Source organism: Pseudoliparis swirei, chromosome 4 (assembly GCF_029220125.1).
Source record: "Pseudoliparis swirei isolate HS2019 ecotype Mariana Trench chromosome 4, NWPU_hadal_v1, whole genome shotgun sequence".
Taxonomy (NCBI): Eukaryota; Metazoa; Chordata; class Actinopteri; order Perciformes; family Liparidae; genus Pseudoliparis; species Pseudoliparis swirei.
The window spans coordinates 3,292,053-3,349,204 of record NC_079391.1 but is presented as its reverse complement, the minus strand read 5'-3'; the positions used below and the strand labels follow the sequence as shown (position 1 = coordinate 3,349,204).

General features: G+C 41.6%; 4 protein-coding genes across 4 annotated transcripts; 3 read left to right on the top strand and 1 right to left on the bottom strand.

Moving 5' to 3' along the window:
- The first annotated feature begins 7,313 nt into the window (after positions 1-7,313).
- LOC130192210 (trans-1,2-dihydrobenzene-1,2-diol dehydrogenase-like) lies at positions 7,314-20,709 on the top strand. The gene is made up of 7 exons (XM_056411993.1): positions 7,314-7,576; positions 8,708-8,819; positions 9,045-9,208; positions 10,461-10,713; positions 17,761-17,885; positions 19,440-19,590; positions 20,492-20,709. The coding sequence occupies exons 1-7, from the start codon at positions 7,487-7,489 to the stop codon at positions 20,620-20,622; spliced, it is 1,026 nt and encodes a 341-aa protein (XP_056267968.1). The 5' UTR covers positions 7,314-7,486; the 3' UTR covers positions 20,623-20,709.
- A 104-nt stretch (positions 20,710-20,813) lies between these two features.
- Positions 20,814-32,072, top strand: dhdh.2 (dihydrodiol dehydrogenase, tandem duplicate 2). Its single transcript, XM_056411992.1, has 8 exons — positions 20,814-21,535; positions 22,776-22,881; positions 24,005-24,116; positions 24,344-24,507; positions 25,654-25,906; positions 30,546-30,670; positions 30,874-31,024; positions 31,855-32,072. Exons 2-8 carry the CDS (start codon positions 22,792-22,794, stop codon positions 31,983-31,985), a joined length of 1,026 nt encoding a protein of 341 aa, XP_056267967.1. The 5' UTR covers positions 20,814-21,535; positions 22,776-22,791; the 3' UTR covers positions 31,986-32,072.
- A 199-nt stretch (positions 32,073-32,271) lies between these two features.
- On the bottom strand, positions 32,272-47,493 carry pkma (pyruvate kinase M1/2a). The gene is made up of 11 exons (XM_056411987.1): positions 47,387-47,493; positions 41,084-41,259; positions 40,224-40,315; positions 37,683-37,814; positions 37,409-37,595; positions 36,710-36,980; positions 36,464-36,614; positions 36,183-36,335; positions 35,253-35,419; positions 33,882-34,063; positions 32,272-33,320 (listed from the first exon to the last, which is right to left on the bottom strand). Exons 2-11 carry the CDS (start codon positions 41,238-41,240, stop codon positions 33,214-33,216), a joined length of 1,599 nt encoding a protein of 532 aa, XP_056267962.1. The 5' UTR covers positions 41,241-41,259; positions 47,387-47,493; the 3' UTR covers positions 32,272-33,213.
- A 7,777-nt stretch (positions 47,494-55,270) lies between these two features.
- On the top strand, positions 55,271-55,831 carry LOC130192584 (uncharacterized). Its single transcript, XM_056412674.1, has one exon. The coding sequence runs from the start codon at positions 55,271-55,273 to the stop codon at positions 55,829-55,831; it is 561 nt and encodes a 186-aa protein (XP_056268649.1).
- The last annotated feature ends 1,321 nt before the right edge of the window (positions 55,832-57,152 follow it).

Sequence of the window (57,152 nt, the reverse complement as noted above, 5' to 3'; positions counted from 1 at the left end):
GTGTGCACGATATCTGACACCTCGCAGCTCGGAGTGGTTAAAAAAAAATCTGCTCCAAAGTGTTGAAGACATTGTTCATTAGCAAGATGATGAAGATGATGATAATAGCGATGATGAAGATGAGTCGTCAAAGCAACAAACGAACAAAAAAAGCCCAATTCAGGTCCGGAGGTTCTGCGCCGTGTCTCCCGGCTGAGCGGCTGAGGTCACCTGGGGTCACACGGTTTGATATGCAGGTGCACGGAAAGCTCCGGGTTTCCTGCAGCAGCAAGCCGGCGGTTCTCATGTCAGAGGTGTACCGAGGCATGACACACACACACACACACACACACACATGCACACACACACACACACACATGCACACACACACTCGCACATCTCCCCCCTTGGCTGCCATCCGCCACAGGACAGCTGGTAACGCTATCACAAACCCTATCAGGTAATTAAACAGAGGGGGGGGGGAGGGGGGGTGTTGGCTGCCTAATGGCTTCCCCCCCCCACCCCCCCACCCCCACCCCCCGCAAAGTAGACAGGCCGCCGATGGAGGGGCAAATCAAAAGGTGGGTGAAGCGGCCACATTGGTCTCGGTGAACAGTTGTTCTGTCACGCAGGTATAGAGAGGAGGGGGGGGGGGGGTCTCACCTTGTACTGAGGACATGTTCATGGGGTAAAAAAAAGGCAGTGGGGTTAAGTGAGAAATTCTATTAAGGAGATTATGCTCATCAATATTACAAAACTCTCAATTGTGGGTTTATATATGGTAACGCTTTTGCGATGCCTTATTTTATTTTGTATCCTCAAAAACCTTCGTTGTATTTCCAGCTTATTTAAAGTTCTTTACAAACGGTTTGTAAAGTGTAATGGATTCATTAATAGTTCATACATAGAAGAAGAAGAAGAAGAAGAAGAAGAAGAAGAAGAAGAAGAAGAAGAAGAAGAAGAAGAAGAAGAAGAAGAAGAAGAAGAAGAAGAAGAAGACTCTTCTCAGGTGTTGTTTCTCTTCTCTTGACTGGCAATATATTGATTGACAGATGGTTCGTCCAATCACCTGCCAGTATTTTACTCTTTAAAGTGCCTACCCCTCCACCACCATCACGGCTCCTGGCATGTCCTCCACTGAGATGGGCTCCATATCGCCTCACACGATCTCAGTCGGGCTGATACAAGGACACGACTTCTTTGTGGTTATATGTGTGTGTATGTGTGTGATGGTAGGGAGACGTGTGTGTGTGTGTGTGTGTGTGTGTGTGATGGTAGGGAGACGTGTGTGTGTGTGTGTGTGTATGTGATGGTGGGAGACATGTGTATGTCTGTGTGTCTCTGTGTGTGTATACATATAGATGTCTCTCTCTCTGTGTGTGTGTGTGTGTGTGTGTGTCTGTGTGTGTGTATACGTATAGATGTCTCTGTGTGTGTGTGTGTGTGTGTGTGTGTGTGTGTGTGTGTGTGTGTGTGTGTGTGTGTGTGTGTGTGTGTGTGTGTGTGTGTGTGTGTGCTGCAGACACAGATAGGACTCTCAAAGGCCCGGCGGCTCCTAGCCTCCTCGTCTCTCCTTCGCTCCTCTCTGGTTCTCCTTCTATCACGTTTTGTTTTTTTCGAATGGAAAAAGAGAAACCCGGCCCACACACACACACACACACGTCAGAACACGCTGTATAGCGTTGACTTATCGCTCCTCTCGGCACACTTTCCCCTCTCTCTCTCCCTCCCTCCCTCTCTCTCTCTCTCTCTCTCTCCCTCCCTCCCTGGATTCATCAAGCCTCCCAACAACCTCCCCTCAAAATGGCTGGCACCTCCCGGAGCCCGACACCCTTCCTCTGCGGTGACCTTGAGACGGAGAGGAAGGAGTGATGGGGCTCCCGTAACTGCTGCAAAAATGCCCCCCCCCCCCCACACACACACAAATAAATAAAAAATCAGCAACGTGTCTCTCACTTCCGCTGACAGCTGGAGGAATTAACCCGTTGCACACCTGCATCAATCAGAAGAGGATTAGGATGCCTCTCTCTCTCTCCCTCCCTCTCTCTCTCTCTCTCTCTCTCGCTCTCTCATTGGTCCTTTTTTATTATTATTTCCCATTAACTTGAAGTTGCTGCTGAAATAGGAATCAGTTACACGGTAACCGGGCTCAATGGAGCCAGTGCTATAATAATAATAAGTGCAATTGTAATAGAGTTCGACGACATTAATTAACAGGCTAGAGCCTAAAAATATCAAATACAACTATACTCTACATTTTATTACATAGGTTTATCGTGTTTTTTATGTTTCTTTCCTTCTAAAATGTAGTTTTCAAATGCAGTGCGAGTGGATCCTCGACTGAAGGCTTTCGGTTTATTTAAATTTGAAGGATAATTAGCATTCAAATGAGTTTTTTTTTTGCAGGTCTCGAACATTTCTGAATTAATTCAAATGTTTTAAATGTTTTTAGCGGTTGCGGTGATGAAGAAACGACACGGGGGGGGTCTTCATAATAACAATCTGTACAGATGAAATGATGTGACACATTCACATGACCCCCCCCTCCCCAAGGACACCGATGGAAGAGGGACGCAGACCAGAGACGATGCATGAATGTTGAAGTGGAATAAAGGCAGCGACAAGTGAAAAGAGGTGGAGGTCATCACGAGGCCCCGGCTTCGTGAAGGTATCGGCTCGTCGTCGTTTTGCTTTTTTTCCGGACCCGTCTTCCCCGTCCACCTCCACCCCCGGACCTCAAACTGGACCTTTCACTCTTCACAGAAACAGAAAAACACACACAGGTCAAGGTCAGATCATCACGCAGGTGTCTTCTCCTCGTGACCTTGAGCTTTTTGCCAGGAAGGGATGCTCTCATGCTGTCGTTTGGTTGTTGTTTTTACTCTCCATGGCTCGGCTGAGGGTGAGAGGCGTGGGGTCCTAGTGCACGGCCGGCGGGGCGACCCCCCCCCCCCGATCTGGATTACCACCTGAGCCTCTGAGCGTCTCCGTCCGTCGGTCGCTTCACACCAATTCAAAAATCTAGTTGCACTTCATCTCCTCCCTCACACCTTTTACCTCCTTCTTTTCTTTTTTTTTAAACACCTGTGGTGATGCCAAGAGAGAAAACTGTTGTGTCTGTGTAGGAAAATGAAAGTTTACAACAACAACAAAAAGGGAACAGACGACTCAAGGAGGAGGAAACCAGGTCCTGTGGCCGAGGCGAGGATATCAGGACGAGCCCCAAATGCCATTTGCATACAAATTGCCCAGCTGGCACCTTGTTGTTATGACAACGGCACACAGCAGCTCCCAGAATTCATCTGGAAGTGGAATAAAAAAGAAAAAGCAGCCGGCGGAGTCGAGTCATTGATAAAAAAATGAGATTTGTTTCATCACGAGGAAGTTACTGACGGGACACTTCCATGTGTTCTCACGTCAATACGATCACCATTTAATCAAGATTATTATTATTCGACAAGATGATCACTTTAAATTAACCGCAATATTAAATGTATTTACATCAAGATGGAAAAATAAGTTTTATGCTCTCCTCACATGACAATAAATTCAACAGCTGTTATACTGTGACCTCTGGCGGATGGAAAGTGCATCCTCTTCTCCTCAGTTCACCTGATTTTGCACACAAAAGAACACGTTATGTAATTCCTCACATGCCAACTCCTCAGAGAGAGAGAGAGAGAGAGAGGGAAGTAAACTCTGCTGACAACACAGTGTCCTCTACTGGCAGGTTTACACCGCCTGCCTGTCTAAAAACGGATCATATTTAGCTCAAGGGCAACTGATGCTTTTCCATATATCGTCACCCCGGCTCCCACACACACACACACACACACACACACACACACACGAGGGTTTAATCGGTGGCTTCTCTGCCGGCTAATCAGAGGCTCTCTGGGTGGGAACCCCAGCAGCTCCATGGTTCCCACCACTTGACCTGCACTTCAGTGGGAGATGATCAGGGGGCGAGGTGAGCGCCCTGGTCACGTGTTTAGAGCCTCCCCCCCCCCACCCCCCACCCCCGCCCCCCCATGGATAATCCTGCTCCAGATTGTCACACACAACTGGTACAAACCACTTCAGCCCAAATTGAAAGGTCTGTGTGTGTGTGTGTGTGTGTGTGTGTGTGTGTGTGTGTGTGTGTGTGTGTGTGTGTGTGTGTGTGTGTGTGTGTGTGTGTGTGTGTGTGTGTTGCAGAGGGAAGGTGACACTCCCACCAGCCTCCCCGGCATATCGATTCAGGAGCCTTCCTCTCTCGCTGAAGTGCTTCTGGCTCTCTTAAGGCGTGACAGTTTAGTCGCTTCCTCTTCTTCCCCCTGAACGTGCAGCCTCCTCTTCCCCAAGGTCACGACTCGCCAGCAGCTCAGACCCCCCCCCCTAAAGTATCACTCATATACGCCCCAAGTCAACATGGCAACCCGATGGGGGCTCAGCCATCACGACTTCAGCGTGGCTATGAAGACTCTGCCTCCTGGGGACCACCGGGTGGAAGCTCACTGCGTCTTCATTGTCACACAATGACCTCCACGTGACCTCCTCGTGCACGCGGAGAACCAGGGGGTCTGCTGCTCCTGAGGGAGAACGCGTTGTGTGAGGAACCCCTCGTGCAGGCCGAGGTACTCCGGCTGCACGAGGAGAAGGCGGCAGGCGAGCGTAAGCTCATCAAAGGTCCTCAAAGCTCCGGGCCACAAGGGGGCGCTACATAACAAATTCAATGCAATAGCTACACAAAAATAAATAGTTTTTTTTATGAACCATGATTTCTAATTCATGTTTTTATTTTATTTTATTCAAAAGCTAAACAATGGGATGAAATCCAACTGGTTGAGTTTAGTGTTTGGACACCATTTAAAATGTGATCAGATTATTTACTTTGATGAAGCGATAGCACCCAAAAAAAAGAAGAAGAAAAAAACTCAACGCTACCAGAGAATTAAAATACAAGAGATGAATAGAATAATTCCGGATTGGGGGAAGAGGAAAAGATTCAAATTAAGTAAAAATGAAAAAGTACATAAAGACAAACTATAAATTATAAATCCTGAATATAATTATTTTCACCTAGTTGCTGTTCAGCATGTGTTGGCCCAAAGGAAAGAATAAAACTGAAGAAATTATACCTTTAAAGTGGTTTCCCGTCATTTTTTCTTGATACTGTAATGTCTGTGAACATCTGGTGTTAAAACACAGTAAAATATTGGTTATCAAAGAAAAAAATAATTAGAAACCAGCTTTTAATTTCTATTGATCTGATGCAGTGGATGAGTCAGTGTTGTGGGGATGAAGTTCTCCAGGAGCACGATGGCCTTCTGCTGCTCCTCTTCCCAACGAGACACGAGCGCTCCGCTAACGTCACGGGAGTCATCTGACTTCATTAAGAAATGATCGAGACCTGGAAAAAAAAAAAAGTAAAGTCGACTGTTAATTAGTTTCACGTTTAATTAAACCGAAGCGTTCAGTCGAGGTGCATGTTGCCTTCAGCCTCCAGGTCCTCGGGCACTGGAGGGTCTCAAGGGGAACGACGAGGAGATGAGGAGACGAGGAGATGAGGTGAGGGGAGTTTGGAGACTTCCTGGAGGGACGTGAGGACATGTGGATGAATACATGGACTCAGAATCAATGCTGTTATCAATCCTTGGTATTTGTCCTCGAGTTTATACAGTATTATATTCCTATTTGTTTTGCCTCTTATGCATTTACATCATCTTTACATCTATAGATGGCAGCTGGTTGACATTTTTTTTGGGGTTGGGCCATCCAATCAAATGTTATCAATCAAATTGTAGTTACATTTTTAACATTTATTCCAACACTGACATAATAAGGACATCTTATTAATACAATTCAGTGTATTAATATATTTATATATTAATATATATATATATTATAATAATATAATAATATAATATATATAATAATATAATATATATAATAATAATATATACTGAATACTATAATAATATTCAGTTTATATTATATTATTATAATATATATATATTATAATAATATATATATATTATAATAATATAGTATATATGATAATTATATAATATTTACTGAATATTATTATAATATTCAGTATAATATGATATATAAATACCATATAATATAAATATACAATATAAATATTGTATAATATTAATCATATATATTTAAATAAATATTGACAATTTTTATAATTTATTAAAATAATTAATATTATGATAATAATGTGTTATATATTTTTGGCTGAAGGTGGGTGGGGCCAGGCGCCACTCCCTGCTATGACCTCATGCCTCATTGTGAATATGTGCATAATGTAACGGTGGTTATAAACAGTTAACCGTCTGATTTCCCCATTAAACTGCTCTGTGATTGATGAGCCCAATAAAGGATTGATTGAGAAAGTTATGTTTCATTTAATTTAAAATATCATCTCACTAGCACCCCCCCCCCCCCCCCCTCAAACACCATCTCCCGGTACTCACCTGAGTAACTCACTGAAAAAGTTATGTGCACCCCTGTATATACAGGACTGTCTCAGAAAATTAGAATATTGTGATAAAGTTCTTTATTTTCTGTAATGCAATTAAAAAAACAAAAATGTCATGCATTCTGGATTCATTACAAATCAACTGAAATATTGCAAGCCTTTTATTCTTTTAATATTGCTGATTATGGCTTACAGCTTAAGAAAACTCTAAAATCCTATCTCATAAAATTTTAATATTTCCTCAGACCAAGTAAAAAAAAAGATTTATAACAGCTGAGTGTTTGTCAAGGCTCAGGAAACCCTTGCAGGTGTTTCGAGTTAATTAGACAATTCAAGTGATTTGTTTAATACCCTACTAGTATACTTTTTCATGATATTCTAATATTTAGAGATAGGATATTTGAGTTTTCTTAAGCTGTAAGCCATAATCAGCAATAAATAAGAATAAAAGGCTTGCAATATTTCAGTTGATTTGTAATGAATCCAGAATGCATGACATTTTTGTTTTTTTAATTGCATTACAGAAAATAAAGAACTTCATCACAATATTCTAATTTTCTGAGACAGTCCTGTATACATATACATATATATAAATATATATTTATATATTATATATATATATGTAAACAATAATATATATAAATGAATATATCTATATATGTATACATAAATAAAATATGAAATATATATATGAATATATATATATATATGTACAAAATAATATATATATGAATATACATGTATTTATAAATATATATTTATATATTATATATATATGTAAAAAATAATCATATAATTGTGAACACATTTCCTTGTGTATGTTAACACTCCCAAAAAAAATAGAGAATATAATACAGAGCAATGTACAAAAATTGTTTATTTTATATCCACGTTTTTGAACAAAAATCCGCATTTAAATGTTTTGGGAGTAAACCATACTCCTCTGCCTCCCCCGTGTGGCCGTGACGTGGTACTGCAGCCTTGACTTAACCTCTGCGTTTCCGGTCCCACCACAACAGTCCGTCTGGGTCCAACATGGCAACCAGCTGGGGGATCTGCAGCGCGGGGAAGATCAGCCACGACTTCACCGTGGCCCTCAACACGCTTCCGGATGAAGACCACCGGGTAAGAGGACCCCCAGGGACCAGTATGAGGAGGACTTTACACCAGGACTTGTACGGAGCTGGTTTCAAACGTGTTTCTGACGTTTATCCGACGAGCCTCAGGTCACGTGACATCAGGAAAGGGTCTAGATTTGCACCGAGCAGCTTCGACGATAACACAGTAACTAGTTCAAATACATGAAGCCACTGGTGGCAGCTTTTTTTATGATTTAAGCTTTATTTTTACCGACATTTGTTTTCACTTTATAGCTTTTTTTGTACTTCTTTCCATCAATAATTTTATTGAGGGGAAAAAGTGATGATAAAAAAAGTTTAGTTGAAAAAGTTTGTATCTAATGTTAAGAAAGAATAAAGTGGCACATTTAAGGTAATAAGGATGTTTATTGTTCTTGTAAAAAATATATAATGAAATTAAGATGGCGACTCATCATTCAGTAACAGGTAAAAACATGTATTCAAACTTTTAGACGGGACATTTAAAACAAGGCATTAAAAAAATAATTAATTAATGAATGCAAAGTTAATGTGTTGACTCCAAACTGAATCTGAAGTAAGAGAATGTAAAGAAATTGCCCATTAAAGTATTTTTTACCATTCTAGTTAATATTCATCCATCAGACAACCAAAGACAAGTTACATTATTTTATATATTTCTATTTCATTTATTGATTTTTTTCAGTTTCACTGAACAAAAAAGAACGAAGCAAAACATTTTTTAAATGACAAAAAGAAAAACTTAAATAAAATAAAAAACAGTGTAAAAATGACAAAAAGAAACACTTAAATAAAATAGAAAACATTGTAAAAACGACAAAAAGAAAAAAAATAGAAAATAGAAAACGTAAAAATGACAAAAAGAAAAACTTAAATAAAATAGAAAACATTGTAAAAAAGACAAAGAAAAACTTAAATAAAATAGAAAACATTGTAAAAATGACAAATAGAAAAACTTAAATACAATAGAATAGGATGATAGAAAAATTAAATTCCAATAATGCAATGCATTAAATAATCCAGAAAATGTAATGTAGCAACATCGAATCCACAAAGGCTGATACAAGTTGGATTTTTTAACGAGGTGTTCTTTCATTACGATGTCGCAATAACCAATATCACGAAACTGTATTTTCAGGTTGTGGCCGTGGCGGCTCGCAGATTAGAAGATGCTCAGGAATTTGCCAAAAAGCACAACATCCCCCGGGCGTACGGCAGCTACGAGGAGCTGGCCAGAGATCCAGATATAGGTGAGGTCGGTTTCTGTGGGACCCGGACTTGGGTCACATGACGCTTCTTTGCATTTTAATTATGTATGTAAGGCATTTGCTATTTCGGGACATTTCAATGTGAGCTAAAACTTTCACAGTTTGACTTCCAACTGGAAAATGTTCTTTTCCATTGATTGAGACAGATGGAACAATCTCTGCTGCTACAGCCTCCTCTCCCATGTGTGTGTGTGTGTGTGTGTGCAGACGTGGTGTACGTCGGCGTCATCAACCCCCACCACCTGAGCGCCTGTCGGCTCTTCGCGGACGCCAAGAAGAACGTGCTGTGCGAGAAGCCGCTGGCCATGAACGCCAAGGAGGTGAAGGAGATCCTGAGCTCGGCCGAGAGGAACGACGTCTTCCTCATGGAGGTACGGAGGGGAAACGTCTTCATGGAGCTTTAATGTATTGTTCTCCACTTAAAGAATCATTGAGGGGTCGAAGAAGTTCATCTGCAGCCTTCTTTGTTGTTCACTGAGTCCTAAGAGACAGAAAAATTAGTGTAGACTTTGCTAGGGCAAACTTTTTTGTATATAAAACGTTACGGGGGTTTGTCACACCACCGATTATCATCGGTTATCAAATGTTGCGTCGGTGCAAAATGAACACGACAATTTGTGTTCTTCCATTGTTTTTTTAAACAATAGTTGTTTGTTATTCACTGAGTCCTAAGAGACAGAAAAATGAGTGCTAGGACATACTTTTTTGTATATAAAACGTTACGGGGTTTTATCAAATGTTGCCGCGGTGCAAAATGAAAACGGCAATTTGTGTTTTTCCATTGTTTTTTGTTATTGTGCAAGATTAGAAGTTCAAAAAATTAGGCACAGAAACAAACTCTTGACAAGCACACTGAGCCTGCAAACCTTTTATTTTTTAGCTGTGACGTGTAACTCTTACGTAACAAAACACAGACATTGGGGTCGTGATGTTTGTTAAGAAGTTGATCTGCAGCCTTCTTTGTTGTTCACTGAGTCGTAAGAGACAGAAAAATGTGTGTAGACTTTGCTATGTGATACTTTTTTGTCTGTAAAATGTTAAAAACAGGGGTTTTCACACTACAGACTATTGTAGGAAAACAGGAATTTGTGTTCTTCCATTGTTTTTTTTAAACAATATTTTTGTGTTATTGTGCAAGATTACAAGTAAAAAACTAGAACGGGCACTCGGTAGAGCGCATACCTTCGCATATCACAAGATTGGGCATTGAGTTATGAACATTTTGGCATTAGTTGCATGCCAATTGGATAAAAAATTACCGCGCTATGGTAAAAAGAAGATGTTTACCTTTTCATGACTTTGACCCGATCGATCCCAAAATCTAATCAAATGGTCCCTGGATAATAACCAATCATCCCACCAAATTTCATGCGATTCGGTTTAATACTTTTTTAGTGATGCGAGTAACACGCATACAAATAAATAAATAAATATATAAATAAATACACGGCGATCAAAACATTACCTTCCGCATTTTCAATGCGAAGGTAATGAGGCACAGAAACAAGTACGTGACGTGAGCTTGCAGACTTTTTATTTCTGAGCTGTGAGGTGTAAGTCAACTCTTGCGTAACACCGAGCCACGAACTGTAGAAACGGCCTCCTGACTTTTTTTGGCTTCAGGCCGTCTGGACCCGGTTCTTCCCGGCCTCCGTGGAGATCAAGCGGCTGCTGGCCCGAGGCGAGGTGGGCGAGGTGAAGGTGGTGAGGGCCGAGTTCGGCCTGCCGTTGAAGGACGTGCCGAGGTCGGCGCAGAAGGAGCTGGGCGGAGGGGCGACGTTCGACCTCGGCGTCTACTGCTTGCAGTTCGTGTGCATGGTGTACGACGGAGAGAAGCCAGAGAGCATCCAGGCCACGGGGGTCTGCATGGAGACGGGTAACAACCAAGAGAATATATACAGGACTGTCTCAGAAAATTAGAATATTGTGATGAAGTTCTTTATTTTCTGTAATGCAATTCAAAAAACAAAAATGTCATGCATTCTGGATTCATTACAAATCAACTGAAATATTGCAAGCCTTTTATTCTTTTAATATTGCTGATTATGGCTTACAGCTTAAGAAAACTCAAATATCCTATCTCTAAATATTAGAATATCATGAAAAAGTATACTAGTAGGGTATTAAACAAATCACTTGAATTGTCTAATTAACTCGAAACACCTGCAAGGGTTTCCTGAGCCTTGACAAACACTCAGCTGTTATAAATCTTTTTTTTTACTTGGTCTGAGGAAATATTAAAATTTTATGAGATAGGATTTTAGAGTTTTCTTAAGCTGTAAAAAATAATCAGCAATATTAAAAGAATAAAAGGCTTGCAATATTTCAGTTGATTTGTAATGAATCCAGAATGCATGACATTTTTGTTTTTTTAATTGCATTACAGAAAATAAAGAACTTCATCACAATATTCTAATTTTCTGAGACAGTCCTGTATATATACACATATTCATTTACAGGCTCTCATATAATAATAAATGTGACTTTAAGTCCAGGGTTCGTACGCTCATAGAAAACCTGGAAAAGTCCTGGAATTTTAAAATGGTTATTTCCAGGCCTGGAAAAGTCCTCGGGGAAAAGAATTTAATCCCTAAAATTTTGGAAAAGTCATGGAAAATGTTTGATTAAAAGAATAAACGTGTATATACATTTTTATATAAATATTTGTTTCTATATATATATAAACAAATATTTATATATAATATTTAAATGTGTATTCTTTTAATCGAACTATATATATATATATATATTTTGATTAAAAGAATGAACATATATATACAGTGCATCCGGAAAGTATTCACAGCGCTTGATTTTTTCCACATTTTGTTATGTTACAGCCTTATTCCAAAATGGATTAAATTCATTATTTTCCTCAACATTCTACACACAAAACCCCAAAATGACAAAGTGAAAACAGTTTTTTGCACATTTTTGCACATTTATTAAAAATAAAGAACGAAAACATAACATGTACTTATGTATTCACAGCCTTTGTTCAATACTTTGTTGAAGCACCTTTGGCAGCAATTACAGCCCCAAGTCTTCTTGGGTATGATTCCACAAGCGTGGCACACCTATTTCTGGGCAGTTTCTCCCATTCTTCTTTGCAGAACCTCTCAAGTTCCATCAGGTTGGATGGGGAGCGTCGGTGCACAGCCATTTTCAGATCTCTCCAGAGATGTTCAATGGGGTACAAGTCAGGGCTCTGGCTGGGCCTCTCCAGGACATTCACAGTCGTCCCGAAGCCACTCCTTTGTTATCTCGGCTGTGTGCTTCGGGTCGTTGTCCTGTTGGAAGATGAACCGTCGCCCCAGTCTGAGGTCCAGAGCGCTTTGGAGCATGTGTTCATCGAGGATGGCTCTGTACATTGCTGCATTCATCTTTCCCTCAATCCTGACTAGTCTCCCAGTTCCTCCCGCTGAAAAACATCCCCACAGCATGATGCTGCCACCACCATGCTTCACTGTAGGGATGGTATTGGCCAGGGGATGAGCAGTGCCTGGTTCCCTCCAGACATGACGCTTGGCATTCAGGCCAAAGAGTTCAATCTTTGTTTCATCAGACCAGAGAATTTGGTTTCTCATGGTCTGAGAGTCCTTCAGGTGCTTTTTTGCAAACTCTAGGCGGGCTGTCATGTGTTTCTACTGAGGAGTGGCTTCCGTCTGGCCACTCTACCAAACAGGCCTGATGTGTGGAGTGCTGCAGAGATGGTTGTCCTTCTGGAAGGTTCTCCTCTCTTCATAGAACAACGCTGGAGCTCTGTCAGTGACCATCGGGTTCCTGGTCACCGCCCTGACTAAGGCCCTTCTCCCCCGATCGCTCAGTCTGGCTGGGCGGCTCTAGGAAGAGTCCTGGTGGTTCCAAACTTCTTCCATGTCCGGATGATGGAGGCCACTGTTCTCATTGGGACTTTCAATGCTGCAGAAATCTTTCTGTACCCTTCACCAGATCTGTGCCTCGATACAATTCTGTCTCGGAGGTCTATAGATAATTCCTTGAACTTCATGGCTTGGTTTATGCTCTGATATGCACTGTCAACTGTGATACCTTATATAGACAGGTGTGTGCCTTTCCCAATCATATCCAATCAACTGAATTTAGCACAGGTGGACTCCAATCAAACATCTCAAGGATGATCAGTGGAAACAGGATGCACCTGAGCTACATGTTGAGTGTCATGGCAAAGGCTGTGAATACTTATGTACATTCAGTGGTGTATAAAGTACCCAAAAGTCATACTTGAGTAAAAGTAAAGATACTTGACTGGAAAATTACTCAAGTAAAAGTAAAAGTCACCTATGAGAATACTACTTGAGTAAAAGTATTAAAGTATCTGATTTTTTTTGTACTTAAGTATCAAAAGTAATTTTCTGATATTAAATGTACTTAAGTATTGAAAGTAAAAGTAAATGCTGTTAATAAAAAAAACAAAGGGTCAGAATTTTGAGAATTATGAAGTTTATTTCTTTGGGTGCTGTGGCCGCCATGAACAAGGAGTATGGGCTAGGATGAACTTAGCAATATATGAATACTATGAAATTACTAAAATATAAAAACACGATTAACACAGAAAAAAGCAGAACCAAAAGTAACAACCAGAATCATCACTTTAAAGTGAAAAATGTATTGTTCATCTTCAAAAGAAGTTGATTTTCAAAATGGACAGATTTCAGTGTCGCTCTTCTGGGGCTGAAGACGAGTCCTGCGATGCTGAAGAGCCGTTCACCTGGTGCAGGTAGAGTGTGTCTAGCTTCACAGGCCCTGATGCAGGTAGAGTGTGTCTAGCTTCACAGGCCCTGATGCAGGTAGAGTGTGTCTAGCTTCACAGGCCCTGATGCAGGTAGAGTGTGTCTAGCTTCACAGGCCCTGGTGCAGGTAGAGTGTGTCTAGCTTCACAGGCCCTGGTGCAGGTAGAGTGTGTCTAGCTTCACAGGCCCTGATGCAGGTAGAGTGTGTCTAGCTTCACAGGCCCTGATGCAGGTAGAGTGTGTCTAGCTTCACAGGCCCTGATGCAGGTAGAGTGTGTCTAGCTTCACAGGCCCTGGTGCAGGTAGAGTGTGTCTAGCTTCACAGACCCTGATGCAGGTAGAGTGTGTCTAGCTTCACAGGCCCTGGTGCAGGTAGAGTGTGTCTAGCTTCACAGGCCCTGGTGCAGGTAGAGTGTGTCTAGCTTCACAGGCCCTGGTGCAGGTAGAGTGTGTCTAGCTTCACAGGCCCTGGTGCAGGTAGAGTGTGTCTAGCTTCACAGGCCCTGATGCAGGTAGAGTGTGTCTAGCTTCACAGGCCCTGATGGTGCAGGTAGAGTGTGTCTAGCTTCACAGGCCCTGATGCAGGTAGAGTGTGTCTAGCTTCACAGGCCCTGATGGTGCAGGTAGAGTGTGTCTAGCTTCACAGGCCCTGATGGTGCAGGTAGAGTGTGTCTAGCTTCACAGACAGCAGCACACAGTTGGGAAGCATTTCATCAAGTCAATGTGATCCACGTCTCCATCCAGCTGTTTGCTGCTGTCATGCGCTTGAGATGACGAAGAAGAGGTCCTCTTCATCGGATGAACTGGACCTGGTGGCATCACATAGCTGCAGGGAGGGTTCTTCCATGTGCTGCTTGATGTAGTCCATTCCTGAAATAAAGTGAGAGTATTATAGACATGATAGAATTAATAACACTTCCTAACATGTCATGACCCCAACCTAAAGTTTTGTACAAAATGGTTTGTTTTAATTTGAAGTTTATACATTTAGTTTCATGCACTGTCCGTGCATCCAGAGTTGATTTGTGAATATGCACTTGTATCTCTGTACTTAAACACAACAACAGTCCCAAATCAATATCGTCGCCATTACTGGACCGTCACTCTTATAATATTAATACAAATAATTATTATAATAATAATGCTGTAATGATTAGCATTATATTATAGCTAAGACGACTCAAATCAACAAATTCTCACAACTGTCAACACTTCTTCAGCTCATTAACTCGCTAGAGATCCGTCTACTCCACTCACGCTAATTGTCTCATTTAATTGACGATAGCTAGCGAACGTTAGCCTAACATACAACATGCGTAGGACAATCAGACACCTGTCTCCCCCCCTCCTGCCAAAGATATAACTTACTCCAATCCTGAGGACAACACTGCTAGATATCTTAACAGGTTTATGATGACTAAACATTAACGTTGCGGCTCATGGGATTAATCTTAATTTACCTCAATGTGTTTCCTGAGGTTGGTGAGTTGTTGAAGGCCAATATCTCCGTAGCTTTCGGTCGGCATAAGAGGCACTTCATCCGGTAGGAAGAAACTTTCACTCCGACAAAAGAAAGGAGTTCGCCCTAATATGGCCACGGACGTTGATCTTGGTCCCCGTGGTTGTTCGAGTAGCTTCCATTGCTGCTCCACATGAAATGAGTCGTATCTGTAGCCGCTCGCTCGCATCCTGGGCATCACTGGGAATAGAAAGAACGCGGCAAGGACCCCTGATCCCCAACCTGGTGCTCGTGCTGCGTTCAGGTGCGCTGCGGTGTGTTCCATAACAGTCCCCAATGTTTCTCATGATTATTTTTTTCCGTAGTAACGAGTAACGATACTGTTTCAGGGGAAATGTATCGGAGTAAAAGTACAAGTTTTCATTGCAAAATGTAGTGAAGTAAAAGTAAAAGTAAACAGAAATATAAGTAGTAAAATAAAGTACAGATACCCAAAAAAACTACTTAAGTAAAGTAACGAAGTACTTCTACTTCGTTACTATACACCACTGTGTACATGTTATGTTTTCGTTCTTTATTTTTAACAGATTTTCAAAAATTTGCAAAAAACAGTTTTCACTTTGTCATTATGGGTTGTTGTGTGTCGAATGTTGAGGAAAATAATAAATTTAATCCATTTTGGAATAAGGCTGTAACATAACAAAATGTGGAAAAAGTGAAGCGCTGTGAATACTTTCCGGATGCACTGTAGATATTTATATATACAGGACTGTCTCAGAAAATTAGAATATTGTGATAAAGTTCTTTATTTTCTGTAATGCAATTAAAAAAACAAAAATGTCATGCATTCTGGATTCATTACAAATCAACTGAAATATTGCAAGCCTTTTATTCTTTTAATATTGCTGATTATGGTTTACAGCTTAAGAAAACTCTAAAATCCTATCTCATAAAATTTTAATATTTCCTCAGACCAAGTAAAAAAAAAGATTTATAACAGCTGAGTGTTTGTCAAGGCTCAGGAAACCCTTGCAGGTGTTTCGAGTTAATTAGACAATTCAAGTGATTTGTTTAATACCCTACTAGTATACTTTTTCATGATATTCTAATATTTAGAGATAGGATATTTGAGTTTTCTTAAACTGTAAGCCATAATCAGCAATATTAAAAGAATAAAAGGCTTGCAATATTTCAGTTGATTTGTAATGAATCCAGAATGCATGACATTTTTGTTTTTTTAATTGCATTACAGAAAATAAAGAACTTCATCACAATATTCTAATTTTCTGAGACAGTCCTGTATATATATAGATATTTATATATAATAAATATTTATTTATAAATATATATATAAATGTTTATATTTATACATATTTATATGTATAAATGTTTATATTTATACATATTTATATGTATATATATACATTTATTATTTTTAATCAAACAATTGTCGCTCATTCATTTGTGTCATTTAAGGTAAACTTGTGTCTCCACCGAGATTTCACAACATGTTTGCTCATGGAAATTCAGTTTAAACCCATTTGGTCAACATGTGTATGAACCCTGTAAATTGAAGCTTGTAAAAAATTGTCGAGTGGGATTTTACAGTTTTATAAACTGAGAATCGTTAACCAGGGCATGTTCGTGCCTGAAAGGACTTCTTGTGTCTTGAGTGTCACAATAAAAGTCAAGACACCTAGATTCTTCTTTTCAATATAAAGCAGCGGAATGAACCGACTCAACTTTGAACACACTGAAAGACAAATTATGTGGCACATCACCGAAAAATCACATCTCTAAAATGTGTTTTAAATCAGGGGTCCCCAACCCCCGGGCCGCGGCCCGGTACCGGTCCGTGGCTTGGTTGGAACCGGGCCGCGGAAAAAAAGTGAATCAATAAAGTTTTTAATTGTTTTTTTTTAATCAGTCGGAAAAATATATTATTTTGAAAAAGGAGCGGATCCACCCGTGTGTCGGTCTGAGCCGCGTTCAGGAGTCTTAAAGTTCGGGTTCATCGCTGCAGGCGAGTCTCACGCGCCGAACCCTCTGCTGGCGGCACAGTGACAAAGAATCTTAAAACAGATTCAACCTGCTCAATGAATTCTGTCACTTCAGGGAAATGACAACTGTTTTCAAGTTGGCCGATAAAGTCGCTGCTGTGTGGGCGAGTGAACAGCGGAATATTCTACATGTTTCAGACGTTGACCGGGTGGAAGAGGCTTTTCAAAGAGTTTGAGCGGTACTCCAACCACAAAAGACCCGACTGCAAAAGAATAGACCTGCAACCCATTTGTAAACAAACCCACCCGGTGAATCGAGCCCGTCCGAGCTAGAGGAACATGTGTTGGAGATGCAAATGACGGTGGCCTTAAGGGACATTTCACACAACTCTGCCGGTGTTCGAATGACAGCGACCAGAACTCGGTTAGGAGCAGCGGACCAAACACACGTCTGTGTCGCCGTCTCCATTAGCGGCTCGTTGCAGGTAAACAAGCTCACGGCTCACACTAATTCGGCGTAATGATGAGTTGTAGTTTTGGCACTTTATGCCCTTCGTATAATTGTATGACGTCATATTTATTACGTCATTTATATTGCCGGTCCGTGAAAATAATTTCTGACACGGAACCGGTCCGTGGCTCAAAAAAGGGTGGGGACCGCTGTTTTAAATGATCACTACATGAAATGTAAATCAAACGTCTGTTTGTGATTGCAGGAGTGGACGAGACCGTCGTCGTCGCCATGAAGTTCTCCAGGGACAGGCTGGCGGTGTTAACCTACTCTACAGGTGTAGAGTTGTCCAACGACGCCGTCATCGTGGGGTCAAAGGGCAGCATCAGGGTAGGTCGTTCAGCACATTTAAAATGGACTAAAATGACAAACCTCTTAAGCCCCAACGCACCACATGTGCATTTTTTATATTGTTTTAAATTGTCTATACTTTTATAATAAACATGAGAAAATATATTGATGTTGTACATCAAATTAAAGAAGACAACTGGGGCTACAAGTATCAGTGAGCCATTTAAACACAACTCAAACACCAACTGAAATAAAAATACAAATATCATAATTTTGTCAGGTGTCGGCCCACTCAGAACGTTTCCGTAGCTAGCGACATGTAGCTTTGTGCAATCATAAAAATTAGATGTTCGAAAGCAAGAGGACTTCACACAGATTCTAAATATCTTTAGAGAATCCTTCTGCACCAAAGTATCACGGAGATATAAGCCAAAGAACACAGAAATATGAATCGCTTCATAGCTTTACATTCAGCAAATTTAACATACTTTTGTTCTTGAGAAAAAGAAAAAACGTTTCTCTCCCCTGCATTCCATCTGGCATGGCTTTTGTGTTTTGTGTAGGTCACTTTAAAAACCAGGCGGACTTTTGGGGAAGCGTCATAGTCAGCTGTCAGGAAGTTCAATTTCAGCAAATCGGATTTCACATTTCAAATATGGCGACGCCTTTCTGTCTCCTATTGGCTCACAGTGCTGTCAATCTTGTCTTTCTTGGTACCAATCGATTCTATTGGCTCTAAGTATTCCAATGACGTGTCGTTCTTTAAAATCCGCCCTTCCCCGGCGGAGATATCTGGCGCGCAACAGCTGCGCTGTGACAGATCCAAAAACCGGCTTTACGCACAGCACCCACGCGCACAGCACCACTTTGTTTGATCGTTTTTTTATCTTTGATTTACTGTTTTAAAGCCACATAATGATGTATGTGCATGTATTGAACACCACAAGTAAAAGTGAAAGTGAAATAAATGGTTTGGTACATGAGAAAAGTCAAATGGCACAGATGGTGCTTCAATGTGCCCAAATGCAAATTTTAGAGACCTCGCCTAAATTCTCTTTACTAAAAAGTCTCCAACTATTGTTTTGCTTTATTTTTTCTGAGTCAAACTTTGCAGAGAGTCTGTTTACAAATTGTATTATTATCTGGGTGATTTTCGGCCTTTGCTGTGCATCCATCCAGGATATATTCATCCTGAAAGTGCTTTTTTTTCTAATCGAACCTGAAACTTCTATGAAAATATAAGATTCATCTTTATTTACTCTTAACCAGTAACATATATCCTAATATTTACATATCTGAACAAAAGCTCACATGTGTTCCCTTTATTATAACACCAACATTATTCAAATAGCTTTTGTGGTTGCAGAGCTACACCCTTTTTAGTTTGGGTATGTCATTTCAGCAGAAACCTCAAAAATCGTGTGGGGTTCAGGAGATTAAATCTTGAAAATAACATTTAAAAAAGTCGGTAAAGTGTGAAGCAACGCGGGAGGGAAACCAGGAAGTTTAAATGTTGTGCAACACAAAGATGGAGGATTTTCGTTGCACTCGAAGTTTATAAATCATAATTATGTGCACGCTGGTTTTATTTAGATCCCCGCCCACATGTGGTGCCCCACGTCGTTGGTCGTGAACGGGAAGGAGACCCGGTACCCGGTGCCGCCCCCCCGTCTGCCTCTCAACTTCCTCAACAGCACGGGGATGCGCTACGAGGCGGAGGAGGTTCGGCAGTGTTTGCTCAAAGGTACCGTGGCATCCGGCACATTTTTGTCTCGTCGGTGATTCATTATCATGTTTTAAAAACGACTGAATATGTGTGATAACACGACACCACCTCACTGCACTTATCATGTGCAATATGAGATGCATTATTACTATCTCTAATTTAAAAACCATCCAAAAACTGTATATATTACCACCTGTGTAGTGTTTTCTTATATATTGTGTCTTTTATTATAGTGTTATTTCTAAACTGTGGACTCGGAGAGCCCTGCACTAGGGCTCCAATGTGTCTGGACTGTTGCTCTATAGCACTGGTTCTCAAACTCGCGCCCCACTTCGGAAAAAGAAAGATGTTCACGGCCCGACAAAATTATAACAAAATGTTTATTGAAATATTTATTGTAATTACTGTAATTTTTGTGACTCCATCGGTGCTTTTTAGAATAATTGAATTACTTTTAATTAAACCAGATTGCTCCATCAAACAAAAAACTAATGAAAGAATACAAATACAGTTCTATCAGTGCAAAAAATAACTAATATTACGCAAAAAATAGCATATTGGGGCTGCAATTAACCTGTTTTGCACTGAATATCTCTTCAAGATAATAATAAAGTGCAACCTGTGAAAAATCAAATCATTTTTTTTTATTATCTGCATTTCTACTTGTGCCCCACCTGTAATGCCTTTGCGCCCCACAGTTTGGGAACCACTGTTCTATGGGCACGAATGGCAAATAAAACCTTGAATCTTGAAGGCACGTCATTAACCTGTTATACATACTTTCACCACAAGGTGGCATCAGCAACACTGGTTTCTACCTGCAGACCCGTGTATGTTCTCACGGTGTGATGTTCCCCTGTAGGAGGGAACATGTTCATGTTCTCACGGTGTGATGTTCCCTATGTGATGTTCCCCGTAGGACTAAAGGAGAGTGCGGTCGTCTCCCACGCCGACTCCCTCCTGCTGGCGGAGGTGGAGGATGAGATCCGCCGCCAGGTGGGGGTGGAGTACCGCCAGGACGCCAGAGACGAGGAGCGTGGAGCTCGATGACGTCGCCATGTTGAAAAAAACAGTTTGCGGAGCATGAATACTTCTTTATGGCCTCATAATAAACTTCCTACGGAGGTCAAAACTGAATTATGTTCCCTCATTCGACGACTTGGCTGAAACGTGGTGAATTCATCTTGATAAAAGATGCTTCACACGTTGGTATTTATAAGCTCTTAAATCCATCAAACCTCCTCCGGTTGTCTCAGGTCTAACACAATAAAAGCTCTACGGTACATTTACTGAACTTTAATCCTGGATGAACTCACGAAATGTTTTCTTTAAAAAGGCAACGATAACTTAGGTGCTCGTATTTTTTTTTTTATTGATAGAATTTCAGTCTTAGGACAGCTCAGCTACACATTAGTTGTGACTCTAGCGTTACAAGAAGACGACGACAGTGGACCACCGACGCGCGGTACCCGAGGAAATAAACTCTCAAAGTGCATATTCATATTCGTCGACGTCAGTGAACCTCACGTGATTCATAAGTGTCGACTTACATGTGATCCAAATGTGGAAAAAAAAGTGGCTTTTTATGACCTATTTAATATCACAAAAACAGTAACTCACTCAAACACCTCCGGACACCCAACGCCGACATTTCAGACAAAATATACGCCGGGTCGGATGTCCCAAAACAAAAGTCAAGTAGAATATCAGATGTAACATTGGAGAGCAACACGTATGAGTGTGTAGAGTCGACTGTTAATTAGTTTCACGTTTAATTAACCGAAGCGTTCAGTCGAGGTGCATGTTGCCTTCAGCCTCCAGGTCCTCGGGCACTGGAGGGTCTCAAGGGGAACGACGAGGAGACGAGGAGGTGAGGTGAGGGGAGTTTGGAGACTTCCTGGAGGGACGTGAGGACATGTGGATGAATACATGGACTCGGAATCAATGCTGTTATCAACCCTTGGTATTTGTCCTCGAGTTTATACAGTATTATATTCCTATTTGTTTTGCCTCTTATGCATTTACATCATCTTTACATCTAGTGGCAGCTGGTTGACATTTTTGGGGGGGGTTGGGCCATCCAATCAAATGTTATCAATCAAGTTGTAGTTACATTTTTAACATTTATTCCAAAACTGACATAAGGACATCTTATTAATACAATTCAGTGTATTTATATATTTATATATTAATATATATATATATTATAATATAATATATACTGAATACTATAATAATATTCAGTATATATTATATTATTATTTTATATATATATATATTATAATAATATAGTATATATAATAATTATATAATATATGCTGAATATTATAATAATATTCAGTATAATATGATATATAAATACCATATAATATAAATATACAATATAAATATTGTATAATATTAATCATATTTAAATAAATATTGACAATTTGTATAATTTATTAAAATAATTCATATTATTATTATAATGTGTGATACATTTTTGGCTGAATGTGGGTGGGGCGCCACTCCCTGCTATGACCTCATGCCTCATTGTGAATATGTGCATAATGTCACGGTGGTTATAAACAGTTAACCGTCTGATTTCCCCATTAAACTGCTCTGTGATTGATTAGCCCAATAAAGGATTGATTGAGAAAGTTATGTTTCATTTAATTTAAAATATCATCTCACCAGCACCCCCCCCCCCCCCCCCCCCCAAACACCATCTCCCGGTACTCACCTGAGTAACTCACTGAAAAAGTTATGTGCACCCCTGTATATATATTTATATATTATATATATATGTAAACAATAATACATATAAATGAATATATCTATATATGTATACATATATATATAAATAAAATATGAAAAATATATATAAATATATATTTAAATATATATATATGTACAAAATAATATATATATGAATATATATGTATATATAAATATATATTTATATATTATATATACTGTATATGTAAAAAATAATCATATAATTGTGAACACATTTCCTTGTGTATGTTAACACTCCCAAAAAAATAGAGAATATAATACAGAGCAATGTACAAAAATTGTTTATTTTATATCCACGTTTTTGAACAAAAATCCGCATTTAAATGTTTTGGGAGTAAACCATACTCCTCTGCCTCCCCCGTGTGGCCGTGACGTGGTACTGCAGCCTTGACTTAACCTCTGCGTTTCCGGTCCCACCACAACAGTCCGTCTGGGTCCAACATGGCAACCAGCTGGGGGATCTGCAGCGCGGGGAAGATCAGCCACGACTTCACTGTGGCCCTCAACACGCTTCCGGATGAAGACCACCGGGTAAGAGGACCCCCAGGGACCATTATGAGGAGGACTTTACACCAGGACTTGTACGGAGCTGGTTTCAAACGTGTTTCTGACGTTTATCCGACGAGCCTCAGGTCACGTGACATCAGGAAAGGGTCTAGATTTGCAGCGAGTACCTTCAACGATAACACAGTAACTAGTTCAAATACATGAAGCCACTGGTGGCAGCTTTTTTTATGATTTAAGCTTTATTTGTACCTACATTTGTATTCACTTTCGCTTTTTTTGTACTTCTTTCCATCAATAATTTTATTGAGGGGAAAAAGTGATGATAAAAAAAGTTTAGTTGAAAAAGTATGAATCTAATGTTAAGAAAGAATAAGGTGGCACATTTAAGGTAATAAGGATGTTTATTGTTATTGTAAAAAATATATAATGAAATTAAGATGGCGACTCATTCAGTAACAGGTAAAAACATGTATTCAAACTTTTAGACGGGACATTTAAAACAAGGCATTAAAAAAATAATTAATTAATGAATGCAAAGTTAATGTGTTGACTCCAAACTGAATCTGAAGTAAAAGAATGTAAAGAAATTGCCCATTAAAATATTTTTACCATTCTAGTTAATATTCATCCATCAGACAACCAAAGACAAGTTACATTATTTTATATATTTCTATTTTATTTATTGATTTTTTCAGTTTCACTGAACAAAAAAGAACGAAGCAAAACATTTTTTAAATGACAAAAATAAAAACTTAAATAAAATAGAAAACATTGTAAAAACGACAAAAAGAAAAAAATTATAAAATAGAAAACATTGTAAAAATGACAAAAAGACAAACTTAAATAAAATAGAAAACATTGTAAAAATGACAAAAAGAAAAACTTTTAATACATTGTAAAAATGACAAAGAAAAACTTAAATAAAATAGAAAACATTGTAAAAATGACAAATAGAAAAACTTAAATACAATAGAATAGCATGATAGAAAAGAAAAATTAAATTCCAATAATGCAATGCATTAAATAATCCAGAAAATGTAATGTAGCAACATCGAATCCACACAATCTGAAACAAGTTGGATTTTTCAACTAGGTGTTCTTTCATTATGATGTCGCAATAACCAATATCATGAAACTGCATTTTCAGGTTGTGGCCGTGGCGGCTCGCAAATTAGAAGATGCTCAGGAATTTGCCAAAAAGCACAACATCCCCCGGGCGTACGGCAGCTACGAGGAGCTGGCCAGAGATCCAGATATAGGTGAGGTCGGTTTCTGTGGGACCCGGACTTGGGTCACATGACGCTTCTTTGCATTTTAATTATGTATGTATGGCATTTGCTTTTTCGGGACATTTCAATGTGAGCTAAAACTTTCACAGTTTGACTTCCAACTGGAAAATGTTATTTTCCATTGATATAGACAGATGGAACAATCTCTGCTGCTACAGCCTCCTCTCCCATGTGTGTGTGTGTGTGTGTGTGTGCAGACGTGGTGTACGTCGGCGTCATCAACCCCCACCACCTGAGCGCCTGTCGGCTCTTCGCGGACGCCAAGAAGAACGTGCTGTGCGAGAAGCCGCTGGCCATGAACGCCAAGGAGGTGAAGGAGATCCTGAGCTCGGCCGAGAGGAACGACGTCTTCCTCATGGAGGTACGGAGGGGAAACGTCTTCATGGAGCTTTAATGTATTGTTCTCCACTTAAAGAATCATTGAGGGGTCGAAGAAGTTCATCTGCAGCCTTCTTTGTTGTTCACTGAGTCCTAAGAGACAGAAATATGAGTGTAGACTTTGCTAGGGCAAACTTTTTTGTATATAAAACGTTACGGGGGTTTGTCACACCACCGATTATCATCGGTTATCAAATGTTGCCTCGGTGCAAAATGAACACGACAATTTGTGTTCTTCCATTGTTTTTTTAAACAATAGTTGTTTGTTGTTCACTGAGTCCTAAGAGACAGAAAAATGAGTGCTAGGACATACTTTTTTGTATATAAAACGTTACGGGGTTTTATCAAATGTTGCCGCGGTGCAAAATGAAAACGGCAATTTGTGTTCTTCCATTGTTTTTTGTTATTGTGCAAGATTAGAAGTTCATAAAATTAGGCACAGAAACAAACTCTTGACAAGCACACTGAGCCTGCAAACCTTTTATTTTTTAACTGTGACGTGTAACTCTTACGTAACAGAACACAGACATCGGGGTCGTGATGTTTGTTAAGAAGTTGATCTGCAGCCTTCTTTGTTGTTCACTGAGTCCTAAGAGACAGAAAAACAGGGGTTTTCACACTACAGACTATTGTAGGAAAACAGGAATTTGTGTTCTTCCATTGTTTTTTTAAACAATATTTTTGTGTTATTGTGCAAGATTACAAGTAAAAAAACTAGAACGGGCACTCGGTAGAGCGCATACCTTCGCATATCACAAGATTGGGCATTGAATTATGAACATGTTGGCATTAGTTGCCAATTGGTAAAAAGAAGATGTTGACCTTTTCATGACCTTGACCTTTGACCCGATTGATCCCAAAATCTAATCAAATGGTCCCCGGATAATAACCAATCATCCCACCATGCGATTCGGTTTAATACTTTTTTAGTTATGCGAGTAACACGCATACAAATAAATAAATATATAAATAAATACGCGGCGATCAAAACATAACCTTCCGCATTTTCAATGCGAAGGTAATGAGGCACAGAAACAAGTACGTGACGTGAGCTTGCAGAGTTTTTATTTCTGAGCTGTGAGGTGTAAGTCAACTGTAGAAACGGCCTCCTGACCTTTTTTGGCTTCAGGCCGTCTGGACCCGGTTCTTCCCGGCCTCCGTGGAGATCAAGCGGCTGCTGGCCCGAGGCGAGGTGGGCGAGGTGAAGGTGGTGAGGGCCGAGTTCGGCCTGCCGTTGAAGGACGTGCCGAGGTCGGCGCAGAAGGAGCTGGGCGGAGGGGCGACGCTCGACCTCGGCGTCTACTGCCTGCAGTTCGTGTGCATGGTGTACGACGGAGAGAAGCCAGAGAGCATCCAGGCCACGGGGGTCTGCATGGAGACGGGTAACAACCAAGAGAATATATATATATTAGGGCTGTCAATCGATTAAAAAATATTAACTAATTAATCGCACATTTTGAAATTCATTAATCGCGATTAATCGCAATTAAAAGTTAAAAGTTCATTCTTTTTAAAGACCAAACTTCACACAGAGCTGTGTTTTCAAAGAAGCTCCTACCTATAAAGTGCCAGCGAGGTATTTAATATTGTGGATGATAAATTGTTTCTTCAGTGAAACATCAGATTAGTAAAAAAGAAGTATATTGAGACCCCATTGGTCCTGTCATCTTTACCACTGAACAGCAGAACCAGTGGCCTTGGTAACTGACTGACATTCACATATGTCACGTTAACCCTCTGGAGGCTGGGGGCATTTTATACATTTTACAACAACAACAAAATTCACCTTTTAAAGGCGTTTTCATATGACACAACCCCACGTGTTCTACATCAAACATTCCAGAACAATCTCAGCTCTATTCAATGAGGCTCAGTTGTCCTGGTGCCGTGTTCTCTGCTCTCTGACTGACAGGCTGCTAATGAGCCTCACCTGTGAGGTGGGAGGTCCTTTGTGATTTACTGAGTGTTCATTGGTTGTTTTTTCCCCAAAATGTTGACAGACAAACGGATTGACCAATCACGGTGAAGGTTTCGTGTGACGAGTTCTTTCCGCGCCGCGTCACCCGACAGGTCGCCCCTCCGTTCCTCTGTGTATCAGAGGGGGAGACGGGAGGAAGGAGGAGCAGGAGGAAACCCGACTGATTCATCCACGAGTTTAAATTGATTTCTGCTCCTTATTTTCGCGGAGAAATAATTGTTTTAAAAACGGAAACAGTGTTAAACCGTAGTGCCGCGGTTTGACACTCGGTTTGAGTGTAAAAACTTCAACGAACACTGGAAGTAAACAAAGTTGCGTTAAAATATTTTAGTGCGTTAACGCGGCCAAATTAATCGCATAGATTAACGCGTTAACGCTGACAGCCCTAATATATATATATATACACATATTCATTTACATGCCCTCATATAATAATAAATGTGACTTTAAGTCCAGGGTTCGTACGCTCATAGAAAACCTGGAAAAGTCCTGGAATTTTAAAATGGTTATTTCCAGGCCTGGAAAAGTCCTGGGGAAAAGAATTTAATCCCAAAAGATTTGGAAAAGTCATGGAAATTGTTTGATTAAAAGCCGTTTGATTGAAAGAATAAACGTGTGTGTATATATTAGGGCTGGGCACGTTAACGCGTTAATCTTGCGTTAACGCAGCACTTAATTAACGCCGACAATTATTTTATCGCGCATTAACGCATGTTTTTTTAATTTTTTATAATTTTTTTTTTTTTTATAATTTTTTTTTTAGACAAAAGACAATACATAGACATAACACCTAGAGGACTATAAACAATGCAGACGACAAAACAATGGACATAACATCATAAAGTCAGAGTATTTGTGGGGGAAAAAGAATCTCAACAAATGACGGCAGGTATGAGACGCCCTCAAGACACACATCACACGGAGAATACACGAGCTGGATGAAAAGGAGAGGACTGCAAAGCGACAGCTTCACAACGTGCACCCTGTTGCTCTCACTGGGGACGACTGGACATCGGGTGACCAGACGTCCAGTTTTCCCCGGACATGTCCTGCTTTTGAGCCCTAAAAAATGCGTCCGGCAGGGATTCCAAAAACGTCCGGGATTTTGCTTCGTCGGATATTTGTTTTTCTCTGGGTTTTCATAAACTCATATTTACCCCTGACAAGTTTTGGAAATGGTATCTCCCTTCTTACGTGAGCTCTGACGGTTTAGAGGACAGTCATTGGTCGACCGATCTCAGGGTTGCCAGATACACGATAATTATCCTCCAAATACAACCATTTTGAGCCTTTGGTACGATACTTCACCATCTCCAACCTGGCAACACGGAGCACCTTGCCGCCTCCACTAGTTCATTGTTGTTTGTGCGGCATGCTATACACTACAACCAGCGTCGCCGCTCCCATAATGCACTACGCGCTGTGCGTAGGGCACAAAGTCCTGAGGGGGCTCCACAAAATAGGCAACTAAAAAATCCTCATAGTTATAATAATTATAATGCCGATATTATTTCAGTCTAGAAATATGAGGCACCTTTTAGGCATGTATATCACAAAACAGGCAGAACAAGAGAGATGTTTAATCTCAGCCCCCCCCCCCCCCAGACGAAGTGTCCTCTTTTTCACAAACTCAAATCTGGTCACCCTACTGGACATCACTCTGTAACCACAATGACCTCGGAGTGACTGCATTATATTGATGAGAAGTGGGCGCTGCATTCACATGCCCTGACTGATGAAAACAGAGGAGACACATGATGCTGAAACGTGCGCGGGACACTTTACTGAAGTTGCACAGCAGTGGAATGTGTCAGATAAAGTCACCACACTGAGCAGATAGAGCACCAGAGATGATCGCTGCTGCGAGACGACTGCCTTTGATCATGTCCCTGCTTCAGTCTCCAGCGCTCTGTCACAGTGTCTCTGCATAACAGTGCATTTGACAATGTCCTGACAGATTTTATGGCACTTTAGTTCATATGGCAGAACATTTAAAATAAGTGTCAAGTTCTAGGAATTGACAAACTGCACTGAAAGTGTTTTCTGGTGTCTCACTCTAACAGGGACAACACATGTTATGGCACTTTCATTCATATGGCAGAATATTTCAAATAGAAGTGCGCTATACACTACTTTTGAATGAATTATTGGATTTTGCATATACAAATGCGATTAATCGCGATTAATCAGGGAGATCATGCGATTAATCGCGATTAAAAATTGTAATCGTTGCCCAGCCCTAGTATATATATACATTTTTATATAAATATTTATTTCTATATATATATATATAAACAAATATTTCTATATATAATATTTAAATGTGTATTCTTTTAATCGAACTATATATATATATATATTGATTAAAAGAATAAACATATATTTATATATAATAAATATTTATTTATAAATGTTTATATTTATACATATTTATATGTATATATATATTAGGGCTGTGAAATGATTACAAAATTTAATCGGATTAATCACAGGTTTTTGTGGATTAATCATGATTAATCACATATTACCGATATTCTCGGTATATTTTGTGAGAACATAGAGATTTATGACAAAAGACGGATATATACATTTATACATTCTTCTATACAATGGTGCTGCAACTCAGCAGTTATTTAGCAGTTTTCTTCCATATGGAACATTAATACATCTTCATCCTAAACAGAATGTTTAACCCTCCTGTTACCTTTCGGGTCAATTTGACCCCATTCAATGTTTAATGTCGGTGTTCTTTGGGGTCAATTTGACCCCAGGCTGTTTTTCACTGAGTCAAACATATAAGAAATATCAACTTTTTTATTTATTTAAAGGGCTATTTAGGTAGTCAACAAACAAACATAAAGTACCTCACACTTAAACTTGGGAAGCAATATTAATTCTACTAATTTTCTGGAGGTTTTAATTGCTGGGGTCAAATTGACCCCGAGGGTAAAATATGTTAGTAAATGTAAAGGTAACAGGAGGTTAAACAGAACATTTTTCTCTTGTTTGTCAACCATTAACTCCACCATGATACAATCTAAAGGTGGACAGATTGACAAGTGACTTTTTTTTGCTCGGTCCCGATGCGCGCGCACGGAGCTCTGTGGCGCGAGACGGAGATCGATAAGTGTTAACGCAACGCGAAGAGACAGAAATGACATGCTGCTGTGGAGATACGATCAACAACAGACGTTTAGTTTAATAAAAGAACAAAGACGTGCTCTAGAGAACATGTCAGGGGGCGGGCCAATCTCTTTAATGTCATGCGATCTACCGACACTACGCCGCGATCGACTGGCAGGTCGCGATCGACGTGTTGAGACCCTGTTCTCCAGGAAGTAAAAGTCGTAACAAGGTTTCCGGAGGTGAACCTGCGGAAGGATCATTACCGATGAACAGACCGTCTGCATGAGAGCGGACAGAGTTCAGATTGAAGTGGTGTATTGGAAGCTCATTTTGCAAGTGACTTTTTTTTCGTCCCGACGACCAACAACAGACGGATTGGAAGCTCATTCTGCGCATGCGTTAATTGCGTTAAAAAAAAAAAAACTAGTTAAACCTGTAATTGAATTAACTGAGTTAACGTGTTATTTTTCACAGCACTAATATATATACATTTATTATTTTTAATCAAACTATTGTCGCTCATTCATTTGTGTCATTTAAGGTAAACTTGTGTCTCCACTGAGATTTCACAACATGTTTGCTCATGGAAATTCAGTTTAAACCCATTTGGTCAACATGTGTATGAACCCTGTAAGTTGAAGCTTGTAAAAAATTGTCGAGTGGGATTTTACAGTTTTATAAACTGAGAACCGTTAACCAGGGCATGTTCATGCCTGTAAAGACTTCTTGTGTCTTGAGTGTCACAATAAAAGTCAAGACACCGAGATTCTTCTTTTCAATATAAAGCAGCGGAATGAACCGACTCAACTTTGAACACACTGAAAGACAAATTATGTCACCGAAAAATCACGTCTCTAAAATGTGTTTTAAATGATCACTTCATGAAATGAAAATCAAACGTGTGTTTGTGATTGCAGGAGTGGACGAGACCGTCGTCGTCGCCATGAAGTTCTCCAGGGACAGGCTGGCGGTGTTCACCTACTCTTCAGGTGTAGAGTTGTCCAACGACGCCGTCATCGTGGGGTCAAAGGGCAGCATCAGGGTAGGTCGTTCATTTAAAATGGACTAAAATGACAAACCAGTGCCTTTTAAATCTTGAAAATAACATTTAAAAAAGTCGGTAAAGTGTGAAGCAACGCGGGAGGGAAACCAGGAAGTTTAAATGTTGTGCAACACAAAGATGGAGGATTTTCGTTGCACTCGAAGTTTATAAATCATAATTATGTGCACGCTGGTTTTATTTAGATCCCCGCCCACATGTGGTGCCCCACGTCGTTGGTCGTGAACGGGAAGGAGACCCGGTACCCGGTGCCGCCCCCCCGTCTGCCTCTCAACTTCCTCAACAGCACGGGGATGCGCTACGAGGCGGAGGAGGTTCGGCAGTGTTTGCTCAAAGGTACCGTGGCATCCAGCACGTTTTTGTCTCGTCTGTGATTCATTATCATGTTTTAAAAACGACTGAATATGTGTGATAACCGGACACCACCTCACTGCTCTTATCATGTGCAACATGTGATGCATTATTACTATCTCTAATTTAAAAACCATCCAAAAACTGTATATATTACCACCTTCTGTGTAGTGTTTTCTTATATATTGAGTCTTTTATTATAGTGTTATTTCTAAACTGTGGACTCGGAGAGACCTGCACTAGGGCTCCAATGTGTCTGGACTGTTGCTCTATAGCACTGGGTCTCAAACTCGCGCCCCACTTCAGAAAAAGAAAGATGTTCACGGCCCGACAAAATTATAACAAAATATTTATTGTAATTTTTGTGACTCCATCAGTGCTTTTTAGAATATAATTATTTAATTAAACCAGATTGCACCATCAAACAAAAAACTAATGAAAGAATACAAATACAGTTCTATCAGTGCAAAAAATAACTAATATTACGCAAAAAATAGCATATTGGGGCTGAAATTAACCTGTTTTGCACTGAATATCTCTTCAAGATAATAATAAAGTGCAACCTGTGAAAAATCAAATCATTTTTTTTTATTATCTGCATTGCTACTTGTGCCCCACCTGTAATGCCTTTGCGCCAGTTTGGGAACCACTGTTCTATGGGCACGAATGGCAAATAAAACCTTGAATCTTGAAGGCACGTCATTAACCTGTTATACATACTTTCACCACGAGGTGGCAACAGCAACACTGGTTTCTACCTGCAGACCCGTGTATGTTCTCACGGTGTGATGTTCCCTATGTGATGTTCCCTGTAGGACTAAAGGAGAGTGCGGTCGTCTCCCACGCCGACTCCCTCCTGCTGGCGGAGGTGGAGGATGAGATCCGCCGCCAGGTGGGGGTGGAGTACCGCCAGGACGCCAGAGACGAGGAGCGTGGAGCTCGATGACGTCGCCATGTTGAATAAACCAGTTTGCGGAGCATGAATACTTCTTTATGGCCTCATAATAAACTTCCTTCGGAGGTCAAAACTGAATTATGTTCCCTCATTCGACGACTTGGCTGAAACGTGGTGAATTCATCTTGATAAAAGATGCTTCACACGTTGGTATTTATAAGCTCTTAAATCCATCAAACCTCCTCAGGTTGTCACAATAAAAGCTCTACGGTACATTTAATGAACTTTAATCCTGGATGAACTCACGAAATGTTTTCTTTAAAAAGGCAACGATAGCTTAGGTGTTCGTATTTTTTTTTTATTGATGGAATTTCAGTCTTAGGACAGCTCAGCTACACATTCGTTGTGACTCTAGCGTTACAAGAAGACGACGACAGTGGACCACCGACGCTCGGTACCCGAGGAAATAAACTCTCAAAGTGCATATTCATATTCGTCGACGTCAGTGAACCTCACGTGATTCATAAGTGTCGACTTACATGTGATCCAAATGCGGGGAGAAAAAAAGCCTTTTTATGACCTATTTAATATCACAAATACAGTAACTCACTCAAACACCTCCGGACACCCAACGCCGACATTTCAGACAAAATATACGCCGGGTCGGATGTCCCAAAACAAAAGTCAAGTAGAATATCAGATGTAACATTGGAGTGCAACACGTACAGATACAGCGACGGCGTTGACAGGGTGGGGGAGGGGCTGTTCGGGTGGAGCCAGTGCAGTCCTGTAGGAGGAGCCCTTCGATTTTTTTTTTGAGGGTGCGCGTGTTTGTGGCGCCACAAATTTGTTCGTTCCGTCGGCAGAGGGAGTGCGATTAGAAGCTACAGTACTCGAGGCGCTCCGCCCACCGACTCCACCCGAACGAGAGCCGGGATGCATTCACTCTCACCGGATCACCTTAAATATCAGTGTTTGAGTGAATAAATACAGCAGCTTTCTGCACAGGGTGTTTTCATCTGAGGCCTTGCAGACTGGGGTTACATGGACAAAATAAAACATTTAAAAAAGGAATGGAGACAAAGTGGAATCGAGCCTCCGGAAGCAGAACCAGCTCTTTGACCACGTGGTGGTGGTGGTTATTTATTTTCTATGCACATTGCATTATTGCCTAAATAGATTTAATTGTTCAGCAGTGGAGTCGCGCTGGAGCGGAATAGAGAGCTCTGAAAGGTAGATGAAGGAGGGAGGAAGTGGAGCGGCGCCCCCTGGGGGCCGTTCAGGCCACCTGAACCACGCGCATGGTGTTGGTGTAACCGGAGCCGGGGCGCCAGCCGGTCAGGACGATCACCACGTCTCCGGCTTTGAAGAAGCCTCTCGCCTTGCCTGGAAATTAAACAACATACAATCAGGATGAAATTTAAAACGACTATTTATTGATCCCATCCCCGGTCACGCTTTTTATTTTATTCTAATTATTTTGCATATATTGTTTAATAGGTTAATTAGAATAAAATTAATTATATATTTTTTGGTATTTTAAAATATAAATCCAATCTTTACTTCGATAAAGTAAAATAAGATATTTAGTGTGCATACATAAGCTAGTACTGACTAGTTTATGGCAACTTCAACCAATAATATGAACTCTAACATTAAATCAATTTATATAGCACTATATATATATACACACACACTATATCTTAATTTTTTACAACAAGACAGGTGTATACTACACTACACTGCATTTAAAGCCCGCCCACTTCTTCCCGGTCCAATCAAAATGCAGTGGGTTGTATTTAAATCCATTTTTTAACTGTACACCGCTCAAATATTCCATTTCACTCGAGGAATCCTCACGGAACAGAAGCTCAAGACACCAACTTCCATTTGCCCAGAGCTTCACCTGGATCTCTCCCCAGGTGCGCCCTGCACGCGGCGACTCACCCATGTCCATGGCGAAGTTCACGCGCAGGTCGACGTCCTCGGCCCACACGTCGTGGGGCGGCTCGGTGTAGAGCACGGGGAAGATGCCGCGGTACAGGTGGGCCTGGCGGGCCGTCTGGGCGTTACGGGTCACGGCCAGGATGGGCGCACGGGGCCGGTACCTGGAGACCAGGTGGGCGGACCTGCAGATACACGATTAAATGTTACTTTAAATCTAATGACTGAAACAGGAGAAACAGAGAAATTATATGTACCTTCAATTGTGCACAACACATCTCTACTGTTGGTTTTAAGTGAGTAAGAGGCTCAGTCATGACATTCTGTTGTCATTTATGTGATTATATTCTTCACGATATTTAGTCAAAGGCATCATTTGGAGATAGATATTACGTCACACTTAACGTTGAATAATGCTTTTCCGTCCGTTTGAGCCATTAACCTTAAAACATGTACATCATCTAGGATGGATTATTAGATATAAGGCCTTAAAATTAAATTAACCAACACACAATTCATATTGATTTATATATTTAGAGAGAGAGTATAAAGAGAGAGATAAATAGAGAAGAGAAGAGATAAATATAGAGAGATAAGAGAGGGAGAGAATGTTAGAGGCACACAAGAAGTTAAAAGTTGATTTATATATTTAGAGAGAGAGATAAAGAGAGAAAAATATAGAAAGAGATAAGAGAGATAAAGAGAGAGAAAGATGAGGGAGAGAATGTTAGAGGCACACAAGAAGTCAAAAGTTGATTTATATTTTTAGAGAGAGAAATATAGAGAGATAGAGTTAAGAGAGGGAGAGAATGTTAGAGGCACACAAGTTCAAAAAAGAAGGAAAGATAAAAGGGACACTGCATAGAAGAGTTCCTGGAGGAACTAAGAATTATCAATGTTAAAACAGGAATAACATGCATTTCACTTTGCCGTGAAACTAAAGATTTATAATTGGATAACATTTAATATGAAATAGCACGGCATGTGATTAACTCTGTGTGATAGTAAATTAAGTGAGTGAAGGACGGACATTGGGGATAACGATTGACCATTCTTGTGTGTGTGTGTGTGTGTGTGTGTGTGTGGGGGGGGGTACTGTAGACTGGTCAATGCGTAGCGGGACTCGTGGCTCCGAGGACAGCTGTTGGTTTAATGTGGGACTAATTGTTCCTTTTAACATTAATCGCATTGAAAGAGGCTAAAATACGAGGTTTTGGGGTTAATTAAGATGATTTAAATGTGTCCAGATGGGCAGAAATCAAACTGGCGGTCTACTCGGCGTTTGCCAGATTACTTCCTGTCTGGCGCCTCTCTCTCTCTCTCTCTCTCATCATGGTCCTCCCTCGACCTGCCGGGACCAGATGACCCGCCTACCTTCCAGAGCCGGTGAGCACGATCAAGGCGGAGGCCAAGCTCTTGAAGGATGCCTCCACGGCGCCGATGGCGATGGCCTCGGCCGGGTCCTTGCAGTACGGCGTGGAGCGGCGCAGGTCCTCGAACACCTGCCGGTGGAACATGGCCGCCTCGGCCTCACGGGCAATCTGGAACAGACCAGATGAGTCAAGCAGAGGCAGAAAGAGGGGGAATGGTGGAGAAAGAAGAGGAAAAGAGGATAGAAACACGAGAGAGAAAGTGAGAGAGAGAGATAAAGAGAGAGAGATTAGGGAAAGATAGATACAGAGAGAGATAAAGATACAGAGAGAGCGAGAGAGAGATAAAGATAGATACAGAGAGAGAGAGATAGAGAGAAAGAGAGATAGATAGAGTGAGAGATGAGAGAGATTAGGGAAAGATAGATAGAGAGATAGAGAGCGATTAGGGAGAGATAGATAAAGAGAGAGTGAGAGATAAAGATAGATACAGAGAAATAAATAAAGAGATAAGAGAGCGAGAGATAAGGAGATAGATTAAGAGATAGATAAAGAGACAGAGAAAACAACGAGATAGAGAGAAATAAAGATATAACATTTTAAAATGATAACCTGGAATATGTTCTGCAGTACGTTTTTGCATTTTTTCATGTTAGACAATAAATCTGCATTTAACAATTAATTTAAAAAAAGGTTCCACACCATTTCAATGATTAACTGTAAAATATGAATATATAGTAATATAATAATAAAAGTAATAGACGTGTTCTAGAGGACAGTTTTCTAGTATTAAATGATGCTTAAAGTTATAAAGGAGACAAATCATGACGAGATCATTCCATAAAACACAATTAAATGTCTTTAAATAATAATAAGTACATTTTTAAACTTGGAGTGCGTTCTTTAAATATGTTTCTTGTGCACGTGGGCTCACCATGTGCTGCGTGCGCACCGCCTCCAGAGGGTAGTCCCCCTTGGCGGTCTCTCCGCTCAGCATGATGCAGTCGGCGCCGTCCAGCACGGCGTTGGCCACGTCGCTGCCCTCGGCCCGGGTGGGGCGGGGCTTCTTGATCATGCTCTCCAGCATCTGCGGGGCATCCAGGCGATGCGTTCAAGGGGCGACGTACATACGGAAACATCGGAAGACTATCGGCCACCGGGGGGAAATGAGATCGCTGCGGAAATACAGAAACGCGTCGTTTGCCGCCGCCTCACCTGAGTGGCGCAGGTGATCGGCTTGCCGGCTCTGTTGCAGCGGCCGATCATCATCTTCTGGGCGAGGAAGACCTTTTCTGTGGGGATCTCGATACCCAGGTCGCCGCGGGCGACCATGATGCCGTCGCTGGCCTCCATGATCTCATCAAACCTGCAGAAAGAATTATTAATTTAACAGAAAAACTGTAAATTACAAATGGGACTCTAAAATAATCAAATGCCATGTGGAAGGTGCACGACACACACCTGCGTACACCCTCGTGGTTCTCCAGCTTGCTGATGATCTTGATGTCTTTGCCCTTCTCCCCCAGCACCGCCCTGACGGCGTGCACGTCCGCCGCCTTGCGGATGAAGGAGGCGAAGATCATGTCGACGCCGTGCTCCACGCCGAACAGGAGGTCCTCGATGTCCTTCTCCGAGACGGCGGGCAGGTCCACGGCGGCGCCGGGGAGGTTCACGCCCTTCTTGCTGCCCAGGGTGCCGCCGTTCTCAATCTCGCACATGAGGAAGTCAGAACCTGGGGAGAGAGAGAGAGAGAGAGAGAGAGAGAGAGAACATTATTAAAGGAGGCAGAAAGTCACCTCATTTAAGAGTAGACTTAATCCTCTTTAATAGTCTTATAGTTAGGGCTGAATCAGGATTGCCCTGGCCCCGCCCCTATATATGCTGCTATAGGCTTATAGGGGATGTTTTAGGATACACTGAGCACCTCTCTCCTCTTCTCTCTCTCCGTATGGATGAATTTATATCTCTCCATCACACATTACTAACTCTACTTCCTCCCTGGAGTCTTTATGACTTGACATCTCATACCTGGCTGTGTCTGGTGTAATTTGTGATATTGGGCTGTATAGAGTAAACTGAATTGAAATGAATGGGCCGAGTCTTAACACGCATCGGGGGGGTTTCTAAACCTTCTAATGGATTCTGAGAGATTTTATTTACCAATCTCCTTGACCTGAAGGGACATGAGTCCGTCGTCGATGTAGATCTTGCTTCCGATCTCGACCACATTGGGAATGTTCTTGTAGTCCAGCCAGAGGATCTCGGCGCTGCAGTCATCCTGATAAGTGTCGTCCAGGGTGATCTTGATCATGTTGCCCTTCTTTAGCTCCACCTCGGCCTCGCCGCTCTGTCAGACAGACGGCATTCGTGCCAACGACGGGTGAGAAAAGTCGCGTTGAAGACATAGCGGCCGAAGCTAAAACGCTCAACTCACTCCCTTGATGAGGCCGGTCCTGATCTCGGGGCCCTTGGTGTCCAGGGCGATGCCGATGGGCCGGTACTGGATGCTGCCGGGCTCGAAGCTCTCGCACGCCGTGCGCACATTCCTGATGGTGTCAGCGTGGTACTACATGGAGGAAGAGACACGGTGAGATCCCGCCAGAGGAAACGATAAGAAACATTCATTTTATACACACACCTGTGAAACTGACCTCTAACCCATCTACTGACTTTATTGTAGACAGACATAAAAAGAAATTGCAACTATGCACTGGTGTTATAGAAGTCATATATAGGTTTTATTCGGCGAGATAACGCCTGTGTGACGACTCGCCCGCTCATAAACACGAGTCACACCGTCAGCATCGCTCCGGGGTCGTAAGGTTCTGGCATGTCAGGAATCAGAGTGCACTGACCACAATAACTGATGGGATAAAACGTCTTGTTAATTAAAGAGTCTGTAAGAAATGCCTTTGAAGTCCCAAAATACTTGTGAATACACAGTCACTCAAACTAGCATAATAGACAGAGGAGGTGTTGTCTTGCGAGTCAGCTGAAGACATTTAGAGTTTCTTAGGCAGTTGGCTCTTCCATAGCCAACTGCCATGTTTCTACAGTAGCCAACCCAACATTTCCCATTTAACATGAGAGATATCTCAGTTGGTTGCAATTTGCGACCTCACCACTAGAGGCCGCCAAATCCTACACACGCTGCACCTTTAACCGGTTTAAGAAATTAGATTTTTGGGGATATATGCAACATAATATGCGTTACACTTTGAAGTGGCGTGACCTTGGTGTTGGTTTTTGTACACGCTCAATGACAGTCCAGGCGTGCCGCCAGCAGAGGAGATAACGCGCAGGAGGCCACAGGCACTATTTATAGAACAAAGCTCAGATTTATTTAGCGGTTCACCAAATTTAGACTTGATCTTGTTGAAACAAACCCACGCGAACCGCGGATACTTTTCATTGAGGAGAACTCTCGATAATTAAGTTAATTATTCCTATACTGGCGGGGCGATAAGACTTTTGACTTCATGCTCTAACTCGAGCCCAATAGGCAACAACAGCTGACGATATGTTCACCTGTAATGTGGAGGTTTTTGAACGAAACTGTAATATCGGACGTTATATTTTACGATGTAGTTGTTGTGGTTATATAAATGTAACTTACGGTGCCGTTGGATTACTGATAAACCGACCAGTTAACACAGGTGCATGTAAAACTATTTATTTTAAGCTAAACGGCAACAAATATGGATTAAAGCCGAATATTTTGTTGAATAAAAAAAACATGTGAATGAATAAATGTTGAGCTCAGACAATCACGGAGAAGACTGAGAGTCACATGTGTGAGAGTAAAGAACGCAATGCTTCTGAGAGTTATTAATAATAATAATAACTTGAACGTTAACATTATGAATGATGCTTTTAACTATTTGATAGAGCTCTAGTTTAATGTTCCAGTGAGTCTCCTCGGTCTCCAATGGGCATTGAACTCATTGAGACAGGTGGACTCCATCCACCGTGGTCTCCATACGGTGGTCTCCATACGGTGGTAGTCCTCCAAGCCAATTCATACGTCGTTGAATGCGATTAACTCCTTATTGCATTAACTTTAACAGCCTTATTATGTAAACAAAAAAATATTTTCTAAAAAGTACATTTATGCATCACGTCCAACAGAGCAGTGAGCATTTTGCAGACTCCTAATCTACACGGCAACACCAGTCTAAACTGACACTATGGAAAAGGTCAATTAAATTTAAAAAATATGGATAATGCTCTAATTAGATCAGAAACACGACGAGCATCTCGCCCTGAGGGCAGACTCAGCTCATCAATGCCGCTCACCAGGACCGAGTGCATAATTATATTATAGCAACTAGAACGGGCACTCGGTAGAGCGCATACCTTCGCATATCACAAGATTGGGCATTGAATTATGAACATTTTGGCATTAGTTGCATGACAATTGGATAAAACTTGACCGCGCTATGGTAAAAAGAAGATGTTGACCTTTTCTTGACCCGATCAATCCCAAAATCTAATCAAATGGTCCCCGGATAATAACCAATGATCCCACCAAATTTCATGCGATTCGGTTTAATACTTTTTGAGTTATGCGAGGAACACGCATACAAATAAATGGCGATCAAAACATAACCTTCCGCATTTTCAATGCGAAGGCAACTAGTGGCGGTGTGCCACGTCTCTCTGTTAGCTTCTTCCTCTTAAATGTGCTTGATTGTATTCATCACGTAGGACATGTTGACTGAAACCCAACCCGTTTCAAAGTGCAGAAATAATACTTTGAGGTGAGATCTGCAGCTCGTACTAAGCACCATTTTTCTTCCGTCCTCCTATAAAATAAAATGTGCCCTCGAGGGGAAAACTGCAGAACTCTGAGATGAACTCACAGAGTGTGATCAGACTGGTTACAGAGTGTGATCAGACTGGTTACAGACCCATTTTAAATGGAAACTGAGCACCGTTTGAGCCGTTGAGACATTCGTAGGAGACAGAGACCCACCTCATGCGTGCCATGGGAGAAGTTCATGCGAGCAATGTTCATTCCGGACTTGATCATCTCCTGCAGCATTTCCACAGAACGAGACACCGGCCCTGCAGGCGGTTATCGGAAAGGAGAGGACAATGTTTAAAATATTGATTAATGGAATAAACAATAGACGGCATTAGCGCAACCCTAGTAGAAAGCCAGGGTTCTTACACATTTTGACCAATGGATTTCCAGGACTTTAAATCAAATTTCCATGACCAAACTGAAATCTCGGTTTAAACATGAACAATTTAGAAAATGTTGGGTATTGAGAGCCTACGGCGGCTTATATTTTGAGCGTATTTCCTTAAAAAAACATATCAACTAGAACGGGCACTCGGTAGAGCGCTTACCTTCGCATATCACAAGATTGGGCATTGAATTATGAACATTTTGGCATTAGTTGCATGCCAATTGGATAAAAATTGGTAAAAAGAAGATTTTGACCTTTTCATGACCTTGACCCGATCGATCCCAAAATCTAATCAAATGGTCCCCGGATAATGACCAACCATCCCACCAAATTTCATGCGATTCGGTTTAATACTTTTTGACTTATGCGAGTGACACGCCTACAAATAAATAAATAAATACACGCCGATCAAAACATAACCTTCCGCATTTTCAATGCGAAGGTAATTATTTCAAACTCGGCGTAAATGAGCATGTGATTATAACAAATTTCCATGACTTTTCCCAAACTTTTATGATTCAAGTTTTTTCCATGACTTTTCCAGGCCTGGAAATGACCATTTTAAAATTCCATGACTTTTCCAGGTTTTCCATGACCGTACGAACCCTGGAAACCACATCGCGGCTGAGCGTGCACCCACCGATGGTGCAGATGATGCCGGTGTTGCGTGCGTTGGTGGGCTCGGAGTCGATGTCCAGCAGGCACATGTGTTCCAGGAAGGTGTCGGCCATGGAGGCGTTGAGCTGCTGCGTCTGGATGAAGGCGGAGCCTAGGTCTGGAGTCTTTAACTGAGGCATGGCGATCACTGCTGAAGTCCTGCACGAAACAAAGGGGAGAAAATAGTAAATATAGAGGCAACTTTCTTCGGTTTCTGTTGTTCCAGGATTCCTTAAACCGCGTCTCACACACACTGAATCCCACTCTCTCCGAGTCTTGGCTGTTGTTCATGTTTATTTGAATGGACTGAGATCTAGGCGAGAGCTTTTTTTTCCCACACTGGCCAGCAAGTAATAGCACCGTGTCTATTTTCAGCCACCAAGTCTAAAGGATAGTAAAGACGAAGATTGAAGCCACTGCAATTCTTTTAAATACAAACGCGGTATTGTGAGCGATGTTGCACAACACCTTTTCTTTAGCTTCTATTTGCTTTTCAGGTTGCATAACCAACAGGACTAAATGTACGCTTATGACACGTTTAAATTAAACACCACTCTTTTTCCAGTTGGAATATTAAAAAGGAAATGCGAAGGCAAGACCGTCTGCACTGCAGCCGCACAGCAGCATAGAGCTTATGGTACAGTCTGTTCCCACCCACCTCCCCCTGAGTAACCCATGGCAACAGCACCATCACACAGAGCGCCTACAGGGCTGAAGCTGACAGATTGCATCACGACGTTCTTGCTTGAAAAGAGACAACATATATTACTGTAACATATATTACAATCACATATATTACAATAACACATATTACTGTAACATATATCACAACATATATTACTAAAACATATATTACTAAAACATATTACTATAACATATATTACAATAACATATATTACAATAACATATATTACTATAAACTGCACAAAAGAGATATTACAGCAATCTTTTAAATGGCTCAAAACTGACATGGATGCACAGCGTCTTGCCTTTTTACCCGTGAGAGAATTAGAGAGACTGAACACATCGACATCGAGGTGTGTTGAAGCAGGGCGGAGCATCGTGATGAGGAATGTGGCTCATACTATGGCTCTACCTGTTGTAACTACACGACAGGTGAGTCGCTATCTGGTGGTATGAAAGATAAGGTTCCTCATGAATTGGTCAGCCGTATATTCATTCACCTATTTCATAACTTTCAAACTGATCCCTTTGGGATTCATTCAACGCAATACCCCCTTATTTGATGTGCACAATTTGTAGAAATACTAACTAACTATGAATTAACTGTATTGAAGAAGAATAAAAACACACAAGGCAGCGCTCACTCACAGCGAGAGACATCGCTGCATCGAGTGCAGGTGCTTTTCTGTTTTTGGCCGATCAAGCCGTTTTTACCAATATCGGCCGATCAATCGGAGCATCACTATCAGAAAGTGGAATTATTTCAAAATTTAATTGACAGAAAATGGGATATACAACTAGCATGTTTACAGCATTATTACACTTAAATTAATGACTTGTGAAGACACAATAAATACTACATCTTCAACTGCAAGACTCTGAGGATGCACCTGGTCACATGTTCCATGTGCACTGTCCATCTTCTAGTTCTCACAATCAATAGTTCCCATTAATATATTAAGAAATTGATTATAATCCATTCTGAATCTATGGCAAGGGAGGAGGGAGAGATAGAAGAAGAAATGAAGGTGGGAGAGATAGAAGAAGAAAAGGTGGGAGAGATAGAAGAAGAAAAGGTGGGAGAGATAGAAGAAGAAAAGGTGGGAGAGATAGATGAAGAAAAGGTGGGAGAGATAGAAGAAGAAAAGGTGGGAGAGATAGAAGAAGAAAAGGTGGGAGAGATAGACGAAGAAAAGGTGGGAGAGATAGACGAAGAAAAGGTGGGAGAGATAGACGAAGAGAAGGTGGGAGAGATAGACGAAGAGAAGGTGGGAGAGATAGACGAAGAGAAGGTGGGAGAGATAGACGAAGAGAAGGTGGGAGAGATAGAAGAAGAGAAGGTGGGAGAGATAGAAGAAGAAATGAAGGTGGGAGAGATAGAAGAAGAAGTGAAGGTGGGAGAGATAGAAGAAGAGAAGGTGGGAGAGATAGAAGAAGAGAAGGTGGGAGAGATAGACAAAGAGAAGGTGGGAGAGATAGAAGAAGAGAAGGTGGGAGAGATAGACGAAGAGAAGGTGGGAGAGATAGACGAAGAGAAGGTGGGAGAGATAGACGAAGAGAAGGTGGGAGAGATAGACGAAATGAAGGTGGGAGAGATAGACGAAGAAATGAAGGTGGGAGAGATAGACGAAGAAATGAAGGTGGGAGAGATAGAAGAAGAAATGAAGGTGGGAGAGATAGAAGAAGAAGTGAAGGTGGGAGAGATAGAAGAAGAAGTGAAGGTGGGAGAGATAGAAGAAGAAGTGAAGGTGGGAGAGATAGAAGAAGAAGTGAAGGTGGGAGAGATAGAAGAAGAAGAAGACCTCCCAGATATAATGACTCTCCCTGCCTAGTGCAGACCCCCCCCCCAGTGGAGAGATGATGTTCCCTTGGTTTAAATTAAACATGAAGGTCGACAGAACTCTGACCAGCAGGAAGACGAGTCGATTAGAGAAATTCCTCTGGTGCTTTACCTCCTCTGCACAGACTCAAGAAACAGGCAAAGAATGTCACATGTGTAACTGAAGCCAGGCTCAACAGTAATGTGGTCCGACCCCCCCCCCCCCCCACACACACACGCACTCATCACATCCTAATTACAAATGCATCGTGGTGGGGGATTCCGGGCTGAGCCACTATGCCAACAGGCTGATGTAACAACGGGGCAGACCATCTACGTGAGCTCAGTCACATCGCACGACAGCAGAGTGGGCTGAACCACTGTGAAGGACTGCAGAGGGGGGGAACGAGGCTGAAGCATCTGCAGCAGTCGTGTGCTGCGTAGTCGTCGTTTATGTTTTATTCTGTCATTATTTATGAACGGGGGCAATATTCAATGGAGTATTTTATTGAATAGAAATATCAGATTGTTGCTTGTGACGCTGTTATCCTAGCCTGCATGATGCCATCATAAATAATGTTTGGGCTTTAGTAACTCACAGAGCAGGATTTCATTTTTTAAAAAGAGCAATAGTCAGTGAAGTATCTAGAAATTTGGTTAAATATTTCTAAACTGGTCGGGTATTTTTTCATGAACAATATGGTTATCACAACAATGAAATACTGCTGACAACCCAATATAACTAATAATAAGGGGATGCACATTTAAATGCCTTAAAGAGAAAGGTTGACGCAAAGTTTTAAGCAAATCATCCGACAACCACGACATGGATTACAAATCAGATGAATCATAAAAAAATAAACGCATTAAAAAAAGAGAATAGAGCTCTGCCAGGTGTTGGTATCGTTTGATTGAATATGAATAAATTAATCATAAATACACTATACACATAGTTAATGTGGTAAACGACTATTCTTTGGTTTTTAATGAAGTTTCTACAGAGGTGTGGAGAGGCTCATCTCCAGAGTTCTAATGGAACATTCTGGTATCGCCTTAGAAGACTTACAGAGGGTTAGAAAACAGAAGCTATAAAACTGGCCTTCATTTGAGTGACAAGTTTAAAGAACAACATTATTTCAAATAAAAATCATTATTTCTACCCTAACAATGTCATTCAGGCGCTCGAGAGTAAATCCCATCAGGCGGGGATAACGGGCGTGGAACAAGGAGATGAGACTTTCACCACGGCGGCTTGAGAGCAGTGTTACCGCCAGCCTCGGCAGGTTTTAAGTTTATATAAATGACATGTAATATAATGCAGGGTTCTTACACATTTTGACCGATGGATTTCCAGGACTTTAAACCAAATTTCCATGACCAAACTGAAATCTCGGTATAAACATGAAAACTGTAGAACATTTTGCGTATTGAGAGCTATCGCCGGTTTATATTTTAAGCGTCTTTCTTTAAAAAAAAAATATTAATTATTTCAAACTGGGTGTAAATGAACATGTGATTATAACAAATTTTCATGACTTTTCCAAAACTTTTATGATTTAAGTATTTTTCCATGACTTTTCCAGGCCTGGAAAAGACCATTTTAAAATTCCATGACTTCTCCAGGTTTTCCATGACCGTACGAACCCCGTGTAATATAATGGTACAGGATACTGTGAACATGCAGTGCATCTGGCAGCATGTTTAAACCATTACATCTCAAGCACCTTTCATCAAATCGAGTGCGTAGTTGTCAGCAAAAGCGCGTCTGCAAGTGACAAAGGCATCCCATAATTGGCAGCATTCACCCCGGGGCTTCACGCATACATGCAGCGACGGTGGGGAGGATCTGCATTGGGAACTGTGCCAGCAGAAAAAGGCCTCGTCTCCTGCGCTGACCACAATTGCAGCTGCAAACTAGAACGGACACTCGGTAGAGCGCATACCTTCGCATATCACAAGATCGGGCATTGAATTATGAACATGTTGGCATTAGTTGCATGCCAATTGGATAAAAATTGACCGCGCTATGGTAAAAAGAAGATTTTGACCTTTTCATAACCTTGACATTGACCCGATCGATCCCAAAATCTAATCAAATGGTCCCCGGATAATAACCAATCATCCCACCAAATGTCATGCGATTCGGTTCAATACTTTTTGAGTTATGAGTGTAACACGCACACAAATAAATGGCGATCAAAACATAACCTTGCGCATTTTCAATGCGAAGGTAATTAAAGTATTTCACCACAACACGGCGGTCAAGGGCAATTGACCGCGTTGCCGTGCGTCAACTGCAGCAGATGATAGACGTCACGATGCATAAATCATCTTACCGGCCAATGTGCTTCTTAAAAAGTAGAAATATACCAAAGCTAAAATTATAATTTAACTGTATTCTCACGGGGCAAATATTTAAAGAGAAAACAGCTGATGGCGCATGGCTTTAAACGCTGGTCGCTTCCTTCTGTCGAGCTCAAAGCGTTGACAGGATTCCTGGTCGCTCGACGTGATAACCAGACTGGGCCCCCGGGACGCAGACTCCATTTTGGCAACAGGGGCCAGCAATGACACAGCAATGACAGCGTCTACAGATTTTTGCAATACCCCAAATAATGATGACTCACAACATAACTCAGCACATGCGGGCTACACCACGAGGGCCGACGCATATCCTTCTTAGTATTTCACAAAAATATGACATTTTCATTTTTTTAAATGGGCCTATAAACAACGCCCTGGTCAACTCATCTTCCTACCAAGGACAACGCAGCTAGAAGCCATAACTATAACCGAAATACAAGGTTGGACCTGCCTTTCTGTCCATAGTGTCAACATGACCCGTTGTCTTTGGCACCGCTGCAATAAGATACTGCAGTGAAGCCGCAACAGCAATATGTTAAACTACATTTGTTATAGGGCGGTTATTTATCTGCAGCATAATAAAAAAAAGGTTATTTAAATATGTTAATGGGGATATTTTTAAGTGTGAAAGGTTTTTAAAAGCATCTAATGACGAAGTGCCGTGTGCATGATGACGACACACGACGTGTGACATGCAGTGGCGTTTGAGCTCTGGTGCATTTTAGTCACTTTAAAAAGCATCAGTAATGTACAGTAACATAGTTTCACACACACACACACACACACACACACACTGCAGTCAGCTCGATGCGCCTAGGGTCACGTTCTCATCCTGCGTCACATTTTCTTGATCTAGAGCGTCGTCACAGAAACTGACCAATGGGAGGCCGAGAAGACGAAGCGGCCACACCCACAACAGGAAGTGATTCACCAACGTTCAACACCGTACGCATCACATTTAATTTAATCGATTGAGACAATAAAACGTGTTTAACCATAAACAAAATAACACAGAAGTGTTGGCGAGTTCGTCACAGAACATATGACGAAACGCCCTCAATGTATCCATCTAGTAACTGCATTTTTGAAAGGGCAACGTTTTCAAGACAAATACCACAAACCAGCATAGCGGGAATAAAAATGGCCAATCTAACGTTGCGCTAACCAGACAGTTTTAGCATTTTTAAACATGACGTAATTCAAAGTTAGATAGTTAAACGTGGAAAGCAAACGAGCAGTGACGGAATCACATGGTCTTACCACCTCGCAGGATGAAACGCTAGCTGCAGATAACGCTATATTAAAGATAAAAAGGTTTCGAAAGGCAGCGATGTGACGGCGCAGGTGTCGCACAGGTTATCAGATAACTTCGTCGGATCGATAAGCGATCGGGTTGCGGCCCGTGTTGAGGATACCCACCGTGACTCGTCGAACCTCTGCTTATGAAGATGTAACTGCCGCTGAACACTGAGACGAGGCTCAAGGTGATCTTCTTAGTCCCTCGCGCTGCGGAACTACTTTCTAGGGATGCTGAGACGTATCCATCCGAGAGAATAACGGTACATTAACAGAAATTACACACAAACCTGACCAATTGTATCACAACCGCGGTCATACAACATCTAATCAAACGGGTGTTTTATTTGATCATTACGTTTGAGGCAAGTCTGGAAACTAAAAGTAAAGAAACTGACGCGGAGGGATACCTTCATACAGGACGCGGTGGAAGTGCTTTGTAAAGTTACGGAGCCAATCGCGGCGCTTGAATGCAAGCTCCCAGGTCACGTGACAAAGGATGGCGTGCTCTACCTTCTAAAAAAAATAAACAGCGTTTCGGGTATAATGGTTATTTATATATTTTCCAGTTTAATGGCCCTTTTAGAGATTATAATTCGTACATTTGTCACGTGTGTACGTTTTTTAATTATTCTACAAATGTGCAAATCATTCAGCGACCGAAATTGTTAAAATAATACTAAAATAATCATCAAACAGAAATTACAGAAATAACTGTCTAGTAAGATATCAAACTACTCTAACCCCCTTTCTATTAATTTGCTAAAAACTGATGCAATAATAAGACCAGTACATACTGTACAGTGTCTGAGGCGATACTTCCACCTAGTGCTGAGAAATAATATTACAGTTTTTAGATTATTTTTATATTTTCTATATTTTAATTTGTGTACATTTATGTTGAGCTACTTCCCACTGAGTATTGGTGGGAAAGTAAATACATTTATTACGCTATATATTATGTATAGTTCTTCGAATTGATTTTATCTTTTAACACACATTGAAACAATGCATTTTTAACCTTCCTTTTACCTTAAAATGTAACATATTTTACTCTTGGACCCCCCCAGCAATTAAAACCTCCAGAAGATGATTAGAATTAATATTGTTTCCCAAGTTTAAGTGTGTGGTACTTTATGTTTGTTTGTTGACTACCTAAATAGCCCTTTAAATAAATAAAACAGTTGATATTTCAGATATGTTTTACACAGTGAAAAACAGCCTGGGGTCAAATTGAATACAGGACATTGAAAACATATCATCATGTACATTTGATGTTTTCCCAGTTGTCCACAATAAAGTAGGAAAAGTCATGAAATATGAAGCACAAAAAAATGATGTCAATCATTTATTTAGAGACGTTAAACATTGAATGGGGTCAAATTGACCCCAAAGGTAATAGGAGGGTTAATAATGCTATACCATTACACACAAAGGAACTACATCTACCAGGATCAGTATTATACTCCTACTCCTCCTGCTATTTTTAACTACCACTGAACACAAAAAGCCTGAAAATCCTGGATGCAGGTACACATGGCTGCAGGTGGGATATATTTTGCCGACATGATTAGTGTAATACCATCCCTTTGCTAATCAGCTGTGATACACCAATGGCCTACAATAACTACATGCATGTTGGTTGTTTATGCAGGGAAGACACCAGACAGCAATATCTCAAATGTCTCCCATGATGATTAATTCTGATGTTGTGATAATCAGCTCAGCCATAAACAAGGGCAAAGATAACCTTTTAAGTATAATTACTCACACATACACAACAATAACCAACACTATCATGTTCATATTGTCGTATTCTAAGTGTGCACTGAGTCCACGTCTCCTCCTCCAGTGTCCCCTTTTTGGTTCTCACCTGGCTGTGTTAGCACTGCTGCTTCCACTGCCCATGTTTCAGCCTCTGGGTCCCCTCCACTCCACTACCTGAGGCCAATGGACACACCTGTCCCAAGTGAGGGACAGACCTGCCATCCAGTCGGCCTGTCCACTGGCCGGGCTCCTGACTGTCAGTCAGTATTTATGGCCGCTAACCCCCCCGGGTCACGAGGTGCAGTAAGACACGGTGGGAATATGATGGATCTCAGAGATGAGCAGATGGGACGTCCTAATGCTTCCATGTGTATTATAATTGCACGAGTAGAGCAACTGTTATATATGAGTACAACAATATAACAACAATGGGGAAACAATACAAATTAAAAAGTGAAATAAGCATAACTTTATTAAAAATGTATATTGATTACATTCATCAAAATACGATAAATACAAATAAATAAAAAAGAGAAATGAGCATAACTTTATTAAGGCACACGTAGAAAACATAGAAAGTAACATATCGTAAAATATTATATTGATTACATTCATCATACCATAAATAAAAATAAATATAAAAAAGTGAAATGAGCATAACTTTATTAAGGCACACGTAAAAAACATAAAAGTAACCTATAGTAAAATATTATTGATTACATTCATCATAATACAATACAAACAAATAAATTAAAAAGTGAAATAACACTAATGGAAACCACATTATGATTTAATTGTTGGTGATCCAAATGAGATGAAAATGGAACAAATAATTTGTCCTGAAGTTTAAATTCTGCACTTTAACCTTTAACCTTCTATAAAGCAAATATGTAATGTTTCTAATTGGGCGATATAAAATAAACTGAATTGAATTGATGTACAGTGAAGAACAGTTGCACTATAGGTAGGAGATGTTGAATTGTTCTGGGATTTTTCTAAAATAAACTCTTCATATAGCCGGCAGCATCCCAGTGGTTGAAAAAAGCAGCTAATGCATGATGTCAATCTGTTTTCCCATATTTATATTGTGCCGTCGGGGCCGGTGCCCTTATAGTTTGCCTTAAATTGCCAAATGCATGCATGAATAGATCCTTTCTCTTCCCCTCCTGAGTACACAGCCACCCACTGATCGTACTGTCCGTTAGGCTTCAGGTCAGTTCTTAAATAGCTATGAGGTAACAAGGGTAAAGACCGATTCGCTCAAGAGCCCAACGGCCATTGTCTCACACATGCACACGATGATTATTTGTGTATGGTGTTATCGAAATATAAATTCCTTTAGTCTGCAATTTTTCATATATATATATATATACATATAAATATATATATATATGTATACATATATATATAAATATATTGATATATATATATATAAATATATATATTTATATGTATATATTTATATATATATATATATATACATATAAATATTTATATGTATGTATACATATATATAATATATATATAAATAAATATATATATATATATGTATATATTTATATATATATATATATTTATATATGGTTCACAGCAGAACTCAGAAAACTAACTCAGAAAACTAAAGCTGCAAAAAGAAGAGGCATTTAGGAGAGGGGACAAGGAGACAAGGAGTCAAAGTACAGGTTTAGCAAGTAACTCTGCTTCTGTCTGGAGAGGCTCAGACAGATCACCCCCCCCCCCCCACACACACACACACACACACACACTCCATGAGCGACCTCCGCCTGGCGGACGAGCTGAACGAGTTCGACTGTAGATTTGAAAGACAATGGGACGGTCCTGACGCCATCCCCCATCAACCAGCCCCAGACCACCAGACCCCCCCTCCCCCAGCCCATCAGGAGCTCATGCCTCTGTACCACCCATCCCAACACCTCCCCCTCCCCCCTCCCCAGTGACCACCCTGTCTATTCTGGAGAGGGTCGTCTGCTTCAAGACCTCCCCAAAAAACTAGGATCACAAGACTTAATGACTCCAGGCCTGTTGCCCTGACCTCTGTGGTCAGGTAGTCCTGTCCCGCCTCAAAACCCTCACCAACGCACTCCTGGACCCCCTACAGAGCCAGCAGGTCTGTTATCTGTTTGTGCACTTTATTTGATCTTATACCGTTGTAAATGTAATGTTTAAATTATTGCACCGTGTTGATTGTTGTTGTTTTGCTTGTCTGTCTAGTGTACACACAGCCGCCAAGTCAAATTATTTGTGTGTCTAACAGACGTCGCAAATAAATGTTTCTGACGTATTATCTGGATGTGGAATCATCTCATTTCACTTTTTCATCTCTGCGCTCTGAAGAACCGTTTTCGTTTCCAGACGGCACCTTCATTTTTCCGTGCGTAGCGCCAGACGCGACGACGCTCACCCGAACTCGGCGAGACAGGCGGTCCCTCGGCGCGTAACCGGGGTCGTCCCTGGTTACCCTGGAGCCCGGTTGCCATGGCGACGTCAGGATGAGAGTCGGAGCGGCAACGAGTTTCATCCTCGCACGGAGAAGAACGCGAGCCACACAGACGTGTTTTTATGTGACGCAATTGGCCATAAATGCTGTTGTGCTGCCATCACGTGATGTTAGGCAGATGGACGTGACATATGTTGCTATGGTGATGTCATCAAATATATTTAATGATATTATTTTATGTAATTCGAGTAATGCAGTTTAGTTTTCTCTTAATATTCTTTCCAGTTTCCCTGTGAGCTGTGTGCCTTCTCCAGCCTCATTCTACTGTACTTCTCTTGTCCACTAAAGTGAGATCCAGTTTGCCTTTATTTAATGTTTCTTAAAAACATACCTTCGTAGAAGCTTAATAACATTTATTAATTCATTAACAAATTCAAATGAATGTGAATTACATGACTAATTTATTAGTGCTTAAATCCATTTTTGTTTCAATACATGTTAATTTGAACGTGTCCAACATTTTTTAACTTATAAATGTATTCAGCTCAAAATGTTGATAACATTATTTTTGTTTTAGTTGCAGATGAACTGACACGGTGTTGGAGACTCATGAAGGTAAGAAGAGGTTGGAAATTCCTTAGTATATGTCAAATAATATGTTAAAGTATGCCACACAAAAATGTAGTCTAGTATGCCATGCAAATGTTTTAAAAAAACATCATAGTTAAGTGTATCCTATCATAAAAATGTCATATCGTGCCATTAAAAACAAACAAAAAAGGTTATGTGCCATGAAAATATTTTTTTAATAACATCCATATTTTTATGCTAAAGGAGCTAATAAAAGAAGTATTGAAGCAACTTCAATTCAAACAGACTTCATCGTTTCATTTCACTCAGTTAGGAACCGCTTTAAGCTAAAAGGACTCTTCACAACCCGGATGTTGTGGGTTCGATGAAGTCCACCTCCCGGAGGGGGGGAGATAAGCGAGTTCAGCGTGATACTGGTCTGAGTACTGCAGGTTGTGGGTTCAAATAGTGTAAAGTGCCGTGAACTCTGAGGTTTAACATCAAGAAATAATTTCCACGGAGAGAATATTTGCAGCTCGCTTATTGAATTTGAATCCCCCTCTAAATGGTTTGATCCGTTTGTGATCGTCCGTTTGTTTTAGTGCAACGACAACTCCGCTCCGTGTCGCACATTCAACGAGCACTATTAGTTCCGACCCTCAACACGTGTTTTGCTCTCTGCGCTCTCATTGGCTGGAGCTCTAGATATGACGCACGCAAGATGTCTGTGACGCGTTTTTCTCATATACCTGGAACAAATGACGCATGCGCTGTTCGCATTACTAGGGAAAAGTTATATTTTAATACTTTTGGGGTAAAATGGGGGATTTTGATTGACTGTTGTTTTTAGGCCAGGTGTGTCTCTGTGAGTGTGATTGTTTTGTGGTAGTTTACAGAGTGAATAAACACTTCTTCTCTTAAAGGGCCAGTGTCCGCTATGTGTTGAGGGAGAAGAGTTTGAGTGGACTCCCGCAAAACATGAAATTTGTGCCCAAGCGGAAAGTCACCACCGTAGTGCCCAAAGTATCCAACATCCTTCCATTAACTCCACGTGAGTCGATATAGTTATTTTTCATTCCGATCCACATCTTGAACTCGCGGCGTGCGTTTCTCTACGAAGTGCCGCGGAGTTAGCCTAGCTAGCTAAACGGAGACAGCTAAGCTAAGCACGTGCACGCTCACGTTTCCCCCGACGATCCCGTTGCCGTGGCAGGAAAGGCACACCACTCCTCCTCGGCTCCTCCTCCTTGAGGCCCGATAGGCCCGTGGTCAAAATATTTGCTATTGTGAACTAACTAAATAAACATTTGGGGACAAATAACTCTCGAGGTCACAAAGACCTTTAAAAAAAAAAAAAGCAGACGTGATCCAATAGGACGTGTGTCAGATGTTGTAAGGTTGCCAAACCAAATCCTCTCCCTGGCTTTTAAGTGGCTGTTGACTGTTGGGACGCTGTGATTGGAGGTTATTCTGCCTCAGAGGAGGAGTTTCAAAACCACCGAGCCTCGTCACGTATAAATGTGGCAGCAGAAGCAGCTTAAGTCGTCCACGTTGATGCCGTGCAGGTCAAACTGCTGGTGAAACATGGCGAGGCACCGGGGCGTCACCTCTTTGGTGGCACTAGCACTGCTAGCATGCTTAGCTAGGACTCAGGTAGTAACTCAGGGCAAATGGCTGTCGAGTTCTTCCATCGTCATTCCGTCAGCTGACCTTCCTCCATTAGAGAAAGGCGGCGCCGATGGCCGCGACGGCCAAGACGGCAGCGATGGCCGCGACGGTGGCACCATCGGCTATGGCGGCCAAGACGGCCACGATGGCAGCGCTGGCTGCGACGGTGGCAGAGGTGGCAGCGGTGGCAGAGGTGGCAGAGGTGGCACCATCGGCCGCGACGGCCAAGACGGCAGCGACGGCCAAGATGGCAGCGATGGCCGCGACGGTGGCACCATTGGCTATGGCGGCCAAGACGGCCACGATGGCCGCGCTGGTGGCGGGGGCGGCGGCAATGGTGGCCACGGCGGCAATGGCGGCAACGGCGGCAGCAACGTTGGCGCCAGTGGCCACGACGTTCCTCTGTTCCACGACGGCCACGAAGGCGGCCACGTCTTCTACACCGGCCACCGGCGTCCACATCATCGACGCCGGCCACGGCGACGCCCACAACCCAACGTTATAATATTTTAATACTTTTGGGGTCAAATGGGGGATTGTGATGACCGTTGTTCTCGGGCCAGGTGTATCTCTCTGTGAGTGATTGTTTTGTGGTAGTTTACACAGTGAATAAACACTTATGCAAGAGATAAGATTCATGTCTTCTCTTAAAGGGCCAGTGTCCGCTTTGTGTGGAGGTCATTCTGTGTGGAGGCAGGTAAGCCAGCAGTAATAGGCGAGAGAACATTCACTGGAACCTGGAAATTAGTGTTCCTTTAGCTTGTGAGGAATGAAAAGTAGTTTAAGCATGGTTGACCCGGAACACTTTATTATAGTAACACGTTTACAAGTCATCAACCAAGCGCTAGATACAAACAAGTCATGAAACACATTCAGCTGAATGGAGTCAGAAATAACTGCTGCCTCGTCAAGACTGCAACCTCTATAGATCTGAGACAATCCACATTCTCAAAGTTCGTCTGTATCTATCAGAGGACGTTGAGACACCCCGAGGCTCTGTTTATTCTGCTCTGCCGAGTGACCGTTTGAGTTTGGCCTGTCAAGGACCACAACCTTAAGTCAACGGTTCGTGACCTTTTCACGTGACCCCACAGGATTAGATTAACCCCCATAAACATTCCAGGAGAGAGAGAACTTCTAAACACATTTTCCCTCCGACAGTTATGTTTAAAATAATGTTTTCAAAAGGCACGTATGATGAAAAACTGTGTTCCACATCCAGAGAAAAGATCAATATATTTGGTATTGTGAACTAACTAAATAAACATTTGGGGACAAATAACTCTCGAGGTCACAAAGACCTTTAAAAAAAAAAAAGGAGACGTGATCCAATAGGACGTGTGTCAGATGTTGTAAGGTTGCCAAACCAAATCCTCTCCCTGGCTTTTAAGTGGCTGTTGACTGTTGGGACGCTGTGATTGGAGGTTATTCTGCCTCAGAGGAGGAGTTTCAAAACCACCGAGCCTCGTCACGTATAAATGTGGCAGCAGAAGCAGCTTAAGTCGTCCACGTTGATGCCGTGCAGGTCAAACTGCTGGTGAAACATGGCGAGGCACCGGGGCGTCACCTCTTTGGTGGCACTAGCACTGCTAGCATGCTTAGCTAGGACTCAGGTAGTAACTCAGGGCAAATGGCTGTCGAGTTCTTCCATCGTCATTCCGTCAGTTGACCTTCCTCCATTAGAGAAAGGCGGCGCCGATGGCCGCGACGGCCAAGACGGCAGCTATGGCCGCGATGGCAGCGATGGCCGCGACGGTGGCAGAGGTGGCGCCATCGGCCAAGACGGCCAAGACGGCCACGATGGCAGCGCTGGTGGCGGCGGAGGAGGAGGCGGCGGCGGCGGGGGCGGCGGCGGCAATGGAGGCCACGGCGGCAACGGCGACAATGGTGGCCACGGCGATAATGGTGGCAACGGCGGCAATGGTGGCCACGGCGGCGATGGTGGCCACGGCGGCAATGGCGGCAACGGCGGCAACGGCGGCAATGGTGGCCACGGCGGCTTGGCCACGTCTTCTACAGCGGCCACGGCGCCCACCGGCGCCACGGTGGACACCGCGGACACCGGGGCGACCGCGGTTATTGACCACACGCGGTCCACATGGTGACGACGGCCACGGCGACGCCCACAACCCAACGTTATAATATTTTAATACTTTTGGGGTCAAATGGGGGATTGTGATGGACTGTTGTTCTTAGGCCAGGTGTATCTCTCTGTGAGTGATTGTTTTGTGGTAGTTTACACAGTGAATAAACACTTATGCGCAAAAGATAAGATTCATGTCTTCTCTTAAAGGGCCAGTGTCCGCTATGTGTGGCGGCAGGTCAGCCAGCAGTAATAGGCGAGAGAACATTCACTGGATCCAGGGCCTCGCTCAGAGGGGGAATGGTCATAACTCCAGCCAGTTACACGTTACAGCAGTGGTCGCCAACCCGTCGATCGCGATCGACCGGTCGATCTCGGAGACGTTCCCTGTCGATCTCCAAAATAAAATGAATATAATCACAAACACATTGTTCCTTGTTTTCGAACATTTTCTAAAGTGTCTTCTGAAATGTTTTCTTCCTGACTGGAAGATTGACATCAGAAAATATCTCCGCCTGATTTTAATAAACGCCTGAAAACGGGTTTGCTTGTGTTGTCAGCTGTGCGCCCCGAAAGAGGGGAGCGTAGGCCTATAGGACAGGTGGGGCGCAGGGGAAATGCAGAAAGACCTTGATAACTTCACATATTGCACAAGCTCAAAGTACACCGACATAAAACTACGTCATCAATAAATAAATGTTGAAATGCCTGTACCTTCGTGTACATGTTTACGTTACGGCATGAACAGGTTACGCCTGCGCATGCGCGACAGCCGAGATTCTTAGCGACTTGCCAGGTCTTACCTCCGTGAGTTGGGCTTTTCTGCTGTTGTCCTTCAAAACAAAAGCTCAACATTGAGCTTTTTTTTCTTGTCTGATAGAGCAATCTGGTTTACTTGAAAGTGATTGCAATTGAATTTATTCGATTATTTGAAAAGGGACAGATGCAGGAGTCACAAAATGGTGATTCTCATATTTATTATTATGAAAATTATTTAAATCTGAGGATGTCTGTAGAGTTGATGTGAACGTAATCACCAACGGTCTGAGTTCAGAACCAATCCCAGATGAGAAAACTTTCATGAATACCAAATTTGCCACGAAAAACTCAGTGGAGTTGAGAAAATCACCAAATCAAAGACCAGGAGCTGGATTTCTGACAGACAGCTGACAGACGGCCTCAGACTGGCTATCTGTGATTATGAACTAACTACAAGCTCACAGGCAGAGTTCAGTCACATCCATCACACTGACTGGAATCACATGGCTTGATGGCATTATGATGAGAGCTGAACTTACATGAGTTGCATTGACTGATCATGTTGTCAGTGTCGTGTTGTAACT

Bases quoted from the DNA above. Each gene is read 5' to 3' on its own strand.
- LOC130192210 (XM_056411993.1), top strand. From the start codon at position 7,487: ATGGCAACCAGCTGGGGGATCTGCAGCGCGGGGAAGATCAGCCACGAC. The intron at 9,209-10,460 runs GTACGGAGGGGA...TTTTGGCTTCAG, and splicing joins ACGACGTCTTCCTCATGGAG to GCCGTCTGGACCCGGTTCTT. The intron at 17,886-19,439 runs GTAGGTCGTTCA...GGTTTTATTTAG, and splicing joins GGTCAAAGGGCAGCATCAGG to ATCCCCGCCCACATGTGGTG.
- dhdh.2 (XM_056411992.1), top strand. From the start codon at position 22,792: ATGGCAACCAGCTGGGGGATCTGCAGCGCGGGGAAGATCAGCCACGAC. The intron at 24,508-25,653 runs GTACGGAGGGGA...TTTTGGCTTCAG, and splicing joins ACGACGTCTTCCTCATGGAG to GCCGTCTGGACCCGGTTCTT. The intron at 31,025-31,854 runs GTACCGTGGCAT...TGTTCCCTGTAG, and splicing joins TCGGCAGTGTTTGCTCAAAG to GACTAAAGGAGAGTGCGGTC.
- pkma (XM_056411987.1), bottom strand. From the start codon at position 41,240: ATGCCTCAGTTAAAGACTCCAGACCTAGGCTCCGCCTTCATCCAGACG. The intron at 36,981-37,408 runs GTAAATAAAATC...CTCTCTCCCCAG, and splicing joins CCTTCAGGTCAAGGAGATTG to GTTCTGACTTCCTCATGTGC. The intron at 34,064-35,252 runs GTAGGCGGGTCA...GTGTATCTGCAG, and splicing joins GTGCTCACCGGCTCTGGAAG to GTCCGCCCACCTGGTCTCCA.
- LOC130192584 (XM_056412674.1), top strand. From the start codon at position 55,271: ATGGCGAGGCACCGGGGCGTCACCTCTTTGGTGGCACTAGCACTGCTA.